This window comes from Zingiber officinale, chromosome 5B (assembly GCF_018446385.1).
Source record: "Zingiber officinale cultivar Zhangliang chromosome 5B, Zo_v1.1, whole genome shotgun sequence".
NCBI classification, from domain to species: domain Eukaryota; kingdom Viridiplantae; phylum Streptophyta; class Magnoliopsida; order Zingiberales; family Zingiberaceae; genus Zingiber; species Zingiber officinale.
Genome location: NC_055995.1, coordinates 10744961 through 10801239, shown reverse-complemented (window position 1 = coordinate 10801239; position 56279 = coordinate 10744961). Strand labels below are relative to the sequence as shown.

The window sequence follows — 56279 nt, the reverse complement described above, 5'->3', positions numbered from 1 at the left end:
TCTCCTCTCGTGTTCTACCGGAAGAATTTTGAGATCTTTGACGTACCGTTTGTCGCTGCTCATATAGTTGGAGCATTCTTCGTTCATCTATATCCTCGGCATCTTCCGCCAATTCATTTCTCCAGAATTCCTGGAGCATAAATCGATCTGGATTTTGAGTCATTTGAAATAAATCAAGATATTTTTGTGGTTGAAAAATATAGAGAATTGAGGAAAGAAATCGAAAGCAAAGATAACAAGTAGATGAATGAAAAATATGAAATCGATCATGTATTTATAAAAAAAAATAAATTAAAAAAATTTAATTATAACCGTTGAACAACGGCTAAAAATTAGCCGTTGCTCAACGGCATGCAACGGTTATTCTCATTGAAATGAGAAGCAGACTTTAATTACCAAATTTTTTGATTTTTTTTTTTAATTATTAAAAAATTTAAAAATGAAAAGACGAAGAATGGGCCATGAGCCGCTTCTTCGTTAGATCGAAAACCTCTACTATAAGAGGGAGGTTTTTCACCAAGTCCACGCTACAGTGAGAGTTTGATGTTCTAATTTCTCATCACTTTTACTTTATAATTTTTACTAGTCTAAAAAAAACATTAACTGTGCTAAGAAACAAACGCTCAAAATCCCAATTGCTCTACAACCCTAGCAGACGCACATCTCCAGCCTCCCACCGTCTCTAGCCTTGCGTCTCCAGCTTTGCATTACTTTTCGATTTCATTACAGAGTCCGTCTTCTGCCTCCCTCTCTCGGATCTGGTTTGGTATTTATAGAAGTCTGCTTTTTAAGTTCGACTGATTTCTAATTTATCATCTTTGATTCTCAAGAAATCAATGACCTCAAAATTTTGAGGGATTATTTGGGACTTTGATATTCTTTTTCTGAACCTGCTGATCTTTATTATTTTGGTATCGGATATCGAATTGACCGGTACAAGGTGTAGAACCATGACAGTTCAAGCTCTAGGAACACTATTGCATCATCCACATCGAGGTATTAAAACTACTGGGATATCTAAAAATCATCTTTCTTCTAGTGTTCAAATTTGTTTTCCTAATTGTTTAGTTACATTAGCAATAGTATAATCGCTACATCAACAACTTTTTAATATTTGGACATCCAAATCTCTACGATCACTAATTTTCTTTTTCTTGTTCGTCACAATTCTGTTATTATTGTTTGGTTTATTTTTCATGTTACTTAAATAATGGAAGGATTGGTAGTAAGTGCTTTAAGTTATTATGCTTACACGTCTATTCTAGTAAAACTGGATGATAATGCAGGTCGTATACCTGTATTTTGAAGTAGCATATGTCATATTTTTCACATTATGATCTTCTTGTTGATATATGAACAATAAAGAAAAATAATAATTTTGAAACAAATTTATGAGTTGAGTAACATTTTGTTTGTTGTTTCTTGTATATCATTTATAGGAGTTTGTTGTCGCAGTCTATTATATTATTGCCCATATAGTTTTCTTTTTATCTTTTAGATACATTAGAAATAAGTCTATATTATTTATTTAATGAAATTTCAAATCTACCCACGAAATAGTTCATTAAGATTTTGTACATTTTTTTATTTCATCTTCTTTGAAAGAGTTAGTAATGTGTACAGTAAAATAACATCATATGCATTATTGTGAATAATACTTTTGATTTGATTGATAAAAAGAAATTGGACAATCTTTTACCTTTATTTCTTTACAAAATTAAATAATATTGTAATAATTTTATGTTTCAATCAAATTCAATTGAAGAAAAGTAAAGTTCTTAAAGCAGTTTAAAGAAGACCTTCATCTAGCAGTCAATAATACAAAAAATTATTATTATAATTTTTTGGGATTTCACTATATTGAAATGGATGCATCTACAAGATCCAAAGGAACAATTCATTAGTGGTTGTTATTTTTTTTATTTTTTTAAAAATTTGTTATGTTTTTATTATTTTTTACGTTTTTTTTAAAAAATATTTTATGTTTTTTTTATTTTTTTCCATTTTAAAATTATTTTAAAATTTTTTATTTTTTACTATTTTAATATTTTTTTTATTTTTTAAATATGTTTTATACTTTCCATTTTTTTCTCTACGTTTTCCTTTTTTGTCATATTTTTTTTATTATCCGAAGATATTTTGAGTAAAAAAAATTATTAATCCTGAAATAAAAAAAATCTTAATTTTAAGAGATTTTTCAATTTTAGGTTACATGTCCCTTTTGTTGACATGTCAAACATAAAATATTATTGATACATAATCAAGATTATCAAAAATAACGCTTAATCAAACGCATCCTAAAAATTAACGATGATACTCAGGTAGCACTCCAAAAACTAGAGGTGGTTCTCATGCTCGTCTATGGCAATCTGACCCAGAATAAAGTCAGAAGCTTCATTTTGAGGTTGAGAGATATGTGTTTACATTGGAGAACGATCGTCTCATTGTCCACCATTCACCGCCACCTTGGCTCCGCCTCTGGACCCGACACAACATGTCTCGAGGCTGTTGGCGGGAATCTATCCACGTGTATATTATGAGCTAGAAGGGGGAGGTCTTCGCCTCGTGTTATACATGTTTGTAACCCTCTCTCCACAAATAGGAAGAATTCTCACATACTCCTAATAATACGTTGCGATCAACAAGGTTTAGACTCGTACCTCTTCTGCTCTTCAGTTCTAATCGAATAAAGTCCGTGTTTGACTCGTGTTAAAATGGATTCAAACAACATCAAGTAAGCTCAGGAAAATTCTAAAAAGTTGGGAAAATATGAGCATGGTTCTTGGACTACTTTTACATGGGATGTTTTGTTGTTGGGCTTTGTGCAGCATGTGTCATTATCCACTTAATTTATTCATCTAGTAATCCTTGTATTTTTTTTTTTTGTTTGATTGACTTTGAGATCCAAGTCTATAACGATTAATTCCAGAGGTAATCGCCCTGATTCTATTAAATTTCCTATCTCTTACCATTATATGCGTCATTGTTAGGTTTCATAAAATATTTTTTTTATATGATAATCTCAGTTAGCTTCATTAACTATCTCTGAGGGATAGCCTATCTTTTCGGCCTTATATTATCTTTTTAAAGGTAATGTCTTAGATTTTGTCGATATATTATCCATCAAAGTTATCAACGAAAATCCTATTTAATTTACCTAATCGATGATTCCCAAATAATGTTTCATGTTTGATATGTCAGTAAAAGAAGCATGCAACAGGAATTTAAAATCCTCAGAAAACTCATATTTTTCTTGATTCTTAGGATAATGAATTTTTTTACTCAAAATATCTTGAGATAAGAAAAAAATGTGAAAAAAAACGTAAAGAAAAAAAATCTAAAATATAAAAAAATAAAATAAAAAAACTTTAAAAAAGGAAAAAGATGTACAAAATAAAAAAAAATATTTAAAAATAAAAGAAAAAGGAAAAACGTAAAACATAATAAAAAATGATAAAAAGATGTAAAAAATATAAAAAACATTAAAAATATATAAAAATAATAAAATAATAAAATCTAAAAAAAATAAAAAAATGTAAAAAATAGGAAAAAATTTAAAAAGTAAAGAAATTTAAGAAAACATAAAACTAGAAAAACATTAAAAATAAAAAAAAATAGGAAATAGAAAAAACATAAAAAAATAAAAAACGTAATGTAAAAAAAAGGTAAAAAACACATAAAAATAAAGAAAAAAGTGTCAAAAGGGAAAATAAAAAAAAAATAGAGTTTAAATAATAATAATAATAATAATATTATTATTATTATTATTATTATTATTATTATTATTATGTAGGATTAATTTTGTAATTAAGGATAATATAGTAAAATATTAAATCAAATTATTCATTAAAATGTTCAAACAAATAAATTTTTATTACATTATCTAAGTTGAACCAAACAACATTTGATTATATTTTAATCTCTATAATTTTGATATGATTACCTAATAATCACATAACTAAAATTATATATAATAATTTGAACCAAACACACTCTATTAGTCATGACAAAGCTAATGCATATATATGCAAGTGAATTATTTTACACCGTCCCAAGGGCACGATGCGATAGTATTCTGAATTTCCATGGTGGGTGAACTGGGATCCGTCCCCAAAATTAATTGGGCCAAGATCCATATATCAGGATTATGAAAAAATATAAAAATATTATTTTGCATATCAATATGAAATATTAATTGATGTGTAAAATGAAGATTTTTAACTTTGTTTTGTTTGTCGTAGTATCTCATAATGATATATTAAGAGCTTATAAAATAGTTCGTAATCTCTCTATTCGGTGCTTTGTGCTCCGACGAGTAGTTCTCTAGTAACACGGTTAAAATATTTTATTCTAATAAATTATTAAAACTCGAAACTCTTTAGGTAATTTATCTGTATTATTGTGTTAAGTATATCAATGAGTACAGTATATTAACACTGTTAATTTTTAGCTTTTATTCATAAAATATAATGACAAAATTGTACGATTAAGAGTTAGAAATACAGATATTTTATTCCCTTTCTCCTCCGATCAATGCCCTATTGGCATTGTACATTGAAACATCAACGTGGTTTCAAAACAATATCATTTCAATTTTCAATTGAATGTATCCTTCATCATGAATTCCGATGTAGAGAAAATTAAATGCTCAAATGCATTACTAAATACTTAAACCGTTCGTGCTAACTCAGATTTTCTTCGTTTTCCTACATCTCTCTGCCACTCTCCACCCTCTCATTTTAGCCATGCCCTTTAGGTGTTACTAGCAAATATCCCTAGATAAATACAACGACATATAATCTATTTCTATATAAATTTTTAACGGGTAGTATACTGAGAGATGTTGGCTGTTAGGATGAATTTTCATATGGACTAATTATTATTTTTTATATAAATTTCTTGCACATATATATATATATATAAACAATTCAAGCGTTTGTAGTATGAATGTGCTTACGTGGAAATCGAATCCTCTATCCCACTTTTTCCGTGTCCCACTCATTGCCTCTAGTCCATTGCCAGCGACCTTTGGCAGTCGGACAAGCCAAAATTATACTCTAGGAGAAAGATGAATCGAAGGGATTCGTCGCCGGCACAACCAGCGTCGGAATCCAGTCGAATCTGAGTAGGAGCTCAGATCGACCGCAGAGGAAAGCCCGCTAGATCCGACTAGATTCCAACTCGTCCGTGGCGACCCTCTAGGATCACCTTTCCTCAGGGTAGAGTTCGATCGGACTGACAACCGGAGGTTACCGATGATGGATTGAGGCGATGGTAGGATATGCGATAGGAGATTTTGGGGACAGAAGATCCGATCTATTGAGGCGACGAGTAGGATACCGAGATAGAAGATTTTGGGGACAGAAGATCCGATCTCACTTATTTGATCCGATCTCGCTTATTTGTCTCTCAATTGATCGTATTAAGTATTTATTATATGTAATAGAAAAGTAATAAAAATGAAATCAAGACCAAACACGATACTGGCTAATACATTTTTGAACATACTTTGGACACTTCAGATTTAATCCATGACTTATGCCTTCAAAGTATTTCACTATCCTCATCCTTTCACAAGAGATAATGAGATAAATCTCCAATAATCTCTATCCTTAATGTTAACAATTAAACCTCTAAGTTAATAAAATATAAAGATAAGAACAGGAAGATTAACAAGAACTTGAATTGAAGCATTCAATTCTCCAAATTTCTAAAGACGTTGAACAAAACACTTTTTAAAAGTTTATAAAAAAAAAAAACTCCAATTAAAATATTTTATCTACTATCAATCAAGGGCAAAAATAACACGGGATGGATTTAAGCCCCCGCAGGTTGGTGTGGTTGGTATGTAGTATTTGTTTCAATCAGTCTTAAAATCAATTTTAGTTGATACAAAATATCTCGTTAGGTGTCAGACTTTTCTTGTGCAAAGGATCGCAGCGATAAGGCAAAATGTCCTTTTCGTGATTTATCTATATGTATTTTGCCAAGAGATAAGTAATACTAAGCTATTTGGGATGAATGATGTCAGATTTTATTCTAATTAAAGGATGATCTAGAAAAAAGGAAGTAAGTTTGACTCTGGAGAGGAAAGTAGGGGTGAGCAATCGGTTTAAATCGAATCGACCGAACCAATTAAACTAAAATGCAAATCGATCGATTTTTTTTTCGAACCAATTGAATCGATCGAACTTTTAAAAAAATCAAACCGACTGAACTGATAAAATATCAATTAATTTAGTTTTCGATCAAAATAACCGAAATTTTTTATTTGATTTGATTTGGTTTGATTCTGATTTGATTTGATTATGTTTAGTTCCAATTTGATTCGATTCAACTCATAATATCGGTCTGATTTGGTTCCCATTTGATTCGAATTGGTTTGGTTTAGTTCCGATTTGGTTTTGTTCAACTAAAAATATCAATTTAATCGGTTTAACCGAATTTCGATTTTCAAAATCATCACCAAACCTATTAAACCAATATTTAAAAAAAAAATGAATTTTCTAATTAACCAAACTTTTAACTTTTGGGTCGGTTAATTCGGCTTAACCGAATTTTTATTCATCCCTAGAGGGAAGGACTAGCTCAGTAAAAAACCTTCGAGTAAGTATAAAAAAAAGACCTTTTTTTCCAAATAAGCAAAGGAGCATCCTATTTATTTTTTTTAATCAAAAGGCATCACATCTCATTGTTCAACCGTATACATGTACTCTCATCTCTGGTCTTTCAGTACTATTTTTATTATTATCTCTTACTTAAATTATAAATAGGTTAAATGCATTCTAACAATTACAAAATTATAATTATTACAATGGTTATAACAACTATGATTATTCATGTAGCCAGGATGTTTAACTACCTGGGCTAAATTGCTACGACAACTATAACCGAGAAAAAGATCTTCAAAACTTGCTACAGTAGCGAAAAATATTGCAAAATAAAATCCAATTACTACTGGGTATCTAGTTGTTGGGTTGGAACTGCACCGGGCTGGAGTTAGAATCTTCAACTATCTTGGTCTACACGTGTTATGACAGCTGTAATTGAGAAAAAGGTATTCAAAACTTACTATGGTAAAGAAAAAGATGACAACATAAAACACGATTGCTACTAGATATCCAGTTGTTGGGCTGGAATTGCACTGGGCCTAGTGTAGTCCAATTCTAATGACTAGAATGCACCTAATCGATTCAACATTTAAATGGAAGATAACATCCGAAGTAGGAGCTCCTTCCTATTTGGCTAAAGGGGAGGGAGGGAGGTCCTTTAATTTAACAGGAAGGAGCTGTTTTATGTATATAAAGTCGTTCCTTCATTTGTTTTTTTATTAAAATATTTTTTTAGTTTTTGTTTAAGGAGTTATTGATAGATTTTTTTAACAGTGTGATCCATAAAGAAGTCTTTTATTGAGTGATTTTTTTTATAGTAGAAAAATATGTAAGATTTTTTATTTTTAATATAGTACTGATGTGGCATTGATGAAACGTATAGTGGTTTTTTTTTTGTTTGTTATTCCAAAAAAATTGAACGTGCTTTTTGACTTTTGCCCCTAATTTTTTTATAAAAAATTCTTTCAACTAGGTATAAGAGGCAGATTGACAATACAATAAAATTACGGTGGTAAAACGCAAATTTCCCTACAGAAAATAATCTTTTTGTTTTTCTTTTTTGAGAAATTCTCTGGTGATCGGGGCAGGGTTTCATCGTATCGTGCGCATCGCTCCCCACCCCCGTCGTCTCCTTCCTTCTACCTTCCGCGTTCGGTCTCTTCCTCTTTCTTTCTTTCTTTCCGTTGATTCAGACGGATCTCTGCCGCTCGATCCCTCCCGTTCTCAGGAGCGGAAGGCCTTCTCGGTCCCAACTGTATGTAAAGGTAGATCTATCGCATGCCATTTTCCAAATCATAATTTTGTCATATTCTCGATCTCTTTGAAGGTCCAATATCTGATCGAAATCTGGCGATGGAAGGGAACAAAGATGAGGCTCTCAAGTGCCTCCGGATCGGGAAGGATGCCTTGGAGGCAGGAGATCGAGCTCGTGCCCTCAAATTCCTTTCCAAAGCTCGCCGCCTTGACCCCACGCTGCCAATTGAGGGACTTCTGTCGGCCGCCGAAGCACCCGATGGTGGCAAGTCTGGAGGTCCCGATGATTCTGCTGCATCGTCGAACGCCGCCCCCCAGCCTGACGGACCCTCCGGTGGTGCTTCATTTCGTGCTCGTGCGACGGCTGCTTCTTCTAAAGCTAACTCCGATGGGTCTGGTTCGTCCCGAGAGTATACAGAGGAGCAAATTACGATTATCCGGCAGGTCAAAATGAAAAAGGATTACTATCAGATACTGGGGCTTGAAAGGGGTTGCACGGTGGAAGACGTTAAGAAAGCCTACCGGAAGCTGTCGCTGAAGGTCCATCCCGACAAAAATCAGGCGCCTGGTGCGGAAGAAGCCTTCAAGGCAGTCTCTAGGGCCTTCCAGTGCCTTAGCAACGAAGAGAGTAGGAAAAGGTATGATGTGTCTGGTTCAGATGAGCCTGCATTAGCACGGCCTGCTGCACAGCGTAGGAGTCATGGGTTTAATGGTTTCTACGAAGATGACTTCGATGCTGATGAGATCTTTAGGAATTTCTTCTACGGGGGAGGGCCTCCGGTTGCCACTCCTTTTGGCACTTTCCAATTTAGGACTGGTGGTATGGGTAGGCCTAGCGCTCATGAGGTGCACGGTTCTATAAATCCTAACCTTCGGATGTTAGTACAAATTTTGCCTATCCTTCTTTTACTCCTGCTGAACTTTCTTCCATCAAATGAGCCCATTTACACACTTAACCGAAGTTATCCTTATGAGCATAAGCTCGAGACATCTAAGGGGGTGAAGTACTTTGTCAAATCTGTGAATTTTGAAGAAGAATATCCTTACCAGAGTCAAAAACGTACCGTTTTGGAACAACAGGTAGAGAGAGACTATGTGGGGGTTATTTCACAGAACTGCCGTGTTGAATTACAGAGACGGCAATGGGGCCTGTCCTACCAGACTCCACATTGCGACATGCTTCAGAAGTTTCAGACGACAGCTTGATGCCATTAACTCAAGGTTGTTGCACTATTAGCTTTGCAATTTTTGCAACAATAGTTCATTTAACTTTGCAACATTAGATTTTGCATTTGTTAGATTATCTACTCTAATTTCTTGAGTAATATATATTTTTTTCTTTTTGTTGGTCAGTCTAATTTTAGGTATCTACATATGTGAATCCTAGTTAGAGAGTAAGGAAACAACACACAAAAAGTTAATATAGTAGAGATACAAATGCTAAGTTGAATGTTGAAGATAATACTGTGATATGAGACCACATATATATGTTTATAGGATATTAGATTAATAAGGTTATTGGTCTTAGGGTTTAATCTCACATTGATACTTTAGGTTTATGTCTTATTTAATATATTCCTAATCTAGTCTTAACCAATAACCATGCAGTATTCTCTTTTCCCAAATTTTACTTGGTATTGTTGTCTCCTTTATAGGATTAGGTTTTGAAAGAGTTATTTGAGCCTCTCTCTCCTCCCTTTCTGTCATTTGCGTGCCATACTTTGTTTCTTTCTCTCCTCCATTGTAATTGAAGTAAGCCGCCTTTCATCCAAGAGGCATACCACTATACGTTAGCACCAGCTATGCAACCAGCTTCTCCTTGCTTTCTCTGAAATCTGCTCCACAACCTGGCCATCATCAATGCCTCCATCTCCCCTCATCAACTAGTTTGGATGAATTTGAACTAGTAATCTTAGAATAATTACACTTCTAGAAAACTGGCAATTTTGGTTTGAATTTGGCAGCTATTAGGTTGTGATTACTTTTTAATATCTCTTAGGTTTTGTGTGATACTAGATCAATTTTCCTTAGGCTTTGTACTGATATTGTCATCTTGGTTTCTTGGAGAGACTGCTCTATGCATGCTGTTTTGGGTGATTCATTTTATGAGAAGGCTGCCTATCTCTAGAAAACTGGCAACCGTGGTTAAAATTTAGCATATTGCTACTATATTGTGGTTAATTATACATTTCTTGGTTTTGTGTGATATTAAATCAAGTTGCCTTGGCCTTTGTGTTGATAATGCCATCATGGTTTAGTGGTGAGACTGCTGATTAACTGTGCGTGTTGGTTTTGATGTCTGAAGGTTTCATGAGATTACCGTTGATTGATTGCATGTGGATTTGTGTTTATGAACTTTAACCATCATTCTTATTTGATATTTTATATTTTGTCAAATTATGTGTTCATTATTTATTTTTTTGTCAATGTGTGTGTGTGTATATATATGATCCATGTTTAAGTGTTTATTGGTTTGAAAGGGGTTGATATTTGAGCTACATGGCATATTTGGTGTCCTGTTAAGTTGCTGATTAAGTTAAACATGCCATCTAAAAAATTCTGCTTTCTAACACAAGTTACCTTGTCCAAATTGAGTCATAACCAAAAACTAGTTATTTATTAATACATGTCGACTGTTGACCTGATAGATGTATCCTTTGGCAGAATATTCGTCACATCTTTTTTTTCATCACTCACAAAATCACTGAATTCTTTGTTCACATTTTTTATTCCACCGTTTCAGCTTTTGCTTCAGATCAATACCAAATAAGGAAGGCATTTGTCCTATATTTTGTTACATAATTCATCATGTATTGTGTTATTAATGGTGGATTCAGTAGGGCATAAGAAGCACAGCTCTCCATATTTTTTTCCATTTCCTTGCACATATTGGACATAATCGTTGTACTTCCTAGATCTACAGCTGATTTTTGAAGCATGGTTGTCAAAGTCAATATGAATCAAACATGGTCAAAGAACCTCCGCCTCTAGGGAGAACAGTTATTTACTTGGTACCTACCTTCGAAGAGGAAGAGAGCAATTCTAGGGGAAAAAAATCAAAATGACCAAATTACCATCAAGCGAGATTACAAAAGCCCACAACTAGATCTTGAAGGTCATTTTGATTCCCCATGCTCTCTATGCATGGTACTTCCCCATGCTCTCTATGAAGCTGGAAAGAGTGAGGTGTTCACTAGATGAAGCTTCCCTAGGGCCTATGTTGCTTTTGTGCCCACCTTAGAACTGCCCTTGAGGTCACAAAGGAAAGGGCCACGGCAAAGATTTACATCGAACAATATAGTAATGTGGGTGACCTCAGAGTCAGAGAGGGGGAAGAAGGCAGTGTAATGAAGGTTGGAGAGGGAGAGGCTAGGAATGACGATGGCGGTGAGAGGGTGAGCTGAGTGTAGAAAATACTATGTTAACAAGAGGGTACTTTTGGTCTTTTCACTTGTTCACTCTAAATTTCAGACAGAAACATTTCGGTATGTCTTTTAATCCATGTATTTTGCCCTACTTCGTCCCCGCTTTTGTCAATTGGACTCAACGAATGGTGTGCTGAAGTGCCTCCATGACGTGGAAGTGAACCAACCATACATCTCTGTCATGCTTGCTATATAACCTACAAAATTTAACATTTTTTTACACTTTTCACTATTGTATGGTATCTTGCTTTATTATTTGTCTGCAATTGTTGTCGCAAGATTATGCTTCCATGGAATGTGGTAATAGTTCATCTTGGAAATTATTTAAGTTTTTTTCTGTCAAATTTTGTAATTTTTCCAGACTTTGACAATGACATGATCTTAGTATCTGTCTTGTAGATTTCCCATTTAATAGGTTCATCACCTTTTAACCATTTATATCAACATCTTAGCATATATTCCATCTCTCATGTCAGTTGTCAGGGCCAAAACATTTAAGACGAGAATAAGATGGGTGTTTGTGTTGTACTAGAACAGAGGGATTAAATAGTGTCTTCATTTTCAAGCAATTAGATCTTGTCAAAAGAGATGGTAAAATGAGAAAATTAGTTATGATGCTATCAACATAATCAAAGACATTATATTACTTTAACAGTAACAATCTGGATACATGGTGCCAATCTAAGACGTTAAAGATTACTTGATAGAATTAAAAGATACATGCACATGTGACATTATTTCTAAATGTATATACTTGTGCTAATCTCAATGACCTTAAGATCCATATAACCATTTCCCTTAGAAAAATGGGATTCTTGTACATCTTTCCACCATAAATCAATACCTAGGGAATTGCAATTTTGTTTTCTTCCTTCAGTGCAAACTTGAATTTGCTCTTAAGTGTATGCATTAATTTTTTATAAAATGTTAATGGTGAATTCAAGAATAAGCCATATAATGTGCATAAGCATGGGCCTTTAGTTTCAATAAAATAAATGTTTACCTGTAATGATAATTTTGACTGACATTATTGTTTAAGTTTTCTATTTTATTTCAAGCTAAGAGAAATTTGCTAATGCTCCTTCCTGTTTTATCTCTAAAGGGGCTCACTTGGTCATTCGACCAACTTTTGTTGTCTTTTATATGCTAGTCATGGATTGTTTCTATTTTTAAAATTCCGTGTGGCCTACTCCAGTCTAAACCAAATTATTGGGTTTGAAGAATTTTTGTTTATCCACGCAGCTATGAACTACCATGGACATCATTTAGCAATTAACAACAGTGTTGTGATCTAATGTTACATTTTTTTTTTCTGTTTCATCGTCTCATTTCGCAATATAAAAAATACTCCTAGTTCATGATCCAAATGCATGCCACTTCATGTGCAAATTTTAAGAACTTGGTGTTTATGTTTACCACACCAGCTTTTTTATTTGTGTTCAGTATGACTTTGTTGAGTTCTTTTTTCCCCAGCATAAAACCCGTATGGCATCCAAAATTTCAATAAAAATTTGTACTATCTTACTCCTGTCTGATGTGGTATTGTCAATTTTTTTGTTCACTTACTCATTTTTAAAATATTCTTTAAGATTATATCTTTCTGTTTATTAGGCAAAGCCTGACATCTGAATGCTATTTTAAACCATAGTTTTTTAATGTGTGGAAAGGATGTTTTGTTTAATGGTGTTGTTTGGTCGACTCTGCTCAAAAGATGGCGGTCCCTTTTTGTCAGTACCATGGCTGTAAGTTTTACCAATGTCTTGGTTGAATTTTTGAGTTTAGTGTTTCAATCTAGTCTGTGAAATTTGGGTCAATCTGAAATGCTGGCCATAAACCAATGTGCTCTGCACTCAACTGATCCAATTCCAGATCTGGTTATTATTATTATTATCTTTTTAAATCCAATGTTTCTGGAGTTGAATGTTCAAAATGAGTGTTAGTTCCAGGCATTAGTCAGTTGAATCCACCTGCAGCTGCAAGCATCCTTTTCAAGATACTGCTAGCACTTTCGTTCAGATTACTTGTGCTCGTATTCCATCTTGTTATTGCTTTAATCGTTTGTGATAACCGATTTTTCTCTTGCAGGTTTATGGCGGTTTGATATCAAAGTTCCTAAATTCTTTTGTGGTATATTGAACGGATAAGGGTACTCCTGAGGCTACGACATTTCGATAAGACTCCTATCCCCTTGTTCTGATTTTGAAGCCTGCAGTTTAAATCCGGAGGGAACTGTTGTCGGTTGGGATATCATTTTAATTAGATGTATCTTTAAGACCTACGACTATTGATCTTCAGAGTTTATTGTATAGAAATCTTCAAAGTCAGTATGATGGAATCAACCAATCTGTTTGCTCGACATAATAATGTATTGAGATTTCTTCCAATCCTGAATCTTACTTAAATAAACCTGCTGCATTGTTTTTAAAACCATATCAGGGGCACTTGGGCTTCGTGTGCCAGCCAATTTTCTTAATTTGCCTCTTCTGCAATTGGTGCATTTTTAATTCTATTTGGTAATTTAAATTTCACCCATCTTCTTTTGAGAAAAATATTGCAAGTGATGAAAAATAATATTTTCGTCGTTGAGCAATTTAAATTATTTTTATTTCACAACAGATGAAATTATCAGATCTTCTGTCCAAAATTTTCGTGTCCTTACGTTTCTTCATCGATCAGATGGGTTAGATCGTATTTCAAGGATATAGTGCATATTATAAGGATGTTATGATTATCCGATCAACATGTAAATCCTAGAACAGGGATGTGATTTGCTCTCACATCTCTCTGAAGAGGGGCTATGAGAAAACAATAGACAAAACTCACAAATATTTAAGTTTAAATAAGTATTAGAACTAAGTTTAAATAAGCATTAGAACTGCGGTAATATAATTAACTAAAAGAAAAATGATATAGGGAAGGAATAAATTTTAAAGAAAAATTTAAATATAGACATATAAAATAATGGAGTCTATAAAAAATGAAATGATGGACTATGAATTTATATATCTATCCTTGAAAATTTTTCAACATATCATTGCTCTAACTAAAAACTACAAGTCAATCGTTGACTCGTTAACGAAATTAATTTTCTTCACATTTAAATTCAGCTAATAATATGTACAAAACAGAAATTATCAAGCAGTTTTTCTAACGGTAAAGTGGAGAAAAATCTCCAATTCCATTCTTAATTTTGCATGCAATCCCTCTATCCAAAAAACTTTATTTCCATTCCCTACATATAAAATTTCCTTTGCTTCAACTCTCCTCGTGTAAATATTATGACCTAATTACCCTCAGATTTTTTAGGTATAAAAAGTCCAAGAATGAGTATAATTCTTCTTAAAGTCAGCATTTTATACTAAAATCGAGTATATTTTCTATCAAAATTATCTCTCATATTTTTTAGGTATAAAAAAAATCTAAAAACGAGTATAATTCCTGTTAAATTCAGTATTTTACATTAAAATCAAGTATATTTTCTATTAAATTGAGCATGATTTTTTCCCTGTTTAATATAATTTCTCATAAATTCAGTACCATTTAAACAAAATTTAGTATATTTTCATCCAATTGAGTACCATTTAAAGAAAATTATGTACATTTTCTATCAAAATTAACTCTCATATTTTTTTAAGTACAAATAGTCTAAAAACAAGTATAATTCCTATTAAATTCAGTATTTTAAAGTACAATCGAGTATATTTTCTATTAAATTGAGCATAACTTTTTTCTTAATATAATTCCTCCTAAATTCAACACTATTTATTATTTAAAGAAAATCTAGTATATTTTCATTCAATTGAGTACCATTTAAAGAAAATCATGTATATTTTCCATCCAATTAAGATGAAAAAGAATAATACTCAATTTGATAAAAAATATACTAGATTCTAAATTTAATGTACTGAATTTAAGATGAATTATATTAATTTTTAAATTTTTTATATCTAAAAATATAATGAATAATTGGATAAATATAGTGGAGAGTGACAGTAAAAAAATTTGAAAAGTAAGGACTACCTGTAAAATTATATTTGCCTGCATGCAAATTTTGCCGTTTTCTAACGCTTCCGACAGAGGTTGAACAAAATCATTCCTACCAACAACAGTGCTCGCTTGGCTTCTCCGTCCCGTTAAGCGCGCTCCGTCCCCCTAAATCCACTCCACCGCCTGCTGTACCCTTTTCTATATACCGTCGTTTCCAGAACTTTCTGATGAAGAATTCCAACAGAAGCGGAGCCACAGCCGGAGATCCGGTGGAGAAGGGGGCGCCTCTGAGCCAGAAGGCCGTTAAAGTCGTCGCTAACGTCTGCTTCGGCTCCTTCGTCCTTGCCGTCCTCGTCTTCACCATCGTCGCCATCACCTACCAGCCCCCTGATCCTTGGCTCGATTCGCCTAAAGCCCTCATCGCCAAGTCTCTCGACGCCGTCCTCCCCAACGCCACCTTCCGCACCGACGACTCCGTCATCCGCACTGGCGAGGACCTCGCCGTTGACAACTCCTCCTCCGACATCGCCACCACCCCACCTCCATCCACAGGGATCTCCACCTCCGGATGCGACTCCGATTCCCCTCTCAATTGCTCCGACCCCCGCGCTCTCGACGCGATCCGCCGCTTCAACGCTCGGATCTTTGGCCGGTCCATCGTGTTCCTCAGCTACGACACGCCCGTCACCGGATCCAACCCTGGAGAATGCGACGCCGCCTGGCGATTCCGCAACCGCCACGAGAAGTCTTGGCGGCGCTACAGGGATTATCGCCGTTTCCATCTCGCCTCCGCCGAGAACTGCAGTTACGAGGTCGATTCCGCGGGCAAGTTCCGCTCCGGCGTCAACGCTGCCCCCAAGTCCTCTCCGCGGCGCTGGTCCCCGTCGTCGCGTGCCCCTCCTGCGCAGATCCCTGATGCTGATATCAATGACACGATCCCAGAGCTCGGATCGGATTTCCAGAGAAGAAGATACATCTACTACACTCGTGGCGGGGATTACTGCAAGGGAATGAATCAGTATCTTTGGAGTTTTCTCTGCGCCCTCGGAGAAGCCCAGTATTTGAACCGGACGTTCGTGATGGATCTAAACATCTGCCTGGCTGCCACTTACAATCCCAGTGGCCGTGATGATGAGGGCAAGGATTTCAGGTACTATTTCGATTTCGAGCATCTTAAGGAGTCTATATCGTTGGCGGAGGAGACTAAGTTCTTGAGAGACTGGCGCCGATGGGAGCGTGCTTCCAGCAAGATCACCCTCCGCAAGGTGCCAACATATAAGGTCACTCCGATGCAGCTCAAGGAGGACAGGAGCACCATCATCTGGAGGCAGTTCGATGGGCCAGAGCCTGAAAATTACTGGTACCGCGTGTGCGAGGGCCGGTCAGCTAAATTCATTCAGAGGCCATGGCAAGCCATTTGGAAATCCAAGCGGCTGATGAACATAGTGTCCGAGATTGCAGGGAAGATGGATTGGGACTATGATGCGGTACATGTGGTCCGGGGAGACAAGGTGATGAACAAGGAGCTGTGGCCCAATCTGGATGCAGACACATCTCCAGAAGCATTAGTGAAGAAGTTAACTAAGGTGATCGGGAAACAGAAGAATCTATACATTGCCACTAATGAGCCATTCTACAATTATTTTGATAAACTTAGATCTCACTACAAGGTGCATTTGCTTGACGATTATAAGGAGATGTGGGGCAACACAAGCGAGTGGTACAATGAGACCATGGCGCTACATAATGGGCTCCCGGTGGAGTTTGATGGGTATATGAGGGTGGCAGTGGACACGGAGGTGCTTTATAGAGCAAAGAATCGTGTGGAGACATTCAATAATCTAACCATGGATTGTAAGGATGGTATCAATACATGCTAAGCATTGACATGAAAAAAGAATGGGAGGCTGAGAAGAATGTGGATATGCTTCTTTTTGTCTAGATCCTTGTCCAGGTACTTATTCTATCAATTTTGAATTACAATATTGAGCAATTTTAATCGAATCTATTTTATGCTCATTAAACATTGAATTACAATATCGAGCAGTTTTAATTTGTATGTTTGCTATTTGTTTCTTTTCTACAGTTTTGATTTATAGCAATTTGTTCATTTTCCCTTTCTTTCTCCTATTGTCACAAGACATCTCTTTGTTAGTGTAAAATTTTCAGTTATTGGCTTATTTCTGTGGGTTGGGCTAATATTCGTAAACCCTAGCAAACTCTCAAGATGTTGACACATATTTGGGCATGTTGAAGAAGTAACGTGATGGTACATGCACACAAGATACATTAAGAATTTATAGGGCTTAGATCCATTAGACCTACTAAATTACAGGTTGTTGAGGGTAACGATCTATCTTAACATTATGGGACAGATTTGTGTAGAGAAATAGATAACCATGTTGATTGTTAGATGGGTATGGTTATCAGATATGGTGACAGGTTTGGATTCAAGTAGCTAAAACTTTGTGAGTATCTTACATGTTGCCATCCTCATGTCCAAGTTTCTTTTTCCTATACTGATGTTTCATGTAAGATTCTTTACATGTAAAATGTTTTACTGATCTCTTCACAGTCGTTTGCAAAGAATTATCTTATTCCTACATGATTAGTTTTGCATATAAAATTTAGTTGAAAATTATAAGTTGGTGTTTAGTTGTTGATATATAATCACAGTAATATCTAAATCAATCTTGACTGAATATTTAAAATATTTTTATTTTTTTAGATATCTATATTCTAAAATAATGTTTATGTTTTGTAATGAAATATTTTTTAACATTATATATTTAATATTTTACATTTGTTCCCTAATATAGTTATACTTTAAACATTCTCTAATTTCATATTATATACATTTTATATTGAACCTAGCACAACTTAAGATGGGGTCCATACTTTGTACATTTTTTGGTATATATTTATGATTTATTTTCTTATATTTAGTTATTAAAGTTTTATATTTTTATTATATATTATTATTAGTTTTAATTTTTCATGCATTAATTTTTTAAACAATATATCGTTTGCTTACTCTGACTGAACCAAGCAAATCAAATTGGAAAAACAAATTCCTAAAGGGCCCAATAATTCAAATGTTAGTTAGAGGATCTGGATGAAGAATTGTGCTACTTGGAGAAACTGACTTCCTCCAAGTGTTAGTCATCTCCACTAATGTAAGTTTTTTGTTTTTGTTTAGTTTTGATTGAAAGCATTTTCCAGTGACTAAAGCCTTTTGAATCTAGCAATACTATAAATGTAAGAAACATCTTTCTTATAGAAACAATTGTCACATAAGATTGAAATCGAACCATTACACTTTCCTAGCTGAGTCTCATTACTATGTAGAAAAAATTTGACTGACAGTTTATAACTGTAAAGCATGCAGAAGACCTTGGTTTTTAGGGCATTTGAGATCATATTTGCTGGAAATATCTTATTGTCTCAGTCAAGACCAACTCTGCTTTGCTTCAACTAGTTTATACCTTAAACCAATTTGTCAAATCAATTCATGTAGAGTGATGGATGGGTGAAAGCTGTATGCAATGCCAAGTTCCAATATTAAGTTGAACGGATGGGCATCATCATGCAGTCTTGCTAGAAATAGAATATTCTTGGGCTTACCTTCATATTGCACAAAACTTATATCCATAGCAATATGTTTATACCCGGGAAAAAAAATCTTTAAAAAATGAATCCAAAAATTTCAGTTTGATTCAATTTGGGTTTTGGCTGGAGTTTATACTAAGTTTAATTACGAATTCACAGAAGTAAAAATATAAAATGTAATTCATAGGAAAACATACCATACAACTCTAGCAATAAAAATATAAAGATTGTATAAGAAATCAGTCATTATATGAGAATTTCAAGAACTATGTAATTGAATATAAGATCAGATGTCCACCTGAATTCTACTATACAAGGAACCTGTAATATATGAATTTTACAAGAAACGTGTAATTAAATGTAAGATCAGTCATCCACCTAAATTCTACTATATTATGAATTGCAGATTAGAAAACAAGTACCACAATATTTGTTATCACGCTTCAATTGTAAGCCATAATAATTTTTCTCAACTAGCAAGTTTCCTAAATTGATATCTATAGATCTGGACCATTCTAAACGACTATATATTTATTATATGATTATGTCCGAAAGTCGATGAGATGGAAAGCTGGGAATGTGGACGTTCCGCTGACCGCTTGTAGACTCCGCTCCGCCCTGTAAAATAGATGACGTCAGTGCTGAGCCAGGAAAGGGGTTCTCGGCGTTGGCCCTCCGACGCTCAAGTCAGTCATCGACGATGAAGTAGAAGGCGGAGCAACAAGAACGAAGACTGACAGTGTATCGCGCACCTCCGCCGATGCTTGGACCCCCTTTATATAGAGCTCTTGTAGCGTGCGTGCCCGCTTCCTAAAGTTTCCCTTGAAAAGACTTGTCAGTAAAGTATCCCTGACACAATACCTTAACAAGCTGAGTGAAGCTTCCGTCGTACGATCTTCTGGTTGACTATGCTGGTGTCAGCGATACTACCTCCTAAAAGGATGTCGATGGATAACACTACTAGGCCGAGCGGAATAGCCGCTCGGCCAGAGTTTCGCTGCGTCCGTACTACGTTCGCTCGGCCGTAACTCCGCTGCGACTGCATAATCCTGTTGTCTGGCCAAGCGGGGTAGCTGCTCGGCTAGGATACCGTATCCTCCTGGCGTCCAACACCTCCTTGAGCGTCGGCTGTTCGGCGCAACCCCCCGAGTCAAAGGTAGGGTCGGATCGGGAATCTTCTCCTCCCGGTCGGGACTTGATTGCCCGATCGACCAATACACTTATCGTTCATCCGACCATATGATACCCGAACGTTGACCGTCTTGAATTTGACCTCCATCGTGACAACTATCTTTCGCAGGATGGACCCTCTTTATCACCGCATCATTATAGATTCTGACCATTCTAAATGAAAGGGTTCCAAGGGACAGAGAAAGGATGCTACACATGTAAATGATGCTGACTAGATTTGTGTTGCCAATGGAGAAGAAGAGATAAGAAATGTGGGGTGAATGCAAACAATGATCTCGTGATATTCTGGAACATAAAACAGATGTTGGAAGGATGTTAGAGGTGGTGGTGGAAGGAACAGGAATGGCGGAGATAGGGGAAGACGACAAAGACAAGAGTGGATGACAAAGACAAATCAAGATATTCGAAAGTTAGAAAAGAAAAAATGATAATTAACTATGTGAAACATAATTTAGTTAATTTGGTATATGTGATAAAAATTTAGGTAATAATGATTTGGGTCTGTTTCAGGTTTTATATTAAAATCTAAAAACTTGACGCAAACTCGCAATATAAAAATTTTGAATACTCAATACCTGATCGAAAACATAAAAACCTACATTTTTTTGGGTGATTTAGATTTTTAGTTTGGGTTGAATATATCAATTTTTTGTCCACCTCTATTAACAATATGGGTGCAATAGTGCTGTGACTTTAAGTTGTCTGCTTTTGGTTTATACACTATGGAAATTAGGACTCTCTCAAATCATTTCCTTTTAGTTGGGTTTTGTGGGTGCATGTCTTGGAAATTGATTATATTGTGCAAGTTCTTAGCATGTGCTTTGAAGTTTCGTATGTTGCCTTCGAGTACTTTTTATGATACGCTGTGTTCTTAGCATGCGATTTGAAGTTTAGTATGTTGGCTTGAGAGTTCTTTTTATGATACGTTATTTACTTTTTATGAAGTTTCGTAGAATGCATCATGAAGTTTGACAATCTGATACTCCTTGATCTTTCACTGTTCTCAACTTCAGATAATTCCAACTCAACGTAAAGGGTCCTCCGGTGTCTCCTGGAAGTGATCACGGGGAAGCCTAATTTTGTCATTCACGCAGCCGAAGTAGTTAATTTGTGTGAGTTGCATAATTAATTCGGCCGAAGTTGTGTTTCTGGCTGACTGCACGTAATAATGCTCCTATTACGCACGCACAATCTTCTTTTCCACATGGCACCCTATTAATTGTAGTCATGGAGTCGCAGCCGAGGACAGATCCTCTAGTCCGTAATTTGTGGATTAGGAAATGGTCCACTATTGTAGACCCTTGATTTGGATGAATCCTATCAATTTAAAGGTGAGTTCTATCCAAATCAATGATCCTTATACAGTGGACCATCCTCTGGTCTATAAATTGCGGACCAGAGGATCCCTACTGGTCACAGCCAACTTGCACTTCTCTTTTATCATTTTTTTAGTTGGTACCAATATTATCAAAATCGTGAATGAACTAGGAAACTCATCTAAAATGTGAGTTTATTTATGAAAATCGAGTGAAATCGTGTATTAAAGGAAAATCGAACTAAAATTGTAAAATCGGATTAAAATCATAAATTACATTTAAACTTGTTAAAACATATTTTTAAATAATTTTATCGATTTTATATCGTTAATAAAAAGAAATTATTTTAGATAAAATAATATGGATGATTTTAAATTTGTATTTATCTATAAATGATTTGCACTTAAGATCTAGTATAATATGTATATCTTTTATTACATTTGTATATTGTCTAAAAATCTACAAAATTCTTTCCTACGTTGACACAGTTATTATGTAGGGGTGATTGTTCTAATACGTCTTGAATTAAATTTTTAACTAGTATAAAATCTCTATTTGACCTTTTTTATGTTAAAGGATCATAAAAGATCTTTGCATTAAGTAATTTATCTTCTTATGCAAGTAATTTATTTGCATTAAGTAATTTATCTTCTTATACAAGTAATTTATCTTCTTTTAATAATGTAAACAATAAATATATCCTAATATATGCATGTACGTAATATATAAATATCATATTATTAAAATATTCTTGATAATAATTTATAAAATATATTTTGACTGATGAAATTGTAACCATTTAGCACTATCCGAATGTGAGGCTTCACTTTTGCTCTAATAAATTTATAAATTAATAAGTCTAAATCAACTAAATTAATTTACAATACTCACTAGCCAGCTCGAATTTTCTGGACCACTTTTTACGATCAAGAGTATAGTCCCTTGATATGAATTGATGGGGATGAATAGTCCCTACCTATTTTATAAATGAGAGTCATCTATTCCATCAATCCATGCCAAGGGACCATCCCTTGGACCGCACATACGGTCCAGAGGATTTGTCCTCCTTATTAGCAGTTAGAAACGTTTTCTTATTATCTCGGATCCTTTGGATTATTTTTTACGGTCCAGGGGATGGTCCCTTGATATAGATTACTGGGGATGAATGATTCCTACCTATTTTATAAAATGGGAGTCATCTATTCCATCAATTCATGTCAAGGGATCATCCCTTGGACCGCAAATACGATTCAGAGGATTTATCCTCTTTATTAGCAGTTAGAAACGTTTTCTTGCTGACCCGGATCCTCTGACCACTTTTTACAATCCAGAGGATAATCCCTTGATATGAATTGATGGGGATGAATGATTCTCACCTATTTTATAAATGAAAATTATCTATTCTATCAATAGATACCAAAAGACCATCCTTATTGGGAAATCCTTCACCTAAATTTTGACAAAAAGGCATGTTTTAGAATGCATAGTCAACAGATCTGGTAGTTAAAACCTGCCATTTTCTGATAGATATACTTCCCTAACACAACCATATCCACAGTCCATACCTCCAGCCAATCTATTGAATTCATTTTTATTGGAATTTTATCCTCCAATGAATCTATAATCTATATTCGTATATCTATAAATTCCAGTCCTTCTCGACTTCAATCTCTTCATCTTTTCCTCATCTAATTTATTTACTTAATTTATAAATAAATTAAATAACAATTGAGTTGATGTTGAATTTTCCTTCTTTTATTTTAATTTTTTTTAATATAAAAAAATGACATGAGTAAAGCCTTTTATAACAACTGCACCCCTCTTTAGGCAGATTAACGGCGATGACTCTATGACCGGCCCTCCTTCCCCTTCCTGCTCCTCCTCCCTTTTCCTCTCCTCGTACCGCTCCTTCTCCGCCTCTCTTCCTCCTAGTCCCTCCTTATCTCCCCTCGCTTTCCGTCTCCTATCCGCCGGCTCTCCTCTCCCCCCGGTGCCCTCCGACTTCCCCTACTCGAAGCTTATTCCGAGGACGCGCTTCGTAATCGACGGTTTCCGCTCAGCCGGAGACTTCTCCGTCTCCTACTTTCTTTCCCACTTCCACTCAGATCATTACGCCGGCCTCAGCAGCGCTTGGTGTAAAGGAGTCATCTTTTGCTCGGCGATCACCGCTCGTCTCCTCGTCGAGGTCCTCAAGGTCCCTCCTTTCTTCGTCGTTTCACTCTCATCGGGTGAAGTCTTAGAGATCGACGAATGGGAGGTTGCTGCCGTAGACGCCAACCACTGCCCCGGCGCCGTCCAGTTCCTTTTTAGGTCACGTGGGTCCGAAGGGAGGCGAGCGGAAAGGTATATTCACACTGGCGACTTTCGTTTCCATGAATCGATGAAACTGGATCCTGTTTTGTGTGAGTTCGTTGGAGCGGATGCTGTTTTCTTGGACACGACATATTGTAACCCCAAGTTTGTCTTCCCATCGCAAGAGGAATCAGTCGAATACATCGTGAGCACTATCAAAAGAATTAAAGAGCAAAATAAGGAAACGGGGGAATCGGTTCTTTTTCTGATCGCGACCTATGTAATTGGCAAAGAGAAGATTTTGCTTGAGATTTCTCGTCAGTGCGGTTGCCTGCTGCAAGTGGATAGCAGAAAAATGCAGATTTTATCTGTTCTGGGCCTTGTCGATTCTGGCGCTTTTACTCAGGATACTGCAGTCAGCAATATTCATGTTATTGGATGGAACGTATTGGGTGAGACTTGGCCTTACTTCAGGCCTAATTTTGGAAAGATGGAGGAGATTATGCTGGAGAGAGGATACTCTAAAGTAGTGGGTTTCGTTTCGACAGGGTGGATGTATGAAACGAAGAAAGATGGATTTGCAGTGAGGGTTAAGGGTTCGCTTGAGGTTCATCTGGTTCCGTACAGTGAGCATTCGAACTATGACGAGTTGAGAGAATATGTAAAGTTCTTGAAGCCAAAGCGAGTTATACCAACTGTTGGAGTGGATATTGAGACTCCAGATAGCAAGCATGCTTTAGCTATGAAGAAGCATTTCAGAGGACTAGTTGATGAGATGGCAAACAAGCACGATTTTCTGTTGGCTTTACACAGGAAGTCAGACTCTACTGATTTAATATCTGGGAATGACATAACTGTTGATCTTAACCTGCATGGTGATGTGGATTCAGAAAATATTCCACTGCAACCTGACTTGCAAAATTTCAGCAGGCTAAATGTTGAGGACATGGAAGGTACACTTAAGGACCTTCAAGATTGCTTGCCATCTTGGGTAACACAGATTCAGTCATTAGAATTGCTAAAAAAGTTTAATGGAGATATCATTGCTGCAGTTACAGAATTTTTCGAACACGAAACAGAGTTCTATAAACAAGCAAATGCCACTAACAATTCTATAGTTAGCCCTTGTGAAAAGATTGAGACTAATCTTGATCTCTTGTTTCCTCTTAAGTCTCCTGGAGAGATCCCTGAATCTGGTATGAAGAATTTCCTGAGCCCGGTGAAGCAATCAGTTGAACAAATTTTGAAAAATACGGCAAATCCACCACTCAAAAAAAAGAGGAGCTCAGATGGCGGAAAAAACAAGAAAAAAAAGAAGATGAAAGGTTGCCCGACTTTGTATAAAAGTGGTGGAAAGCAATCTATTATCACTAATTTTTTCAAAAAAGCTTCAGCAGATGCATCTTCCAGTTTTACCAATGTGAATACTTCTAGCCAACAAATAAGTAGTTCAATAGATGAGGATCCAGTTGCTGTAAAAATCTGTAAAGAAGATTTGGACAAATTTCTTCAGGTCATAAATGATGGAATACCACGGGAGTCTGCTGCAACATTGATGGAGAAGGCTAAAGGAAATATTGATGTAGCAGTGGACATGTATTATTGTGCTTTCCATAATGTCTTGGAGGATGATGAGAATTTGATCACAAATAATGTTTTGAAAACTGAGGGGAACTTACTCCCTGCAGCTGATGCACCAATTATTCATTTAGATAAGAATAGAGAAAAGCTGTACAATTCATCTTCAGACAGAATAAGCTTACCAACATTGTACTTAAAGGGAAATTTTAGAGAAGACAAAACTGCAACTAATGTATCGTTACCAATTGATAAATATTGCCCTATTGAGTATGGTTCGTATTCTTATCCCAATCAGTTGGGAGCCATCTTTGCATTGCGTTATTCACTTAAGAACTAAATGACAAGTAGGACAATTTATTACAGCATGCTGGAAAGCTGGAGAGCCTTCTCCGTACTTGCACTTAGCACGAACTTTTCACTTAGTGGAACAAGAAAAAGGAAAGATAAAGACCACAACTATGCTTTGCAATATGTTCAGAAGGTTTGTCTTAGATGTTCTTCTTCTTGCTTATGTTGGCTTTCATGATATTTTACTCCATGCTAGTCTTGGTCTGAATTATGAGCAAATGGTGGTATCGTCTATTTTCTTGCAGCTTGCTTACTCTGTCTCCTGCTGATGTTCTGCCTGCTCTTTATCTGTGCACAAATAGAATTGCTTCTGACCATGAAAATATGGTGAGTTTGTTGTTAAGATCTAAATGTTTTCAACAACTTGAAACAACATTTTCTGTTCAGAGAAAAATTGAATTTGTGGATGTTTTTTCCTTTAGTAGTTGTAACAATGCTACTTTTCTGGTTGATGATCCTAGAACATTTTAAGGGCATTTGAGAAATTATAGAACAGTGCCTTTTTCATTGGGGGTGAATTAAAGTTTTTGTTGTTGTTGATATGGTCAGACCATAACAAATTGAAAGTAGCGTACCAAAGTTATTAATTAGGTGAGGACCACAATATGGGCACATAGTTAGATGAGTCCAAGTTGAGTCTAGTTGAGATCAAATGGGGGCATAAGCAGCTCAACTAGGATGATTGCAGTTTGGTCGAGATGTCTTATAAAGCTATGAAGCTTAACCGAGTTGGGATATACTTCGACTGAAGCAGATATGGCTTTTGGGAACAAGGATTACTCACCTTAGGTGGACTTGAATTGCCAAAGGTGGCTGCTCGAGGTGGCTTTTGGGGCACAAAGATGGCTTGCCTAAGGTGGACTTGCATTGCTCAAGGCAGTTGTTATGGTCATGTCTAGCTTGCGCTTTTCCAATGTGAATGTAGCTTAGTTGAGTTTGTGCTTGACTTATTGAGGATATATTTAAGGTGGCGTGGCTGATTTTTTCTCTAATTATTCTAGAAGTTGTCAACTTCTCAACCTATGTGGAAGCTTGTGGTTGCTCTCTCAATGAACTTTGAGTGCCCTTAAAAAAGCTATTTAACATTGTAGTGCTGCCTATTATAGCTTGCCATTGTAAGAACTACTAATTAATGTCCTTGTGCCAAGTGTTAGCCTTGGTTTGACTTGTTATTATTGTTGATCATGATGTTTACAAAGTACAATCCTAGGTTGTACCTGTCCGAGCCATAGACAATAGTTGGATACTTGGATCCATGCTTTTCTTCTCTATTAAGTGGTTATCTTCATTGCATGATACACAATATATATCTTGCAACTAGATAAACAGCTTTTGCTGATCATTTTCATATTGAGATTTGGTAAAATTAATTGACTAACCATTTATCCCAAAAACTCGAGCTATTTTAGAAAGTGGACTAGGTATATTTGTATTTATGTAGCAGATCACTATAGTTGTTCATGTGGGACCAATGAGCGGACATGTTTCTACCTTGAGCACATCCCCTTTTGCTCATCACAACTTAGAGGGATGAATTTAATTTTTGATACCTCATGCTCCTTTATTTCCATGTTGAGGAGATTGATTTCTCTCTCTCTCTCTATATATATATATAATGGACCGCCACACTTGTCCATGCAGAACCAATGAGTGTAGTACCTAGCTTCAACAAGACTAACTCCACATATACTATTTTAAGTTAAACGATATGCTAGTATGCTCGAGTTGCCTTTTTTTGTATGGGAATGATGATAAAATTATTATTAACCGAGAATACAATATATCTTGTTCGTGAACTTATGAAGTTATACAAGGAAAACTAAAGGCTTGCCTTCTCCATTGGTTGGTTGGATTAACAAACTGAAAAATGTTGTGGCCTCATATGGTCAAAGAATCAAGAATGGTTTACTTTTACCTGAGTGATAGACTTCTAACAGATTCCATCATACTTTTTCTGTGCTTTTAGGAAAGAAATAAAGGGGAATGATCATATGAGTTAGATGTTTTAAGTGCCACTTCACTTCAGATAGATATGCCAAGTGATAATATTAATATTACTTTTGAGTAAGCATTGTCTTGGCATTCAACATTAGCGCAAAGATGTATAAAGCTCTAGATTTTTAACTTGTAAATGACAATGTGACATAATAACTTGTTTGCTATTCTAACAGTGGCTACCCCAAATAGTGGGGATAAACAGGAGTTGGCAAAGAGGAGTTTGTATATGAGTTTCTTTTTTGTGTGTTAACCATTAACTAAGTGTTCTTTGTCTTGTGCTAAACATTAACTTTGTTTGCTAATATTCTTGATGTGTGTTTTTTGTGTTCAAACATTCTTTCCTTTTAGTAAGGCTACAATCTGGTTGCTTGTAAACTTATCTTATAGTATGACTCTTTTTATCTTGCTTTGAATTTCCATAGTTGCCAAATCCATATGGTGCCGAGATTGGATGACCAAAACTGTCTAAATATCACTTGAATGTTGAATCAACAAAATTTTGAAATTGATATGCTTAAGAAAAAAAATTGTAAAGTGAAAAATAAAATTATTTCATACATGAGAATATCATATAACATCTTGGGAGGATTCTGACATAAAAATGATGTATATTGTGTCTCATTAAATATATCATTAATAACACATTATATATACATTATCATAATTTCAATATATTAAATTATTGTTACTATTGACAAAATCATGTTTTAAAAGTACGAAAGAACATTTGATGAAAATAAATAACAGACAAATTTATTGACAGAATAATAAACTATGTTATATAAATATGGTCCTCATTATTCATTGGATTATATTTTTGTTATCTGTCAAATATTAAATGATATTGATTTTAATATATATTTTCCAAAATTATGTTATTTTTTAATATTTAATTATGACTCCACTGATATTTGAATTGGATGTACAGGAAAAAAGCTCTGAAACAATCCTTGAGAGAGAGAGAGAGAGAGTGTGTAGGTAGATGAGGTGTTGGGTGTTTCTATTGGTATATTGCAAGCCAAGGCATGGTTAACTTGAAACAATGACCGAACAATGACGAAGATTTGTTGGAAATCAAGTTAACATATACTTTTCCCCGTTCTCATGTACATTCGGTAGAATTCAAGCTATGGTTGATGAAGAGTCAACTAGATTGATTGGGTTCCCAAAATTTAACATAATTTGACTAAATTTGAACTGATCACATCTATTTGCTAGTAGAGTCTCATTTTCTAGATAATTTCTTTAAATCATTATTCATTAATGTCTTAGACTTCTCCATTGATGTTTGTTAGATGAACAACATTGATTGGGAAAGATCACATGCCTTTGCCTATTTCTGCCCAACTCGGCCAATTTTGGCATTCATGCTTCTTTCTATTGGCCTGCATGCTTCTTAGCCATATGTCACTATTAAACTAGTCAAACATTTGTGTCCTAGTATATGCTTTGATCGCATTACATTAACAATGCACCTGTGGGTTTCAATTTTTTGTTGTGTTTTTGTAGATTTTTTTTAACAGGTAACACATTTTGAAGTTATGAACATAGGAACTGAATGTCGGTGGAAGTTTAGTAGTAACGGCATTGGAAGAGGCTTGTGGAACAACCAGATCCAAAATCAAGGAAATGTACAATAAATTTGGTGATCTTGGTAAGAATCATCATTGCTTCTTGGTAATTATCACCTTTCAGCCATTTTTCTGATTGATGGAATAATTTAAGGTGATGTTGCACAAGAAATCCGACAAACCCAGGCTTTACTTGCTCCTCCTAGTCCCATTTTAATTCACCATTTATTCTGTATTCTTAGAGAGATCAGGTATGACACTTAAGCTCGAGAATGTCAATTTTATTTGTTCATCATGTTCTTTTAGAGTAACAAAGTTGTTGGTTGCCAAGGCCTAATTCTTTTGATGTCTATATTCTATATGTAGTTTTTTTTTATGTAAATGTTTACATGCCAAGCATTTCTCTCTTCCATAAACCTAGTGTTGTATATACATTTATAAATTTAGTATTGTCAGCAGTTGCCATGTTTATAAATGTGAATCGGAAGTACCAGAACAGTTAGATTGACGTATGATTATGACTAAGTTTGTGAAGAAGAGAAGTAGAACTATACTACTTTTAGTGTGTAAAAAATGCTTTAGATTGCAAGATTGGTGCTTGGAATCAATATTGAACTCCTTTGGCTGTCTGCCTTACTCCTGAAGTTTGTGTAGTCATCTAATTTTGAGAACAATCGATCAATTTCTTCAATTTTGGGCAGATTTTATTTGTTATCTTGCTGTTTCCTATGTATTTTTAATATAGGATAAGAGAAAGAGAAGATTGGAAAACTTCCTAATGCTTCTATCAGCAATGCTTCCATCTTGATGGAATCGAAAAGAATTCTATGGTTCTTAATACCCCAGTCCTCCATCTTAAAATTGGAAAATAATTTTATTATCCTTATTATCTTTGTCCATCTTAAATCCATTCAACATTTGGGTGGTGTGTTGCCACAAGAGAGCAGGGATCGAATCCCCGGGGCAATAAAATTCCTCCTACCTAAAGAGATGTCGCTCAGTGATTTACCTCCCTTCCAAATGCCTTGGGGTGGGTGTGGAGAGGCTCCGGGGGAGAGCGCATCACCTTTTGCCACAACATTTGGACTGCCAATCTTGACAATTCCAACTAACTGAAGTGCTACCCTGATCAACCAGCTCATATCCCAAAATCTATCTTCCAATAATATCTATATGACATGTATTCAACACTTATCACAAACATTGCAAATATTAGCATATGTTAACCTTTTTGGCTAATTTTACCTTATCCTATTCTAGATTGTAGGGCTTTGAAGCTGTGACCTTTTCTGATAAGTTTTTGCGCCTTCCTTCAAGGCCTTGCAATATTTTGGGTAAAATTTGACTAGTCTATTGGATTTCCATCACTCTTTTCAAATTGTTCTTCAACTTCAAGGTTACAAGTTCTGCTGAAACTAAAAACCTCATCTTTTTCTGATGTTTGAAAGATTACCTTTATTTATTATACTTTCTCCCATGTTTATTGAGTTTGCCATTCCTACAACAATGATATACGAACTTGCACTTTTATGCTTATTTTTCTTATGTAGTGTGATCACAGGAAGTGGGAGTGCCCTTCGCAGGAAAAATCTCATTGTGAATCTGATGCGTTCCTGTAGGGAAATGGAAATGAAATTTCTTGTCAGAACATTGGTAAGACTTCATTATCTGGGTTCTGCGACTTCTAATCTTCAGAGTAATCGAACCATTTCAAAGAGAGTGTTGATCTTTGTTTTTGATGCTATTGCATATGAGTACATGACACATTAATCCTATGGTGCACAAAAAAAGATATCATCAAAATATTATATTTATTCAGTCAATGGTTCTTTCCATCCTGAGATTATACCAGAAGGTTTTGTCATCATTGTGGAAATTCCATTACTCACAATAGTGGCATCCCTTTGATGATGAAGAAATAACAAAATTTCACAGTTTAATTTATCCATTCAAGTCCTCATTTTACAAACTAAATTATTGCATTTGAATTATCTGTCAGATACACTAGTATTTCTCCATCCAATCCATATCAAAATTCCAGATCCAAGATGTTCATTCTCTACTTAATTTCCCTTATTTGACAGAACTTATCATATTTGAACGAATTTGAGATCGCCACTTGAGAATATTATTCTGGAATTAACAGAATATCTAGTTCAAACACTATCCCTGTTCCTTAGTCATCGCTCTTGTTTTTTCGCCTCTTGACTATCTCTGCGCTGTTTACTTATATGTTGTGTTGTTTTTTCTCTTCACTCTTCTTCTCTTCATGAAACAACTCTGCCACCCGAGTACTAACTCGGCTACACCGTGGGGGCACTTTTCTTCTCTTCATGATCATAGATGTTGTAGTTAATGATGTGATCAGCAACTTTGTGGAGTCTGGATGATCGAGCACTTATTTGTAGTGAATTGAAGCTCTTATAAATCCTTATCTTCTCATTTCTAGACCCAATCACCAGCCGTGTCCGAACCGGACCCGTAACCGGGTCAATGGGCCGGTTACGCGTTGACCCGGTTAGACGGGCTGGCCGGTTCTTGTTCAAGCTCAAAAATAACTGTTGAACCGGCGGTTCAACTGTATTTTTTTTATTTATTTTTAATGTTGGAAAGACCATGAAAGCAAGGAAGGAGAACTCTTCGTCAGTGGCCTCAGCTAGCTCCGGCGGAGCTCCAGCGGCTGTTACTGTGATGCAAGGACAGCAAGAAAAGGAAAAAGCTGGCTGTCGTTGGCTTGAAAAATAAAAAAGAAATGGGGGAGGATGGACTGCAGCTCTTGAGAAGAGGAGAAGGGAGGCTTCCATGGGGGAAAAGAATGAAAAGAAGAGATGGGGAAGAAGAAAAGGAAGAAGAAAGAAGAAGATAGGGAGAGGTTTTGCTGTGGTTGGAGGAGAAAAGAAAAGAAGAGATGGGGAGAAGAAAAGGGTGCCTCGGAGCGCATGGAAAAGAAAAGGAGAACAGGTGTGGGAGAGAAAAGATGAAAGAGAATCAAAAGCTTTATATTATATTTTAAATGGATGGATTTTAAAACTTGATTCTTAATTTGATCAATTCAAATTCAAAATGACCCCAATTTAAATTCATGTGATCCTTACCTCCGAAACTATCTCATGGATTTAATTTAAACTCAATCCAACTTTAATTCAACACTTTTGTTTTGTGTTTAGCGATTTAATTAATCTATTTTTATCTATTCAAAATTTTAGTGAAAAATTAAATTAAATTTTTAAATATTTAAAAAAAAATAAAATAATAATAATAATTTTGAATCATTGCGAACCGTGAATCGAACCGTAACTGGTAGTTCCGAACCGTGAACCGTAACTGGCGGTCCAAACCATGAACTGTAACGGTCTTGGTTGGCTAAGGGTCTACGTTTCTTGAACCGTCGAACCCGAACTGTGGTCGGGTCTACTCCTTTCCTCTTTTGTTTCCCCTCCAAAAAGGCTTTCCAGTTATGCTGAAAGTTCTGAATTTTACAAGAGACAAATATCTGTGAAGATTTTGTACATTCCCGGGTCTTTGCATTATCTTTTTATCCTGGCAATGAGATAACAATTAACAAGTTCTTAAAAAAATTGTCCTGGATAGGATTAATGTTATTTATATTGAAGGAAACCAAGAAACTCTGGCATGGACGTGGTTTTTTGTCCTTGCTTTCCAAGCTGCATTCATCAGTTTGTCCTCAAACCATCCAGAATATAGTTAGCATCTAATCAGTATGCAAAATCACAAGCATTTTACATCATGTATGCTTTAAAAATTAAACTTGTTCTCTGTTTTTCTTGCTCAACTATTTCTGCTTATGATTGCTTGTAAAGGTTCGGAATTTGCGTATTGGTGCAATGATGAAAACCATCTTGTCAGCACTAGCACAAGCAGTGGTATTGAATAGTCTACCCCCTCTAGCGTCTGTTGGAATTTCTGATACCACTAAATTGCAGCTTCAGGTTTGATTTACTGCATTCTAGTAAGTTTGCAGGCCTCTGAAACACATATATTTTCATTTAATGTTTAATGGTATCAATCAAGAATGGTGCCTCACTGTGCTGGGCTGTGCTGACTCTTGGCATTGATCAGACTGTGTCAACATGGTTTTTTTACTAGCTCCACTCCTACAGTCTTCTCTCACTTGATCTGCTTACTTCCAAAGATTAGAATACAATTGAAACATCGTCAATTACATTAGATTTCATTGAAAAGATTCATAATGTACAAAAATCTGAACTTATAACATAATGTCTCTGTTAAAATCTCATTGCTAGGAGTCTCTTAGTCTTACATTTGATGAACCATTCCATTTGAGTGATCAACCCTGTAATCTTTCATCATCTAAAGTACATACTGTTCATAAGATTTTGGTATTTAAACTGGTTGATTGACCGTTGGATTCATCTCAACCACAATCATAACCAAAACACTGTTAACCATAACCACATTCCAAGAGGATAGACAAGAGAAAGATATATTTCATGCAAAATCTAACAAAAGAGTGAAAATTCTGCAACAGCTAACCAGGGAAGGACAAAAAAAATTCAATTATCCAAAAAAGAGTCAATAAAAGAAACTGTACACAAGAATAATAGGGGTTATCCTCTTAATGGTAACAAAGAAAAGCTGCTGGAGGGGAGATAAGCTCTACCATTCACTGACAGTCTAGATCTGAAGCGGTGCATGGTGGGCAAGACGCAGAAGATAGGAGAAGGATCAGGAAGATGAATAAGCTGTATGTCAGAGGAGGAAGTACAGGAGAGAAGAGGTTACAGGCTGCTGGAAGGGGATGGAAGCACTGCTGATTTCTGGTGGGTCCATGTCATAATTTGAGCATCACTGCAAGGAAGGGAAGGGAAAAGAGGAGGAGGTCAAGTATGGGTTATGACGAGGCAAAAGAGAAAAGACTAAATAACCTAAAGGATCTTCTTACCCTACTAAACCCAAACAAAACACGACTGAAATGTCTCGAATCACATTTCGAATTGGTTATGTTCTAAATCAGTTAAAACAAGTCCAAATCGAGCCCAATGAAAACTCATTTGACCCTAAATACCTACCTACCTGGTAGATCCAACCAAACCCTAATTAGACCTCAATTGTCCAGGATGGTTCAACTTAATTAGTCATTAAAATTAAGAAAGATACAACAGAGAAATTAAATGAAGCTAAAATACAATGTATAGCAAGTTCTCTCTCATGTCCTCACGTGCAAGTTCACAATGATTCAAGCCGGGGTCCACAAGAAGTAAGTTAAATTATTGATCAAGTTTTATCAAAAATAAACATAATTTAACCAAATTTCAATTGATTCATTCAATTTTGACTCTTGATTTGATCAAATTTCAACTAATTCCATACTTTTTTCAGTGTATTCTAACTTTAGCTAATTTTGTTGAATCTCTATTTTGTAAAATTTCTTGAATCTTCTGGAAATGCTTAATTTCTGGGGAAGGATTAGATTGGGATTTGCCAATAGTGATCCAACTCGAGTGAACCTTATTAGTTTTGACCAATCTTGACGACCATGGTTGAAGTTGTGAAGGCCAATATGCCATTTGTTGTTAATGTTTGCATTTAACCATCTCAAGGAAATCAGCTTCCTAGTCCAATTCTGTGACATGCCTTGAAGCACAATGCAGCATAAATCTATGTAATTTGGCAATAATCAAATTCCTATCTTGGGTTTGTTTGGTATCAGGTTCAAAAAAGTCATTTTTAGTTTTTGATTAAATTAAAAAAATGAAATAAATATAGGTTTAAGGGGGAAAACAGCAGAATACCATGTTTGTCTATTTTTGGTCCAGCATGTAATTTTTTTATTTACTACATCATTATAGTAATAACTTACCTAGAAACCTCATGTGGTGGCTCTTAGAAGCCCTCCTTGGTTTCTTTTGTTCCTATGTTCATGTGAAAGTAAAAGCAATCCATTGAAAAAATTGAAAAGAACCTGACCAAAAGTATGTGTAATAAGTGCTTCAATTCCATTGAATCTGAAAAGGCTTCCTTAATTCTCTTTACTTTTGTGATTATATAGGCTTCTTGTTCAATATGAGAATAGGTCTGTGCCAATTGTATAACTGCAATGTTTTTCCTTTAGAAATTGATTTCTGATGTTTTGTTATTTTTAGATAAACTTTGAAACTTGTGTGATACATGTTACTGATAGTTTTCAATATTATCATCTTTTGTCAGAGTGTTTCTGCAGCAGTTGTGGAGGCATTCAATGTTCTTCCAAATTTGGTAATTCATTTCAGCTGCAGTGTGTTAGTTTCTTTAGTGATTCATAAAATGATGCTCTCAGATAAATTGCAATATGGGAAACTTTGCCAGTTTTCTAGAAATAAATCAATTTTTCTCTTTATCCGTTACAGTAGGAATTTACAGTAAAAGCTAGAGTATTCTACATAATGACATAAAAAAACTTGGGTTTCCGTATTCAATTAGTATGACTTAGAAGCAAGATGTGTTACACCAACCTAATAAATAGCCCTTCTTATGGAGAAATTGATCATTGTTATTTTCTATTAACATGTGTCTTTCCAATCTTAAGTTTGTGTTGCCTCCTGTTAGGTTGTCTTTGTTTTGTTTGAGTTGAAATTGACAAATATCTTTTGTATACAGAAATATCAGATATTTAAGTTGTTTGTACAGACATAAGCAATTATGGACCCTAGATTGTTCGTTTATCTCTTTCCACTCATTCTTGTGTACAGGATGTTTTTATTCCTTCTCTTTTGAGCAAAGGCTTGGAATTTTCTGCTCGTTCAATTGAAATGATTCCGGGCACACCAATTCTGCCATTGCTTGCCAGGTTTATTTGCTTCTTATTTTATTCTTTTTATATTTGCATATCTATTATTTTCTTTTTATTCATGTCCATGGTAATTTGGTATTTGACAGAATTACCAATGGTGTCATACAAGTGATGAAATTGTTTGAGGGTAGAGCTTTCACCTGTGAATACAAGTATGTTTTCATGTGTTCATTTTGATGCTCTATTTTCTTAAACAAGTTTAAAAGCTTTTCTGAAATAATTGCGTAGACAGTTCAAATGGTGATTTAGTAGTCTTTTTAATAATCTAAGCATAAGACAGCCCTAAAATGATTGAGCAATTATTTGTTATGGGGGCACACTTTTTTAATATTATGCCAAGAGATTGAGAATTTTAAGTGTTGGATGTTCAGACCTTTTACTATTAGGAAGCGAGTGTATGTAATTCTGGTGGGTCATTTCACAGTTTTGTCTCACTCCTATTTGAATCTGCTAATAAGTTGATTAAGTCGTCGATATTAATCTAGGATGGGAACTATTGTGCTTTGGTTTTGTAGTCAAGACCCAAAGAGACAAAGCTGACTAGTGCATACAAGTTGGTTTAGTTTCAGTGGGCATGGTAAATTGGAATAGGTTTGAAGATGGGATTCTTGGTATCAGAGAGCCTACAACATTTCTTCTTTAGGTTTATCAATGGGACCTGTTTTAGGCAGTATGGTTTTATTTGATTCAATGTTGGAAAAGGTTTGAACTGGAGATTTTAGGTACCATAAGTCCTTTAGATAATTTGATCCTCAATAACTATCTTCCATGATTTCAGTCTAACACAGGATTTTTGTCTTCAAGATTTCAATCTAATGCAGGACCTTTGCACTTTAAAGCACACAAATTGTCTGATTCCTGATTATTTGCAATTCAGCAGCTTTGTTGTATGCCTCTTGTTATTTCTTTATCTGTTAAAATGGCTATTGGTATCTTGTATTTATTCCTCATAGATTGCTTGAGTGAAGCTTGGATGTTGAGACAAAGCCTTATCTGTTTGTTTGAGAGATTGATATCCAATGCTTACATTTGAGAAGAATGCCTTTTAAGTATCTTATTCCATTTTCCTTGATCTTCCTAACCAATGAAATAATTTTAATATTGTTTAATCATTAATTTCAGATATGATGGTCAAAGGGCCCAAATTCATAGATTAGCTGATGGTTCTATACGAATTTTTTCACGACAAATGAAGGAAACAACATCTAGATTCCCAGATTTAGTGAACATTATCAAAGATTCCTGTAAACCTGAAGCTTCTACTTTTATATTAGATGCAGAGGTATCTATCCAGACGTTTTTTAGTGAGAAATAATATTTTCATTATTATACTTGCTCTTAGATATAGATTCTTTGCACTAGGTTGTTGCTGTGGACAGAACACATGGCAGGAAACTTTTGTCTTTTCAAGAGCTATCTTCAAGGGAAAGAGGAAATAAGGATTCATCAATTTCAACAGAAAAAATCAGAGTCTGTACTTTTCATTGTTTTCCTCAGAGATTTTTAGAGTCTGCTTAGTGATGGATGTATGGCTATGCATAATCTCCTTGTTACTTGTGAATGTCAAGGTGTCAAACACACAATAATATCAAGTAGAAACATGGTGTCAAGGGGATCTAGGTGTCACATACATATTATCAAGTGGAAATATGGGGCAAAATAACTGGCATGATGTAAGCCTAACCAAGTTTGTGTTGGGCTGTAAAAAAGAGCCTTGAGAAACAGAGATCTTGAGGGAATTGGGGCACCACAAATCAGACCTGACAGTCTAGAAAATATGCTAGCAGAGTTCAAGAAAAAACAACTCACTAAGTTCCTTAAAATTCGAGTTGGTGGAAAAGTAGCCTATGTATTTAGGCATACATGTCTTTTTGTATTATAAAAAATTTATAGAGTATTATATTTCTTTTATGTATTTGATTAACAAATACATAAATACAACAACAATTAAGTCTCCCACTAGGTGGGGTCAGCTTGAATAATAAATAAAATTATAATTGAGATTTAGACAGGCTAATAAATAAGTTTATTCATAAATTGTTTATGAGTTTTGTTGATGACCATTAATTAGCTAAGCTCGTTAACATTCAAAGTATGATCTTTTACATATATTTTATGCTATTAAACAAACATAAAAGCTGTTACTGAAACAAGTACATAGCTAGTTCGCGAGGATCCTGTTCAGCGCTAGTATAATATGACATGGATTTCCTTTTCATTCAATATATATCAGGTATTTGCTCCTGTTTAATTGAATAATAATATAATTTTATCCATCAACTAATATGTTAAAAAAAAAAATACATCCAAGATGTTACTTTCACATGGTTCAACTTGCAATCATAAGTTAGGCATTCTAGATAAATAGATGATTTATCACATTTTATATTGATAATTTTTGGGTGACATTATTTCTTAGCTTATATGAAGGCAATGTCTTACAGGTTAATATTTGTGTCTTCATATTTGATATCATGCTCTGCAATGGAGAACGGTATGCCCCTATAAACTTTCAAAATTAGAAACTTGCTAAAAAAATTCTAGTTTGTGATTCCTTCAGTAGCTAGGTTGAAATACAATCTATACATAAGAGTCAAACAATGTGGAGCATGCTTTAAAGTTTTAGTTCAGTACAAGAACTGTTTTGAGGTGTAAGTTTGCTGAAAGCTTCAAGCAGTATATCAATTTATACCTCTGAAACAAACCAACAAAAACAACTTTAAGATTTATATACCACGTCCACTTGAAACAATGAACATGTACCTGGTCTATGTATTCTGGTATGACCCATTCAATGGTTCGTAAAATCAGTTATGCAATTTTTTTTTGACTAATTAAGCCAATGATTTTGATTTTTGGAATCTAATTGTTTACAATCAAGCAATTGACTCATTTTGTTACAGGCTTTTGGATCTCCCACTTCGTAAAAGGAGAAAATGTATGTTTATTCTAGACCGTGCTTATTGCTCATATCTGCTATGTCCGTGACCCAAGAAAAATGCTAATTCGTGTCATGCACTCTAATTCCTCTGTTTTAATTGGCAGATATAAAAGATCTATTTAATATGGAGAAGGCAGGTTACTTGGAGTTTGCCAAGGAAATAACTGTAAATATCCTACTTTGTCCTTCTTTTCTACTTGTCTATTTCATACTTTCAAATCCTTATGTTTCTATCATTGCTTATATAAGTAGATATATGTCATTAGATTTTGACTGTGTTTTTTTAAAGAGGGATTTGTCATGCACCGTTTCTTTGCTGATTAAGGTGGGAAGCACTTGTAGCAAAGCAGTATGGATCCAACAACATTGGTAACACCTTGATTTATGAATTATAACTGCTATTGAATAGGTGGAAGCAGATCAAGCATTCGCCAATAATCAACTCGCCTTAGATAGAGTAAATTTATTCTTTGAAGAAGCACGGAATTCTTCTTGTGAAGGAATTATGGTGAAGACTCTAGATGATTTTGGGTATTCTGCATCAAAACGTTGTGAGGCATGGCTGAAGGTATCCTAGTTTCTAACTGTTCTATACAGACAATCATTTTACTAATTTCCTTTAATTTTCTTTCTTTTAGGTAAAGCGTGATTATGTTGAAGGAATAGGTGACAGTCTTGATCTTGTTCTTATTGGTGCTTGGCATGGAAATGGAAGAAAAGCTGGATGGTACAAATTTTGAGTTTTTTGTTCTGCTATCATTTTTTATGAAATCCATGGCATTCGACATTTCACAAGGATATTTCATATTTGTGGATTCCATCGTTCAGGTATAGCCCTTTCCTCGTGGCGTGCTACAACCCAGATACTGAAGAATTTCAAAGTGTCTGTCGCGTCATGTCTGGTTTTTCAGATTCATTTTATTTAGAGGTACTTTTTTTTTGGTTTGGTTTCATGCCCAGCTCATACGTTCCATGCATAGCAGATTAAGCAAATTGATTATTTTGAAATTTTGCTAAATATATTTTGAAATTGTTTGGTATTTTTGGCCTAAGATTTATATTTCTCTTCTGTTACCTTCACCATGCTATGCTCCCATGAAAGGTAGAAACTTTAATAAATTAAAGAATATATGTTTGGTGTTTTTGAGCTCAACAAAGATAAGCTTTATGTAGCCGGTCTTCAAATAGTCGGTACTTGCATGACTTGATGAAATGTTTCGACTTATACACGCGCGTTTGATTTCATTTCGTATGGTTACTTATTATTCAGTGGTATTTCATGGTTAAGGATGTTGTTATCTGGTTATCGGTCTATCGGTGAAATTGCAGATGAAAGAATTTCTTTCTGGGGAGAAGTTATTGCCCAGGAAGCCATCTTATTACCAAACACATGAGACACCTGATCTCTGGTTTCGTCCGGAACTTGTTTGGGAAATAAGAGGTGCAGGTATGTTGGTATTCCACTGTCATCTAAATTTAATTCAGCGGAAATTGCACGTCAATCTCAAGGATTGATTGGTCGTTTAATCTAACCATCCCAGACCTCACAATATCACCAGTTCATCATGCTGCTGTTGGTTTAGTTCATCCTTCGCGAGGCATCTCCGTAAGATTGCCAAGGTACATCCGATCTCGACCAGACAAGACACCCGAAGATTGCAGCACTTCTTCTGATATTGCTCTCATGTATAAATCTCAAACCAGAAAAATGGAGGTGTTCACAGAAGATTAGTGGAAATGATTCAGGCAAATAGTTTTGTGTGAATAGTGCCTGCCCTATGGTTGAACTCTTGCTCTATGGTCCTTTTGCCACTTGCTCTTGACCTAGTTTTATAGAAGAAAAACAATTTTTCTCTCTTTTGGAAATCAAGGTATGATGACTTTATGGTGAATTAGTATTATATTGCTACTAAACTGTCTTCTTTTATGTTGAATACTACTTTATGTTGTACACTAATTATCAAATACATGGCTTGCAGGGATGAGCCATTTCTTAAGAATTTTACATTGTTGAAAAATGTTGGATACTAATTTGTTGTTCAGTAATGCAAGGTGGAACCCCATTCCCTCCAATTAACCTTTAACTGCTCGATCAAAGAATGTATGGGTTGTTATATTGGATTTAATTTTCTCACAAACTAATATGAAGAAAATGCATAGCAAAGAATTATATAGATAAACTTGAACTGCAGAGATGGCTCTTACAAATTTTAAGCTTATTGGCAAAAGGTGAAGCCGTTTCCCTTCAGGATGATGATGATCATGATAATGAAAGATGAATACGCTTGTCTTTAGTGTCTCTATCAATTCGTTTCAAGGTCAAACATGAAGGAGATAAATCACAGACGGTTATTAATTTTTGGAATAGTGATTAGCACATATAGGAGGTATTTATCTCGACTTTGTCGAGATTTGAATTCCAGATCTTATGTGGTAACATTTCATGCGCTACTCACTAGACCGTTCCGAGGGGAGAGGATGATGATGATCATATACCTTATAAAAAGGGATAAATTAGGGAGGTATTTATCTCGACTTTGTCAAAATTTGAATCTCATATCATAATATTTTATGCGCTAATTATTAGATCGTTCTGAGGGGATAAGATAATGATCATATATCTTTTAAAAAGAGATAAATTACGAAGATTTATTTGAGCGGCGGCCTTCCTAGACCGAGGTATGAGAAAAATACAAATTCTAAGTTTATCGAATGGAAGTCGGTTTGTGTATGCTGTAGATTTTTTCACTTCAAAATAAGATTATTATTATTATTATTATTATTATTATTAAAAAATTTGGTCAGAAGTAATGAGCCCTTTTTATAATAAACGAGGCCATTTATCATAATCCTGACATAAAGATATACATTAGTTTTTTATTTTTCACATATAAACTCTCACTGTACTTTGCTAATAAAATTTATCTCTTGCTTTTTATATGTTTTTAACAGTAGAATATTATTGTACCATCATTTTTAAGTATTTTTCAAAAATAAAGAATTTACATTTTATTTTTATTCCCAAAATATGGTTATGAATTAATTAACTTAGTGTCAAAAACACATAAAAACTTTTTTAAAAAATTCCAAAACTATATATTTCTTCAAAATATGTATCCACAACTATCTTAGTCTATATCTATTATTTCTTTTAATTAGCACCCAGATTAATTTTGGGATGATTGATTTAATTTCACGAAAGTTTCTATATTATAAAGATAAATTAAAAAATATTCACTATAAACGGTTTATTAATCTAAATTTTTTGGTCAATCGTCCATAAAAAAATTATTTACTAATTCGTTGAAGTTGATATTCGATACAGATGAGTAAGAAAGAAAATATCCTATCGTAGTGCATGTTTATATCCATTATATCTTGGTCATTTGTATTAATGGTTAGTAGTCATCCGTGATTTATCTCCTCCGTGTTGACCTAGGGACGGATTGACAGGGGTGCGGGGGCGAACGAATCGTTTTTTGCCACATGTTTATATCCACTATAATAAGAGACCAATGGAGGCATTATAAAATTCTTATTTTCTTAAGAAACCAATAAATACCATTTTCTTCCCTATTGAAAGATAATTCATATAGAGTAAATTAAGAGTATACCTTCTTAGAGATTCATTTTCAAAATGTTCATCCGGATTTAAATTTTGATTCTCTTGTTTTTTTTTTTTTTTTTTGTTCTCAAGTGCTTTATTTACTGTATCATATCAAAAATTTCTGCCAAGAATAATTAACTCTTGAGATAGCAATATTTTTATGCCTATTAATATTTAATTAAATCATAATATATCAAGGGTAAAAAATAAAAGAACTCTAAATTTTATAAATCACCAAAAGGGCATCTCTTTTCAAAAATAAAAAATAAAAAATAAAAGGACACCTTTTTAATATTTTTATCCCAAAAATACTCAATCCAACATTATTGTAGAAGCTACCGAGTAATTATTGCAACGCATAAAAGCTACTAAATAACTACTACAATATGTTTAAAGTGAGTTTAGGATTTAAAATTTAAAATTTACATCGTATAAAAGCTACCCAATAGCTAGGATTATAAATGAACCAAGCGTTCGTGAACAATTTTGATATTCGACTTAACAAAAACTTATTTATATTCATTCAATATATACAAAATTAATTAAACAAACAAACTTGAACAACTCGTTAAGCTAAACAAGCAAATTTGAACATATATGTATTCAGCTCATTAATGTTCGTGAACAACATTCATGAACAATATTATAATAACTACTAGATAACTTTTACACATTATAACAATTACTTAACTTTTATACTTTATAAAAGATATTAATAGCTACTACAACAATAGATCAAAAGAACATTTTTAAAATAAAATCATTAAAGAAATGCTCATTCGATTTATTATTTTTTTTAAAAAAATGTCCATTTAATATTTCTCTTATACTTCTGATTTTTTGTCCATACACCCCTTACAAAAAATGCGTCATGTACAATGACTTAACAATGAAAATATAGCTCTAATCCTCTTAACCACAAAGCCTAATCGAGTTCTACAAATCATCAAACACATAAAAAGACTTGGACCATTTAATGGCCAAATCATCATCTATTGAGTGCGACGTAGTAATTGCAAGAAAAAGCTTAATCATATTTGAGCTGGATGAACTAGAGCAATTCAAAATTCTACATGACCAAAAACACAAACAAACAAATGCATCATCTAACCCTTGGCATGTTGTCCAGGGGTTTGGACAGACCGCGGATCATCTTCAGCCTGGTTTTCAGGTGAGGTAGTTGACTGCTGTTGCTGCCCTCCGTTTTCATTTGGATCTGGGTGATAGTTAATAGGGAATTTTGTCACGCGGGGTTTGTCAGCCAAGATATTCCTCTGAACTCTGTCGATCAAAATCCGTGGAGGTGGTTCTTCTCTAAGTTGCTCATCATCATAGTCATTGTTCACATAGTAGCCTACTCTGATGAACTCCTGCCCCACATAAGAGCAAGTTAACAGTAGCACAGTAACACCGATTATGTCTTCTTCACGGATCTTGGTTGGATCAGGGGGATCTGCCTGGAGTTTACAAAAAAATGAGCATGTCACTCTCTGAGATCATGTGAAGTGCCATGTGAGATTTAAGATCATATTCAATTAAATTTACCTGGAAAATGAAGCGATAATTCCCAATATTGATCGGGCCAACAAGCACACTTTCAAGGAGTTGGTCATAAGTCTCATCTTCGGCTGATCCAACATATATAAGTTTCCACTCCAGATCTAAAGGGAAAAAAATGATAGACAATATCAGCAGTAATACTATGAATTAACAATCAAGTTGTCTGTTAGGATCAACAAAGAAAACTTAAAAACTTCTGAAATGTCTCCCACTTGCATATCTAATATTAAGTTCACACTTCAAAGTAATAATAACAGAGCAACTGATAATGATAACCAATAAGAAGAGAGAATCCTTGTAAACATGAACAAAGGAGCAAATTCTTCAATGCCAGTGTTCAACTCCAAATCCATTATTGGCATTAAAGTTTGCAAATTATTGAATGACAATTCAGTTACAACTATACTGATACTCAAATATAGTTCCTTACCAATAATTAATTTTGTATTATCCAGTCAATAGCTAAGCTCAAAGTAGTTTTTCAAGACCATGTTTACATTTACCATCAAGCCGCCTGTTAAGGGTGTAGAGTATATTGCCTTAGCATTATCAAGCTCCAAATATAACATTCAGATATTAGCCAATCTGTATGTATTGTAAACCACAATAATTTCTATGCCATCCCTGGAAGTACTCCTAGCCAAAAGAAGTCAGTGTAGCTATACTCCACAGAGTCATCATGCTATTAGCATTTAGGATGGGAATATTCACACATTGGCACGCTACAGATTTTTCTGTCAAAAAGTTCAAGAAGCTGAAAGGAAACAAGAGAAACAACCCTAAAAGAGACTGCAGCCATAATTCATGAACATGCTGGAGATCTCCAACTGATTCTGTTTCACCATTTCAATTGTAGTTTACTCTACTTAACTAATGAAGGTACCAACAATATTGTCGCCAGATATCACGTGAGATGGGCCAAATGATAGTCTTCCACTTGGATCACCTCAAACAAGCACCCAGTTAGGCATCCTTTAAAACTTGCTATAGGAAATAATTTACTCCTCAGTAATACAAGGACAATAGAAGGATTAAAAAAGTCAGATTCAGGTCAAAAACTCATATAACTCTCACTCCAAGCAAGGCCACAGCCTTTCCAACCCTGAAAAAATGTACCTTCACTACAACCCCAGTGACATCACCAGGGATTCAACCTCCCCTATGCAACAACCATGAATATGTGTAGTGATATCAACCAATTGTAGCAAACACCCATGCATGTATTAACTGCACCAGCCCGTGGGCGCATGAAGTAACATGTTTTAGTCAAGAAGTATAATATCTCTGTTATGGCACAAGCATAGAGGATGCAAAGTAAATAAACATAAAACATTTCAGTCTGGATAAGATCTATAAGCTTCAACACTAGATGTGCATTGTGATGGCACAGCCATATAAATGCAAAGTAAATAAACAGAATGCAAAGTAAGTAAACAGACAAACATTTGAGTCTGGTTAAGATCTATGAGCTTCAACATTAGATATGCAAGTAAAATGAATTTGGTGAGGATTAAGAATTTTTTCATTAAATCACTACAACTACAAGTCAATAAATTTAATAAGGAAAAAAGATCATTTCTCAAGTCCTTCAACGTGGTACCAAAGCTAGGTTCAATCAACTTATTAATTTATTTACAAAATCCTTGAGTAAATTATAGTTTTTAACAGGTTGAGAACATCTGATGCATTTCCTCAATTTGATCAGGAGTGTTGAACAGTAAGACATTTGCTTATGGCTCTAGGTGTTTCTTTTCCTGCACATCAAGGATATTTTTTGAAAGCGTGTGTATTGGTGAGATTAGTATAGATATAATCAGGGATCTCATTTTTTTTAATGAGGATAATATCTTCCCAAAAAGTTGTCTTCGAAAATTAAATATTGAAAAGCATTCTACAAAAATATTACCAAACAAAAAATAGTAATTTTGTAGAATGCTTATTATGTAACACCACAAAGAGTTTTGATTATTCTCATCATATCTTTTAGAAGATATTTTTATTTTATTATCTATATAGTTTATTTGTGGTCTAGTTTATAATTTATAGAGAGAAGCATTACTTATTACGTATAGAGAGGGCCATGTGTCTAACCTGCACACAATCCCTAATTATCATCAGTCGTTAACTGTATTCTACAACAGTTAACAAATGTTCATCTATCTCACATGAATATAAAGCAGAAGATGCATACTTGTTTGAATAGATTCAAACCCACAGTAATATTGTGCAACAGATGACAAGGAAACAAAGACGAATGACTTTTCTTACCGTGAACAATCTTTCTCTTGATCTGTCTCTCTCGATCCCTATCTCTATTTATCTATATACACAAATGGGTATGAGACTACAAGGGTGTATACAACTATGGATATTTCAGATAAAATAGATTAATTTATTAATTCACTTTAGAATCCAATAATTCACTTTAAATTGATAAACCTATGATCTATTACAACTTGTATGCTAGCAGTTTAACTTGTACTCATTTTGTTTTTTTTTTAGTTGGTACCAGGTATCTAGCTCTTCGGGCCGACTAATCCTGGGAATGATCAGCCCAGTCCCATGAAAGTTTTCCACTGGCTACCAGGATAAATTGGGAAGAATTCGTAGTGGTCTATCTAGACGGCCCGCGTTCTCAAGCTTGCTACTCACAGAAGGAAAAATTCCCTGGCCTGGAATCCGTGCTGGAGGTCTAACCACTGCGTTGTAGCCCCGGGGGCAACTTGTACTCATTTTGTGAGACCAAAATGACTGCTCTTATGCTGTAATAATTTCTCATTTCAACAAGGGCTTATTCAAGTGATTATATCTGCATCTGGTTATCATTCAAGATTTATCAGGATTAAGCAAGCAGTTTGCTTTCCTAAGATAAACTCTGACCTCAGTCACCCATAGTTCAAATGGGCAGTGTTAGCTGTGGTTTTCAATTGTTATGAGTAAAAAAGGAAGAAGTAAAGAGATGAGGCTCAGATTTCAGTCTAGTCACATGCAAATTACTTAACAGTTAAAGGATATATTCAACACATGAAGTGAAGCAATAAAACTGAAATTGTAACTTACTAAAAACTAATCCATTTATTTAGGACAATAGATTCTCATCTAGATTAAATGAAATGGTAAGTGAATGAATTAATATATGGAAGCACTGATAAATTGTACATGCTTGTGATGAAGGAAAGCACGTAAATTTGTATTCTTCTTGAATTTGATGTAACCATTTTAAAGACCAACTTCTGTCGCCATGACCAGTAGATCTGTATATGTTATAATACAACCTCACGCACTGTCACCAATTAGTATATTACTTTTCCAACTCAATCCACAACAAAACTTCAGTGTAAAGACACATAGTCAGGATCCTCAGCAGGCTGAATAACTGAGGTTTTATTTACCAAAAGTATATCTATCTTTAGAAGGAAGATCATGTTGGAAATCAACTCACTCATAATGAATGCATTGACAGCAGACTTATGCATTTGCCACCCTTTTATGAGATTATTCATATTACAGTTATAAATGATGAGGTAATTTAGATTATTCAGTTTGTGGTTAATGCTCGAGAATTTTTCACCTTGCAGACTTACACAGAGATGAACATAAGCCTTTGTATTTAATTTATATTAGTGAGTTTTATATGCAAAATGTTGTATATGCTGCATTATTTATGATAATGAGCTATGAGGTAAATATATGAATAGGAAGAAATCTGAAAACTTTGTCCAGGAAAGAGGGTTTTTACCAGCCATATAGGATCTCAACTTCATATGTAAAATGTTTTCCAGAGCATACAATTTATGACAGGATATGAACTTAGCTTATGAATGGGCAGCAAGCTAAAGATTAAGATTACAAAAAGAGATTGTATAAGGCACAGACACATAATATTCACAAGGAGGCATTTTCAGTATCCAATAGTCAACACACATCTGTGTAAAGCATGATGTCAGAATTCAATTTACTCTCCTTGACGAAGTAGTAGATCAGATCATCCTTGAGATGTCCAATGCAAAATTATCACATAGTGTACAGGACATCATCACGTTGTCTTCTAATGTCACTCCAGGAAAAAAATAAAAAAAGATATACAGGCAGACAAGCTGCCTCAACTCATTATGATTGAGTAGCTTCTTCTCCCTTTCATTTTACTCCACTTCTATATTTTGAATCCACAGATCTCCCATTTCAGTAGCAATAGCCATACTGTTTTCCAGCAAAAGCTCTTCTCAAAACCCTAATTCCCTTTTACTTTTATCGCGGAATAAGTAAATGAAAAATACCAAACAGAGGGAGATATGATTCATTTCAAATTCACGAACAAAGTGAAGTTCACTATGAACACGCAGCGGAAACAGAAAGTGAAGTGCATTTTTTAAAGGAAAAAAAAAAGAACTTTTTTATTTTTTTCATCAAGGAGTTCTATCATCAGCAAAGGAAAAGAAACAAAACCATACCATCTTCCAGAGAAACCAAACACTCATACGAGATCTCGAACTGGAACGGGCTGAGGAAGGCTGTGGGATTGTCCAGCACCGTAACATTCGTGATATTGACCGCACTCATGGTGGCAAAACGGAAAGAACCCGAACAGGACCGCCCCACGACCAAGGGATCGGAGTAAAACCCTAGAAAGAAAAAAGGCCCATGAATCCCCTGCCGTACTCGTGCTGCCAGAAAACCCTAGTCTCGAAGTGATCGAAGGGGGAGAGGAAGCGGGAAGCAACGAAGAGGAAAGAAATCGAAAGGACTTTTTTGAGTTTTTGGCTCGCTCGCTCGCTCGCTCGCTCGATTGGACCGATTTGGTCCAGGATGGACTGCCTTGTCAAGTCGCCTGCCATGAAATCACGCGACCTGATCAAAAAATAAATGCAAATATGAAGGATTTGCATGCAGTCCTCGATGACCATTTAAATTTGAGGGCAGATATCCGACCATTTTTTATTTTTATTATTATTATTTATTTTATTTTTTTGTCAAGAGGATGTGTCACACATATTTATGATTAAATTATGATCATGATCTGATCGTAAATTATTATGATTTCTTTTTAGGTTCATCATCCCCACTAGGTTATAATTTTTATTCGAAGCGGGTGGTCGGAGGCCTCCGGTGGTTGATAAGTGGCTAGGTTACTGGGCGGCGAGCGAGAGTATCCTCCGGACGGCCTCCGCCCGTCCGTACGCTCTGAACAAAAATTATAACCTGGTGGGGGGCGGTGAACCCAGGAAGGGATCGCAATAATTTACGACCGGATCGCGGTCACGATCCGACCGTAAATACGGGTGCCACATCCCCTGGACCACAAAAAGTGGTCCAGGGGATCCTGCCTCTTTAAATTTTACATGCAATGCAGTTGATATTGTTAAACATCTTTATTTCTACTAGAGCTGTTAGACGGGTCAATCCGTGGCGAGGCGGGTCGGCCCATGGCGGGCCGATCATTTGGCGGGGCGGGACAATCATTTGGCGGGGCGGGCCGACCCGCCAACTTGGCGGATTGGAAAATTTCCAACGCAACCCAATCTAAGGCGGGTTATGGGTTGGGCGGACCAACCCACAGGGCCATCAAATTTTTTTTAAAAAAAAATAAAAAAATATTTTATATCTTCAATGTTTTACTTTGAAAAGGTTCATCAATCAAATGCATCCATAAACATGTATTTTAAATATAAATGGACATAAACTAGTACTTATGTTGGATGAAAAATATTATTTTTATTTCAAAATTATAACAAAGAAAGATAATAAATTGGCATAAAACTTAGTTTACATGTGTTTCTCAACTTGCGGGCCAACCCAAGCCTGTTGCGGGCCAACCCAAGCCCGTTGCGGGCCAACCCGCGCGGGTCACGGGCCTAGGCGGGTCGGCCCGAGACAGGCTTGTTAATCAAATATAATGGATATCAATTTATCTAATTGCCCCTCATATTTTTTTAGATGTAAAAAGTCCAAAAATTAGTATAATTACTTTTAAATTTAATACATTAAACTAGAATTAGTATATTTTCTATGAGCATCATTCTTTTTCAACTTTAATTAGATGAAAATATACTAGATTCTCTTTAAATATTATTTAATTGGATAAAACATATACTAATTCTCTTTAAATAGTGCTGAATTTAGGAGAAATTATATTAATCAAGAAAAAAATATATTCAATTTGATAAAAAATTATATTTAATTCTAATTTAAAGGTTTGAATTTAAGAAAATTATATTTATTTTTGGACTTTTGTACTAAAAAAGTAGGAGTGACAATTAAGTAACAATATTTAAAATATTGAGAAAGTTAAAATAAATAAAATTATATATATATATATATATATATATATATATATATATATATATATATATATATAGATGGAGATTACGTATATAGTTGAAGTTATGCATAGAGATTTATTTCCAATTTACTCTTTTATTATCTCACAAAATATTTTTCTTTTGTATTTATCCAAATATACCTTTATAGCCCAGCGGCATAGTCTAACGGTGAGATGCTTAATTTTCAAGACATTTGAGGATGGAATTTATTGATTTAAAAATGTTGGACCGATAAATCCTCCTTTGTAAGTATTTTTTTAATTTATTTTGATTATCAATAGAAAATTTTAATAGAATGGAACATCCCTTTCATATGCATTAAGCAATTTATGATTTTTCATTATCATTAAAATACTAATACTATTATGATTTTTCTATTACAATTTATAATTTACACAAATGGGACAATAACATGATAAAGTAGAAGAATAATTTGTATTAATAATGATATATAATTACATTGTAAAATATAATCTAATTTTCAACGTTCTTAGGGAACCTGTTGATAATTTAGGTCCTATAGATACTAGCACAACATCTCTTATTCATAGACCCGCACCCGCCTTTATAGAGTTGGATACAAAATTCTTTAATCTTTGAAACAAGAATTAAAGTAGTGGATCTTTTAGCTCCTTATCGTCGTGGAGGAAAAATAGGACTATTTGGGAGAGCTGGAGTAGGTAAAACAGTATTCATCATGGAATTGATCAACAACATTACCAAAGCTCATGGAGGCGTATCCGTATTTGGCGGAGTAGGCGAACGTACTCGTGAAGGAAAATCCATTGGCACCTTAAACTCTTCCTTTTTTTCCTTTATTTTACCACTTACAGCCCGATTAACCGACTCTATCCATGAATAAATCTAAAAAGTATGATAACTTTAACACGGTGTTGGTGTAAACCTATAAATATATGACTCTCATCAAATCATAAAATATCGATCCCATCATATTTAGATATAAGTAATAGAATTTAAGCACACCAAACTAACTAAACTATTAAAAGAACTCTAAGCTTCCGGAGTGATGAAGAAGTTGAATTTGATTTCAGATTGTAAGAAAGCAATGAAGAAGTTCAGATCTCGTCCAACTTGAATCCTCCAAAGGGAAGAATCTTCTTCGATCCCCTGAGGGAAGAACTTCTCTTAAATAGAACTGGGCACAAGCCTATCACGACTCATGTCGCGACCGGATAGTGCCTTGTCTCTGGTCCGGTGGAATGGTCGTGTGATTCCACACGACCAACAGCTACTTCATCTTTGGAAATTCCATATGGCCGCACCTTGCTTCTTCTATGTTTCATTGACATGACCGTATTGATTCCACACAGCGAGAGCTTGCTTTGGTTCTACTTTGTGGCACGACCATGTGGGTTCACACGGTTGGAGCTTTCTCCTCATTTGGCATGTGGTACGACCGTGTGGATTTCACACGGTCAAATCCTTTTTCTTCCTTATTCTCTGAGTCATCTACCAACGTCGTTCTCACTTCAAAAGTACATCATGTCAATAAAAAAAATATATAAAGAACAGATTTACGATAAAGACGAATAATTATGTTAAAAATATAATAAGAAGTGTAAAGATACATTTGATGAAATATAAATAAAATATATGAACATATGTCAAAATATGAATAAAAATATATATAATCTATTTTGCATCAGCTATCTAATTTATTAGTAATTCAATCACTATAAATACACTTTATCATGAGAATTGAATAATGATTATTTAAAAAAATACATCATGCTTTTTATCACCACACCAATCACACCGGCACATTAAACCCTATTCAAATAATCTAATATACTATCTAATTTCAGTAATTTGAAAAATCTTAACTATGCTCCAATTAAATTGATTTTTTATTTCAATATCTTCTTTGTTTTAAAGAGGAAAAGGTGTTAAAGTAAAGTGATTAGTATCAATTGAAACGGACCTACAAATCATTTCAACTCTAAAAAATCATGAATCAGCATCAAAATGTTTCATTCCGCATTAATATATATTTTTATTTTTGAAAGGACGTCTTTTTATTGAAATAGCTTTCTTTTTTCTACTTTATTATCAAAGATGTTTCATTCGCTTTTAATACATTTTTATTTTTGAAAGGACAATTTTTTTTTATTAAAATAATTTTCTCATTTTTTTATTTATTATCAATGATGTCTCATTCAGTATTAATATATTTTTATTTTGTTTGAAACGAATTTATAGTTGTTAACTCTATCTGATCCTGTCCGAAAGTTGAGTCGGACGAAGGCTGGTCGCGATGGCCTGGTTGTTGACGGAAAGTCGTGGGTGATCCGGCTCCCACGGGCGACTGACGATGCTGCAGACCCCTACACACACTCAGACGATCCCCCCTCTCGTTAGAGACCAGAACCCAGGGAAAAAGTTCCTGGGTCAGACTCTCCGACGCTCAAGTCAGGTACTTTTTCCCCATAAAACGTAAAGAAAAGCAAAAACCACTGAAAGTGAAAAGTTGTGGAAAAAAGTGACGAGAGAGCGTACCCGCGTACGAAGAATCCTCCCATTTTTATGCACCCGCCTCGCTTCTAGAACCTGCAACTATATCAGAAAGCGTTAGACGCGGGGCTTTGTCGTGTAGTCCCGGACACCTGTCGTGCTGCTATTGGTTGTGAAAGTATCTTCTTGTTTAGGAACCTCCGCCTTTACACATGGGTTTTGTCTTGTAATGAAGGACATCTGTCAGGCTGCTATTGATTATGAGGACATCCTCTCGTTTAGAAACCTCCGCCTTCGCACATATCGCTGGTATGTAATGATTACCCCTTGACGGACAATTGTGATTCTCCGACTTCCGCACGGCTTAGTTCATCCGATCTATTGTGGCCTGCATCTACCTCGCATCCTCCGATCAGATCCAGCCTCTAAGCGTCACCTGCCAGTCGGGCTGACTCTGAATAGCTCTGTCGATCTCGGTCTGTAGCCTGTATCTTGTATACCCTGACCCTCGACTGTAGGCCTGTAGATCGAGCTGCCTTTAAACAGCTCTACCGATCCCGACCTATACCCTGCACTTTGTATTTCCTGGCCCTCGACCGTAGGCCTGTAGATCGAGCTGCATTTGAACAGCTCTGCCGATCCCGACCTATGCCCTACACTTTGTATTTCCTGGCCCTCGACCGTAGGCCTGTAGATCGAGCTGTCTTTAAACAGCTCTGCCGATCCCGACCTATACCCTGCACTTTGTATTTCCTGGCCCTCGACCGTAGGCCTGTAGATCGAGCTGCCTTTAAACAGCTCTGTCGATCCCGACCTATACCCTGCACTTTGTATTTCCTGGCCCTCGACCGTAGGCCTGTAGATTGAGCTGCCCTTAAACAGCTCTGCCGATCCCGACCTATACCCTGCGTTCCGCCTGTCGTCTCCCTTTGTCTTTCAACTACTTTGCCCCCTTGATCGACAAGTCTGTCTGACCTCTGACTGCCCCATATGCTTGACTTTGACTACCTAGTCAGCTTGACTATTGACTGCCAAGTCACCTTGACTATTGACTGCCACATCATCTTGACTTTTGACCGCTATATGGCCTTGACCCTTCTCACTCTTTCCTTTTGGGCCCCTCCATTGTCAGTCGTATCACAAGCCTCCCCCACAAGTCTAGTCGAAGGAGGACGACAGTCTGACTGACTAGACCTCAGCACATCTCTAAGATCTCAGCATATCTTTGTGACTTCAGCATATCTCTGTGTTTTACCATACCTTCTGCGCCCTCTGCTTCCTGCCTCACGTACCAACCTTTGTGTCCCGTCGCTTGGGATACCATGCCTCCTTAATTGCTTTACCAGTTGCTTGGGGTACCGTGCCCATGTAGTTGCTTTGACTTGGGTACCCACCCTCTTTTTAAAGAGCCTTACAGACACTTCTTATTCTATCCTTCTTCTTTCATGCTTTCCTACTTTCTTTTGATAACCCACGTTCCATCAGTTTCTTTCCCACGCGATGCATTCTCCTTCTTTTGATGAGGTTGATCAACCATCCTCCCAAATGCGGATAGATCAACTCGCCTCGCAACTTGCCAAGAAAGAATGCGAACTGGAGTGCATGTCCAGGGATCGGGCCCGTCTGTTGGCCGCCTTGCAGGACATGGATGCCCTGTATCGTCTTGCAAAATCTCGCATGCATGCGGAAAAGGCGATGAAGGAAGAATACCAGTCTAGCATGCAGCACCAATTTAGCCTCCAAGAACGTTTGCAGCAAGAGCATGACACGGAGCTATCTCTCCTCCGTGCGTGTCTCGATGCTAAGCAAGACACGATCGCTCAGCAACAAACAGTCATCAGATCCTTACACGCGGAGCTGGCTCGAGCCTTGAACGCCCCAGAGGCTCCTGAGTCCCCAGATATTTCTTCGCACGGCAGTGCTCATGCTCCATAACCAATCCTTTCCCCGAGTTAAAGCTAGTCCGGGTTTTAGTTGTCTCAGTGGCTTCTGACCCACGGGACGTTCCTTCTTGTAGCCTCAACTGTATCGCCTAATGGTCTTATGTAACTTAGATACAGTAATGTAGCTAGAGAGCTTTAGTCGTCTCCGGGGCTCTTGACCCACGGGACGTTCCTTCTTGTAGCTTTAGCTGTATCGCCCACTTATCGAGCTGTGCTGCTATACTTGTATATTTGTCCTTTTCCTGCATAGTCTTTCCTGATCAATTTTCCTCTAGCAAGCATTCTTAGAAACTGGCCCGTATGTAAGAGACAAGAGTTGCATCATGATTGATTTTTATGAATTTTGGATAATCAAACCAGTATAATACTTGAAAAATTAAAACTGTAATGAATGGGCAAACCCTGATTTCACAATTAATATTGATGCTTTATGGGTATGGTGGATGACCTCCCGTATTCAGTACCTTGCATATTTGCTGCATATTTGCATATTTGCATAAAGGAGCTAAAACAAGATCAGATGTAGTTGACCTGATTATTTGAAGACGCTCTGCTCAGCGTGAGGCATATCAATCTGAAAGGTCGTTAGGCGTGGGCGCCGGGCTCACTTTTGATTCTCGCAGGTTTGATTCCCGCATGGGAGCCGACCTGAAAGGTCGTTGGGCGTGAGAGCAGAGCTCACTTTTAATTCTCGCATGGGAGCCGACCTGAAAGGTCGTTGGGCGTGAGAACAGAGCTCACTTATAACTCGCACTGAGGCGAGAGTCTGTGACAACCGACCTAAAAAATCGTTGGGCGTGGACACAGAGCTCACTTTTAATTCTCGCATGGGAGCCGACCCGAAAGGTCGTTGGGCGTGAAAACAGGGCTCACTTATAACTCGCGCTGAGGCGAGAGTCTGGGGCTACCGACCTAAAAGGTCGTTGGGCACAGGGCTCACTTTTAATTCTCGCATGGGAGCCGACCCGAAAGGTCGTTGGGCGTGAGAACAGGGTTCACTTATAACTCGCACTGAGGCGAGAGTCTGGGGCTACTGACCTAAAATGTCGTTGGGCGTGGGCACAGGGCTCACTTTTAATTCTCGCATGGGAGCCGACCCGAAAGGTCATTGGGCGTGAGAACAGGGCTCACTTATAACTCACACTGAGGCGAGAGTCTGGGGCTACCGACCTAAAAGGTCGTTGGGCGTGGGCACAGAGCTCACTTTTAATTCTCGCATGGGAGCCGACCTGAAAGGTCGTTGGCGTGAGAACAGGGCTCACTTATAACTCGCACTGAGGCGAGAGTCTGGGATACTCCGGTCCGAGACAGGTGGCGACGGTGCTGGTCTGAGACCAGGTATGATACTCCGGTCCGAGATCGGTGGCGATGGTGCTGGTCCGGGACCAGGTATGATACTCCGGTCTGAGATCGGTGGCGATGGTGCTGGTCCGGGACCAGGT

General features: G+C 35.8%; 4 protein-coding genes across 8 annotated transcripts; 3 read left to right on the top strand and 1 right to left on the bottom strand.

Annotated features, from left to right (window-relative positions):
• Positions 1-7687: 7687 nt before the first annotated feature.
• On the top strand, positions 7688-13674 carry LOC121984111 (chaperone protein dnaJ 49-like). Of its 2 annotated transcripts, none has more exons than XM_042536899.1 (3): positions 7688-7866; positions 7939-9086; positions 13376-13674. In XM_042536899.1, exon 2 carries the CDS (start codon positions 7965-7967, stop codon positions 9069-9071), a length of 1107 nt encoding a protein of 368 aa, XP_042392833.1. In that variant the 5' UTR covers positions 7688-7866; positions 7939-7964; the 3' UTR covers positions 9072-9086; positions 13376-13674. The 2 variants fall into 2 exon arrangements, with proteins under 2 accessions (XP_042392833.1, XP_042392834.1); XM_042536900.1 differs by having other exon boundaries at positions 7688-7876.
• Positions 13675-15359: 1685 nt separating this feature from the next.
• On the top strand, positions 15360-21594 carry LOC121984110. Its single transcript, XM_042536898.1, has 2 exons — positions 15360-17231; positions 21091-21594. The coding sequence occupies exon 1, from the start codon at positions 15505-15507 to the stop codon at positions 17155-17157; it is 1653 nt and encodes a 550-aa protein (XP_042392832.1). The 5' UTR covers positions 15360-15504; the 3' UTR covers positions 17158-17231; positions 21091-21594.
• A 1597-nt stretch (positions 21595-23191) lies between these two features.
• On the top strand, positions 23192-40932 carry LOC121984109 (DNA ligase 6-like). Of its 4 annotated transcripts, XM_042536893.1 has the most exons (21): positions 23194-25538; positions 25630-25747; positions 25860-25941; positions 29164-29266; positions 29338-29434; positions 30734-30836; positions 33005-33133; positions 35373-35420; positions 35894-35991; positions 36081-36146; positions 37117-37276; positions 37357-37464; positions 38439-38488; positions 38898-38932; positions 39040-39101; positions 39225-39260; positions 39345-39503; positions 39574-39662; positions 39764-39863; positions 40265-40382; positions 40477-40932. In XM_042536893.1, the coding sequence occupies exons 1-21, from the start codon at positions 23243-23245 to the stop codon at positions 40665-40667; spliced, it is 4248 nt and encodes a 1415-aa protein (XP_042392827.1). In that variant the 5' UTR covers positions 23194-23242; the 3' UTR covers positions 40668-40932. The 4 variants fall into 4 exon arrangements, with proteins under 4 accessions (XP_042392830.1, XP_042392829.1, XP_042392827.1 ...); XM_042536895.1 differs by lacking the exon at positions 33005-33133 and having other exon boundaries at positions 23193-25538; XM_042536894.1 differs by lacking the exon at positions 39225-39260.
• A 2493-nt stretch (positions 40933-43425) lies between these two features.
• On the bottom strand, positions 43426-48911 carry LOC121984107 (probable histone chaperone ASF1A). The gene is made up of 3 exons (XM_042536892.1): positions 48554-48911; positions 44088-44203; positions 43426-43999 (listed from the first exon to the last, which is right to left on the bottom strand). The coding sequence occupies exons 1-3, from the start codon at positions 48660-48662 to the stop codon at positions 43649-43651; spliced, it is 576 nt and encodes a 191-aa protein (XP_042392826.1). The 5' UTR covers positions 48663-48911; the 3' UTR covers positions 43426-43648.
• Positions 48912-56279: the final 7368 nt, after the last annotated feature.

Coding starts and splice junctions, on each gene's coding strand:
- LOC121984109 (XM_042536893.1), top strand. CDS start 23,243: ATGACCGGCCCTCCTTCCCCTTCCTGCTCCTCCTCCCTTTTCCTCTCC. Junction 25,748..25,859: donor CTTTGCAATATGTTCAGAAG/GTTTGTCTTAGA, acceptor ATTTTCTTGCAG/CTTGCTTACTCTGTCTCCTG. Junction 40,383..40,476: donor TTGGGAAATAAGAGGTGCAG/GTATGTTGGTAT, acceptor TAACCATCCCAG/ACCTCACAATATCACCAGTT.
- LOC121984110 (XM_042536898.1), top strand. CDS start 15,505: ATGAAGAATTCCAACAGAAGCGGAGCCACAGCCGGAGATCCGGTGGAG.
- LOC121984111 (XM_042536899.1), top strand. CDS start 7,965: ATGGAAGGGAACAAAGATGAGGCTCTCAAGTGCCTCCGGATCGGGAAG.
- LOC121984107 (XM_042536892.1), bottom strand. CDS start 48,662: ATGAGTGCGGTCAATATCACGAATGTTACGGTGCTGGACAATCCCACA. Junction 44,204..48,553: donor TTTGGTTTCTCTGGAAGATG/GTATGGTTTTGT, acceptor TTTTCCCTTTAG/ATCTGGAGTGGAAACTTATA. Junction 44,000..44,087: donor ATTATCGCTTCATTTTCCAG/GTAAATTTAATT, acceptor TGTAAACTCCAG/GCAGATCCCCCTGATCCAAC.